General features: G+C 45.6%; 2 protein-coding genes across 2 annotated transcripts; one reads left to right on the forward strand and one right to left on the reverse strand.

Moving 5' to 3' along the window:
* Window positions 1-2049: 2049 nt before the first annotated feature.
* On the forward strand, window positions 2050-10808 carry MRPS35 (mitochondrial ribosomal protein S35). Its single transcript, XM_073650350.1, has 8 exons — window positions 2050-2205; window positions 7276-7322; window positions 7510-7677; window positions 7760-7820; window positions 7938-8077; window positions 8148-8257; window positions 8347-8416; window positions 10467-10808. The coding sequence occupies exons 1-8, from the start codon at window positions 2103-2105 to the stop codon at window positions 10722-10724; spliced, it is 957 nt and encodes a 318-aa protein (XP_073506451.1). The 5' UTR covers window positions 2050-2102; the 3' UTR covers window positions 10725-10808.
* A 7898-nt stretch (window positions 10809-18706) lies between these two features.
* On the reverse strand, window positions 18707-38623 carry MANSC4 (MANSC domain containing 4). Its single transcript, XM_073649393.1, has 5 exons — window positions 37990-38623; window positions 37504-37682; window positions 21269-21532; window positions 21054-21188; window positions 18707-19787 (listed from the first exon to the last, which is right to left on the reverse strand). Exons 3-5 carry the CDS (start codon window positions 21504-21506, stop codon window positions 19150-19152), a joined length of 1011 nt encoding a protein of 336 aa, XP_073505494.1. The 5' UTR covers window positions 21507-21532; window positions 37504-37682; window positions 37990-38623; the 3' UTR covers window positions 18707-19149.
* Between the last annotated feature and the right edge of the window lie 33466 nt (window positions 38624-72089).

Consider the following 72089-nt stretch of genomic DNA (forward strand, 5'->3'; position numbering starts at 1 on the left):
CACTGTGGATGTCGCTGTTATTATGGGAGCACTGTGGATGTCACTGTTATTATGGGAGCACTGTGGATGTCGCTGTTATTATGGGAGCACTGTGGATGTCACTGTTATTATGGGGGCACTGTGGATATCACTGTTATTATGGGAGCACTGTGGATGTCACTGTTATTATGGGAGCACTGTGGATGTCACTGTTATTATGGGAGCACTGTGGATATCACTGTTATTATGGGGGCACTGTGGATATCACTGTTATTATGGGAGCACTGTGGATGTCGCTGTTATTATGGGAGCACTGTGGATGTCACTGTTATTATGGGGGCACTGTGGATATCACTGTTATTATGGGAGCACTGTGGATGTCACTGTTATTATGGAGCACTGTGGATGTCACTGTTATTATGGGAGCACTGTGGATGTCACTGTTATTATGGGGGCACTGTGGATGTCACTGTTATTATGGGAGCACTGTGGATGTCACTGTTATTATGGAAGCACTGTGGATATCACTGTTATTATGGAGCACTGTGGATATCACTGTTATTATGGAGCACTGTGGATATCACTGTTATTATGGGGGCACTGTGGATGTCACTGTTATTATGGGGCACTGTGGATATCACTGTTATTATGGGAGCACTGTGGATGTCACTGTTATTATGGGAGCACTGTGGATATCACTGTTATTATGGGGGCACTGTGGATATCACTGTTATTATGGGAGCACTGTGGATGTCGCTGTTATTATGGGAGCACTGTGGATGTCACTGTTATTATGGGGGCACTGTGGATATCACTGTTATTATGGGAGCACTGTGGATGTCACTGTTATTATGGGGGCACTGTGGATATCACTGTTATTATGGGAGCACTGTGGATATCACTGTTATTATGGAGCACTGTGGATGTCACTGTTATTATGGGAGCACTGTGGATATCACTGTTATTATGGAGCACTGTGGATGTCACTGTTATTATGGGGGCACTGTGGATATCACTGTTATTATGGGGGCACTGTGGATGTCACTGTTATTATGGGGGCACTGTGGATATCACTGTTATTATGGGAGCACTGTGGATATCACTGTTATTATGGGAGCACTGTGGATGTCACTGTTATTATGGGAGCACTGTGGATGTCACTGTTATTATGGGGGCACTGTGGATATCACTGTTATTATGGGGGCACTGTGGATGTCACTGTTATTATGGGGGCACTGTGGATGTCACTGTTATTATGGGAGCACTGTGGATATCACTGTTATTATGGAGCACTGTGGATGTCACTGTTATTATGGAGCACTGTGGATGTCACTGTTATTATGGGGGCACTGTGGATGTCACTGTTATTATGGGAGCACTGTGGATATCACTGTTATTATGGAGCACTGTGGATATCACTGTTATTATGGAGCACTGTGGATATCACTGTTATTATGGGGGCACTGTGGATATCACTGTTATTATGGGAGCACTGTGGATATCACTGTTATTATGGGGCACTGTGGATATCACTGTTATTATGGGAGCACTGTGGATATCACTGTTATTATGGAGCACTGTGGATATCACTGTTATTATGGGAGCACTGTGGATATCACTGTTATTATGGAGCACTGTGGATGTCACTGTTATTATGGAGCACTGTGGATATCACTGTTATTATGGAGCACTGTGGATGTCACTGTTATTATGGAGCACTGTGGATGTCACTGTTATTATGGGGGCACTGTGGATGTCACTGTTATTATGGGAGCACTGTGGATATCACTGTTATTATGGAGCACTGTGGATATCACTGTTATTATGGAGCACTGTGGATATCACTGTTATTATGGGAGCACTGTGGATATCACTGTTATTATGGGAGCACTGTGGATATCACTGTTATTATGGAGCACTGTGGATATCACTGTTATTATGGAGCACTGTGGATATCACTGTTATTATGGGGGCACTGTGGATGTCACTGTTATTATGGGGGCACTGTGGATGTGACGTGTATTGCTCTGATGGACGTCATTGCCCTCCCCATTGCTCCGCCCCCTCGTTACTTCGCTTTCTCACGCAGTTTGTCCCTCTCTTCTCGCCGTCCGCAGACAGTAATGATGGCGGCCTCCGTGCTGCTCCGGGTCTCTGTGATCCCTCAGGGCTCCGCCGTCTCCTCGGTGCTGGTGCGGGGCTGCAGTGCGGTCCCGGCGGTGTCAGGTGAGGACGGAGATTTGCGGGGAACATGGTGGAGGAACTACTGCACCCAGCAGCTCCTGACACCTCCCGCCCACTACACTACATTCACAGCGTACTGTAATGGCGACCTACTACCCCCAGTCCTGTAGAACTGCATCCCCAGTCCTGGAGAACTACAAGCTCCAGCATCCCCCTGTCCTGTAGAACTACAACCCCCAGCATGCCCCTGTCCTGTAGAACTGCGACCCCCAGCATCCCCCAGTCCTGGAAAACTACGACCCCCAGCTTCCCCCAGGCCTGGAGAACTACGACCCCCAGCTTCCCCCAGTCCTGGAGAATTAGGACCCCCAGCTTCCCCCAGGCCTGGAGAACTACGACCCCCAGCTTCCCCCAGTCCTGGAGAACTATGACCCCCAGCTTCCCCCAGTCCTGGAGAACTACGACCCCCAGCATCCCCCTGTCCTGTAGAACTACAACCCCCAGCATGCCCCTGTCCTGTAGAACTGCGACCCCCAGCATCCCCCAGGCCTGGAGAACTAGGACCCCCAGCTTCCCCCAGTCCTGGAGAACTAGGACCCCCAGCTTCCCCCAGGCCTGGAGAACTACGACCCCCAGCTTCCCCCAGTCCTGGAGAACTAGGACCCCCAGCTTCCCCCAGTCCTGGAGAACTAGGACCCCCAGCTTCCCCCAGTCCTGGAGAACTAGGACCCCCAGCTTCCCCCAGGCCTGGAGAACTAGGACCCCCAGCTTCCCCCAGTCCTGGAGAACTAGGACCCCCAGCTTCCCCCAGTCCTGGAGAACTAGGACCCCCAGCTTCCCCCAGGCCTGGAGAACTACGACCCCCAGCTTCCCCCAGTCCTGGAGAACTACGACCCCCAGCTTCCCCCAGGCCTGGAGAACTACGACCCCCAGCTTCCCCCAGGCCTGGAGAACTACGACCCCCAGCTTCCCCCAGTCCTGGAGAACTACCACCCCCAGCATGCCCCTGTCCTGTAGAACTACAACCCCCAGCTTTTTTCCAGTCATGTAGAACTACAACTCCCATCATTATTATTATTACTTTATCGCCATTTATTCCATGGTGCTTTACATGTGGTAGGGATATATATAGCAAACAACAAGTCCAATAGTTTGAACAAAAACGAGTCAGCGACTGGTACAGGAGGAGAAAGGACCCTGCCCGCGAGGGCTCACAGTCTACAGGGGATGGGTGAGGGTAGAGCTGGTCGTGCAGCGGTATGGTGGAGTGAGGACCCTGCCCGCGAGGGGTCACAGTCTACAAGGGATGGGTGAGGATACAGTAGGTGAGGGTAGAGCTGGTCGTGCAGCGGTATGGTGGAGCGAGGACCCTGCCCGCGAGGGCTCACAATCTACAGGGGATGGGTGAGGATACAGTAGGTGGGGGTAGAGCTGGTTGTGCAGCGGTATGGTGGAGCGAGGACCCTGCCCGCGAGGGCTCACAGTCTACAGGGGATGGGTGAGGATACAGTAGGTGGGGGTAGAGCTGGTCGTGCAGCGGTATGGTGGAGCGAGGGTTACTGCAGGTTGTAGGCTTGTCGGAAGAGGTGGGTTTTCAGGTTTCTTTTGAAGGTTTCCACGGTAGGCGAGAGTCTTATGTGTTGGGGTAGAGAGTTCCAGAGTAGGGGGGAAGCACGGGAGAAATCTTGTATACGATTGTGGGAGGAGATAAGAGGGGAGTAGAGAAGATCTTGTGAGGATCGGAGGCTGCGTGCAGGTATGTACCGGGAGACTAGATCACAGATATATGGAGGAGACAGGTTGTGAATGGCTTTGTATGCCGTGGTTAGGGTTTTGAACTGGAGTCTCTGGGCAATGGGGAGCCAGTGAAGGGATTGACAGAGAGGAGAGGCCGGGGAATAGCGGGGGGACAGGTGGATTAGTCGAGCAGCAGAGTTTATGATAGATTGGAGGAGTGCGAGAGTGTTAGAAGGGAGGTCACAGAGCAGGAGGTTGCAGTAGTCGAGGCGGGAGATGATGAGGGCGTGCACTTGTGTTTTTGCAGAGTCTTTGCTGAGGAATGTGCGGATCCAGGAGATATTTTTGAGTTGGAGTCGGCAGGAAGTGGAAAGGGCTTGGATATGTGGTTTGAAGGAGAGTTCAGAGTCCAGGGTTACCCCAAGGCAGCGAGCTTGTGGGACTGGGGAGAGTGGGCAGCCATTGACGTTGATAGATAGGTCAGATGGGGGATATGAATGAAAGGGTGGAAAGATGATGAATTCTGTTTTATCCATGTTGAGTTTTAGAAATCTGCCAGAGAAGAAGGATGAAATAGCAGACAGACATTGTGGGATTTTGGTTAGTAGGGAGGTGATATCGGGTCCAGAGAGGTAGATCTGTGTGTCATCAGCATAGAGGTGATACTGAAAGCCATGAGACTCTATGAGCTGTCCCAGGCCGAAGGTGTAGATGGAGAAGAGCAGGGGTCCTAGAACTGAACCTTGGGGGACACCGACAGATATTGGGTGAGATGAGGAGGTGGTGTGTGAGTGGGAGACCCTGAAAGTTCGGTCTGTTAGGTATGAGGAGATCCAGGATAGGGTCAAGTCTGTGATGCCGAGAGATGAGAGAGTCTGTAGTAAGAGGGAATGGTCCACTGTGTCAAAGGCAGATGACAGGTCCAGGAGGAGGAGGATGGAGTAGTGTCGCTTGGATTTGGCGGTCAGTAGGTCATTGGTGACTTTAGTCAGGGCAGTTTCAGTCAAGTGATGCGGCCGGAAGCCAGATTGCAGGCGGTCAAAGAGGAAGCAGGAGGAGAGGTGGGAGGACAGCTCAGAATGGACGTGTTGTTCTAGTAGGTTTGAGGCAAAGGGAGAAGTGATATGGGGCGATAGCTAGACAGAGAGGATGGGTCAAGGGAGGGGTTTTTGAGGATGGGTGTGATTGCGGCATGTTTGAAGCATGAGGGGAAGACCCCAGTTGTTAGTGACAAGTTGAAGAGGTGGGCTAGGGCTGGGATGAAGATAGTGGTAAGGTTTGGGATGAGGTAGGACGGGATTGGGTCAAGTTTGCAGGTGGTGAGGTGTGATTTGGAGAGTAAAGAGGAAAGTTGATCTTCTGTATTGGTGGAGGAGCGGGTTTTGGAGGAGGAGGATTGAGTAGGTGTGAGGAGGGGCTGTGGGGTCTTTAGTCAAAAGCTTTGTCTGATGTTATCAATCTTCGGCTTGAAGAATGAGGCAAAGTCTTCGACTGAGATGAGAGAAGAGGGAGGAGGTGCTGGGGGACGGAGGAGAGAATTGAAGGTGTTGAATAGCTATTTAGGGTTGTGAGACAGGGAGGATATGAGAGATGAAGTATGTTTGTTTTGCTGCTGTGATTGTGGACTTGAAGGTAGTGAAGGACTGTTTGAATGCGATGAAGTGCTCGTTGGAGTGGGACCTTTTCCATCTCCTCTCTGCAACCCTGGAGGCCAGTCGCAGTTCTTTAGTCAGGCTGGTGTGCCAGGGTTGTCTGTTGATTGTGTGAGCTTTGGTATATGTGAGAGGGGCGATCGAGTCGAGAGCTGCAGCCATTGTGGTGTTATATAAAGTGGCAGCAGCATCTGCATCGTGTAAGGAATTTGTCTGTAAGAGGGAGAAGGGATTCAGAAAGTGAGTGTAGGTCAAGGTGTTTGAGATTTCTGCGAGGGTGTGCTAGTTTCTGGATGGGGGATTGTGGACCTGGAGAGGAGAGAATGTAAGTAGGTTGTGGTCAGATAGTGGGAGAGGAGAGTTAGAGAGGTTAGACAGGGAGCAGAGTCGAGTGAAGATGAGGTCCAGAGTGTGTCCATCTTTATGAGTGGGGGCAGAAGACCATTGTACAAGGCCAAAGGATGAAGTAAGAGATAGAAGCTTGGAGTCAGACGAGTGGGAAGTGTCAATGGGGATGTTGAAGTCACCCATGATGATAGTGGGGATGTGAGTGGAAAGGAAATGAAGCAGCCAAGTGGTGAAGTGGTCGAAGAAAGTGGTGGCTGGTCCTGGGGGGCAGTAGATGACGGCCAGTTGGAGGGGGGAGTAGGTGCGCGCACAGTGCACTTCCAAAGAGGGGAGGGTAACGGAGGGTGGCAGTTGGATTTGGGTGAAGGAGCAGTTGTTTGACAGGAGAAAACCTACTCCTCCACCATGCTTGCCAGTGGGGCGGGGGGCATAAGAAAGATGGAATCCGCCATACAAAACTGCGACTGGGAGGCCGTGTCAGAGGGGGTGAGCCAGATTTCGGTGATTGCGAGGAAGGAGAGTTTGTTAGTAATGAAAAGATCATGGATGTAGGAAAGTTTGTTGCAGACTGAGCGAGCGTTCCAGAAAGTTCCTGTTAGTGCAACTGGGTAAGCGGGGATTAGGTGGATGGGAATGAGGTTAGAAAGGTTGCGAGAGTTTGTGGTAGACCGTGGATAGGAGGTAGAAGTGACTGTGGGGATATGGTAAGGAAGACCAGGATTCGGAGAGATGTTGCCAACAGTGAGGAGTAGAGAAAGCGTTAGCAGGTGGGAGCAGGAGAGAGAGCATGAGGTGGCTGTCTGTGTTGGGAGACACAGGATTGAATGTTGAGGAATAGTTCTGAGGAGGAGGTGAGATGGATGGGGAGGATGGAGGGAGAAATGAAGAGTTCCTTACTAGGTGTAGGGATTAGAGGGGTTACTAGAAAGTGGAGGACTATAGAGGAAAAAGTGAAAACTAACAAAAACTTAGTTAAAAGAGAGTAAGTGGTCAAAGTGTTGGTTACCTGACTCCTGCCTGACGGCCTCTGAAATAACTGCCAATTAGCGCCAAAGCCACTTTATGCAAGAAGACGCATGCAACCACCCCACACGCCTGCACCCTTCAGGCAGCTTCTGACTTTATAGGGCTGGTATAGCATTAGGTGAGGGGCATTGTGGGAGCTGCTTGTGGCTAAATGAGCAGCTGATCAGCTCACCAGGAGATGGCGCCATGATCAAAGACAGAGCAAATACGATGGCAAACCCCCAGCATCCCCCAGTCATGTAGAACTACAATCCCCAGCATACCCAGTCAGGTAGAACTACAACCCCCAGCATTTGCACATATAGGAGGGAGGATGGGAGTGATTGTTCTCCGGTGTCTTATTTTTCAGGCTCTCACAGAAAACGTCCCGGACACAGAAATCTGCAGAGGAGAGAGGTGAGCGGGGATGGTCCGGAGCAGAAGCCCCGAGAGAGGGGTCCGCAGCCCCCAATATCCCAGCTGCAGTCCCCCCATACGACAGCTGGAGCCCCCAATATCACAACAGAGCTCCGCCCCCTCACGCTTGATACATTGTATGTGTCGCGTTCTGTTGCTAGATAACCGCCTGTCAATCACTCCTCAGGTCCCGCCTCCTCGCACGGAGAAGATGCCCCCGGAGCAGGAGTGGAGCAGCGTCTTCCCCTCTGCCGCCTCCTTCCGGCCGTCCGCCGTCCCGCTGCCCGTGCGGATGGGGTATCCCAAGAAGAAGGCGGCGCCCCCCGAGAAGACGGGGAACCTGGAGCTGCTGAAGGTATGGGGGCAGGGGATCACACCAGGAACCCGCGGCGCAGACTAAAACTCCCAGCATCCTCTGCATCTTCTATTTTCTCCAGATTCCCAACTTCCTGCACCTGACGCCGGCCGCCATCAAGAAGCACTGCGCCGTCCTGAGAGGTACAGAGAGCTCCCCTGCTCCGGTCACATCCAGAGCTGCGAGTGAAGGGGGCGGGGATGCGGCAGAGCTGTGATTGCAGCTCCGGATGTGACGTTGATCTCTTCTGTGCTCCGCAGAGTTCTGCACCGCGTGGCCGGCGGCGCTCACCACCGATGATTCCTGCAGCCGACACTTTCCCATCCAGCTCCAGTACATGGATTACTTGTCCGCCGGACCGTCGCTCCGCAACCCAGAGGCTCGAGCTGTGACCTTACAGGTGGGTGGGGTCCGGTCACTCCGGGGGTCTTCAGGGTCGGCAGCCGTTAAACCTGGGACCCTCTCCGCAGGTGAAGCTCTGCACTCTGAACCTGGACACTCATGCCAGGAGGAAGCTGATAAAGCTTGTGGGGCCACGGTACAACCCCGAGGAGGATACCCTCACCATCCGCACCGACAGGTAGGACCGACCCCAGAGACGGCTGCAGACCCCCGAATAACAGCAGCGATACTGGGGTCCACGACTGATACAACTCTGCCTCATTCCAGGTGTCCGGTCCGGAAACAGAATGAGGACTACGCCCTGTACCTGCTGACCGTCCTCTACCACGAGGCCTGGGTGCGTAACACATTATAGTGAGCGCTGCTCCAGAGTATAATACAGGATAGGCAATATATGTACACAGTGACTGCACCAGCAGAATAGTGAGTGCAGCTCTGGAGTATAATACAGGATGTAACTCAGGATCAGTAATGTAATGTATGTACACAGTGACTGCACCAGCAGAATAGTGAGTGCAGCTCTGGAGTATAATACAGGATGTAACTCAGGATCAGTAATGTAATGTATGTACACAGTGACTGCACCAGCAGAATAGTGAGTGCAGCTCTGGAGTATAATACAGGAAGTAACTCAGGATCAGTAATGTATGTACACAGTGACTGCACCAGCAGAATAGTGAGTGCAGCTCTGGAGTATAATACAGGAAGTAACTCAGGATCAGTAATGTAATGTATGTACACAGTGACTGCACCAGCAGAATAGGGAGTGCAGCTCTGGAGTATAATACAGGATGTAACTCAGGATCAGTAATGTAATGTATGTACACAGTGACTGCACCAGCAGAATAGTGAGTGCAGCTCTGGAGTATAATACAGGAGGTAACTCCGGATCAGTAATGTATGTACACAGTGACTGCACCAGCAGAATAGTGAGTGCAGCTCTGGAGTATAATACAGGAGGTAACTCAGGATCAGTAATGTAATGTATGTACACCGTGACTGCACTAGCAGAATAGTGAGTGCAGCTCTGGAGGATAATACAGGAGGCAACTCAGGATCAGTAATGTAATGTATGTACACAGTGACTCCACCAGCAGAATAGTGAGTGCAGCTCTGGAGTATATTACAGGATGTAACTCAGGATCAGTAATGTAATGTATGTACACAGTGACTCCACCAGCAGAATAGTGAGTGCAGCTCTGGAGTATAATACAGGATGTAACTCAGGATCAGTAATGTAATGTATGTACACAGTGACTACACCAGCAGAATAGTGAGTGCAGCTCTGGAGTATAATACAGGATGTAACTCAGCATCAGTAATGTAATGTATGTACACAGTGACTGCACCAGCAGAATAGTGAGCGCAGCTCTGGAGTATAATACAGGGTGTAACTCAGGATCAGTAATGTAATGTATGTACACAGTGACTACACCAGCAGAATAGTGAGTGCAGCTCTGGGGTATAATACAGGATGTAACCCAGGACATATATATTATGTGATTGAGGGTGGTGCCCCCTGCTGGCCGTGTGGTGGTACTGCTCCTGTCTGGAGCTGTCATTATGATGTCCTCCCCCGTTCTGCGCTCCGCCACCTGATCTCGGGCCGTTCCCTGTACACAAACCTCCTGGCGCTTTCATTACCTTTCAGTGTCTCGTTAATATTTCAGCTCCTGCTCGTCGGATGATTCGCCTTTGATTGCTCTGCATATTTTATGAGCCTCGGTGACACTTGTGATTTTTCCATGATCCGGGGCGAGGGCCTGTGTTGGGTTGCAGGACGCAGGGGGGGATCCCGGCTACCCCCGAGTCACAGCCCGTCCTCCCGACCGTCCGCTGATCGCGCCTCCCCACCTGTCGTGGAACTACAACTCCCAGCATGTCTTCACTGCTGCCGGCATCCTGGGTGTGGTAGACCTGGAGATCTACGGGGTGCAGCCTGTCTATTGCTCTCTGTTATCAGTCACACATGGATGGTATCACGTTAATGCCTGCTACAGTCAGCTGCTGAGGTGGCTGATAACAGGGAGCAATTGCCTTCTCACCACCACACTCAGTTGTTCCCCATCATGAACTGGCTGATAACAGGAAGCAATAGCTTACTTGCCCGTCCTACAGTCAGTTTCCCCTCTGTATTGTGGAGTGGCTGATAACAGAGAACAGTTGCACACTCACCTCTCCTACAGTCAGCTCAGTATATGCTCTAGTCACATCCAAAGCTGCAAGTTACAAGCAGTTTTGAATATTCATTCACTTTTCTGCACCAGTTTGCTTTTCCTGGAAACAGTCAGCAAGCATGTTGTCAGCCACAGGATGGCACTGAGGATGCTGGGAGATTTCAGCTCCTAGTTAATCATCAATACATGACGCTTTCTTGTATTTGACAGAAAACGGAAGCATGGGAGAGCGAGAGGGAGGAGAGTGACATGGAGGAGTACGTCTGGGAGGGCAGTCGCTCACAGCAGAACGTCCTGGACACGCTCTCCAGGACCCCCGGTGACTCCCCCTCCAGCGAACAGATCCTCCAATCACCCGGCGTGCAGGAGTACCGCCGCGCCATGCTGAACCTGCGCAACCAGGGCGAGAGTGAGGAAAGCATCAGCCTCTACAAGCAAAGCGTCAAGAGTCTGCTGGGCGTGGCCTAACCGCATCACATGACCCGTACTGCCCTATAGACTCCCCTGGCCTCTGCTGTGATTGGACTGAATAAAACAGATTTCTTTATTATATGATTGAGATTCGCCCTCATTTGACTCAAAATGATTTACTTGCCCCCAAAAATTGAAAAGCCCTTTTAAATTGTCAGCTCCCCCTAGTGGTGATTGTATACATCTGTATGTAGTGAGCTCCCCCTAGTGGTGATTGTATAAATCTGTATGTAGTGAGCTCCCCCTAGTGGTGATTGTATAAATCTGTATGTAGTGATCTCCCCCTAGTGGTGGCTGTATAAATCTGTATGTAGAGAGCTCCCTCTAGTGGTGGCTGTATAAATCTGTATGTAGTGAGCTCCCTCTAGTGGTGGCTGTATAAATCTGTATGTAGTGAGCTCCCTCTAGTGGTGGCTGTATAAATCTGTATGTAGTGAGCTCCTACTAGTGGTGACTGTATAAATCTGTATGTAGTGAGCTCCCTCTAGTGATGGTTGTATAAATCTGTATGTAGTGAGCTCCCTCTAGTGGTGGCTGTATAAATCTGTATGTAGTGAGCTCCCTCTAGTGGTGGCTGTATAAATCTGTATGTAGTGAGCTCCCCCTAGTGGTGATTGTATAAATCTGTATGTAGTGATCTCCCCCTAGTGGTGGCTGTATAAATCTGTATGTAGAGAGCTCCTTCTAGTGGTGGCTGTATAAATCTGTATGTAGTGAGCTCCCTCTAGTGGTGATTGTATAAATCTGTATGTAGTGAGCTCCCCTAGTGGTGATTGTATAAATCTGTATGTAGTGAGCTCCCTCTAGTGGTGGCTGTATAAATCTGTATGTAGTGATCTCCCCCTAGTGCTGGCTGTATAAATCTGTATGTAGTGAGCTCCCTCTAGTGGTGTCTGTATAAATCTGTATGTAGTGAGCTCCCTCTAGTGGTGTCTGTATAAATCTGTATGTAGTGAGCTCCCTCTAGTGGTGGCTGTATAAATCTGTATGTAGTGATCTCCCCCTAGTGGTGGCTGTATAAATCTGTATGTAGTGAGCTCCCTGTAGTGGTGACTGTATAAATCTGTATGTAGAGAGCTCCCTCTAGTGGTGGTTGTATAAATCTATATGTAGTGAGCTCCCTCTAGCGGTGGCTGTATAATCTGTATGTAGTGAGCTCCCTCTAGCGCTGGCTGTATAAATCTGTATGTAGTGAGCCCCCTCTAGTGGTGGCTGTATAAATCTGTATGTAGTGAGCTCCCTCTAGTGGTGGCTGCATAGATCTGTATGTAGTGAGCTCCCTCTAGTGGTGGCTGTACAAATCTGTATGTAGTGAGCTCCCTCTAGTGGTGGCTGTATAAATCTGTATGTAGTGAGCTCCCTCTAGTGGTGGCTGTATAAATCTGTATGTAGTGAGCTCCCTCTAGTGGTGATTGTATAAATCTGTATGTAGTGAGCCCCCTCTAGTGGTGGCTGTATAAATCTGTATGTAGTGAGCCCCCTCTAGTGGTGGCTGTATAAATCTGTATGTAGTGAGCTCCCTCTAGTGGTGGCTGTATAAATCTGTATGTAGTGAGCTCCCCCTAGTGGTGACTGTATAAATCTATGTAGTGAGCTCCCTCTAGTGGTGATTGTATAAATCTGTATGTAGTGATCTCCCCCTAGTGGTGACTGTATAAATCTATGTAGTGAGCTCCCTCTAGTGGTGGCTGTATAAATCTGTATGTAGTGAGTTCCCTCTAGTGGTGGCTGTATAAATCTGTATGTAGTGAGCTCCCTCTAGTGGTGGCTGTATAAATCTGTATGTACTAAGCTCCCTCTAGTGGTGGTTGTATAAATCTGTATGTAGTGAGCTCCCTCTAGTGGTGGCTGTATAAATCTGTATGTAGTGAGCCCCCTCAAGAGGTGACTGTATAAATCTGTATGTAGTGAGCTCCCTCTAGTGGTGGCTGTATAAATCTATGTACTGAGCTCCCTCTAGTGGTGGCTGTATAAATCTGTATGTAGTGAGCCCCCTCTAGTGGTGGCTGTATAAATCTGTATGTAGTGAGCCCCCTCTAGTGGTGGCTGTATAAATCTGTATGTAGTGAGCTCCCTCTAGTGGTGGCTGTATAAATCTGTATGTAGTGATCTCCCCCTAGTGGTGACTGTATAAATCTATGTAGTGAGCTCCCTCTAGTGGTGGCTGTATAAATCTGTATGTAGTGAGTTCCCTCTAGTGGTGGCTGTATAAATCTGTATGTAGTGAGCTCCCTCTAGTGGTGGCTGTATAAATCTGTATGTACTAAGCTCCCTCTAGTGGTGGTTGTATAAATCTGTATGTAGTGAGCTCCCTCTAGTGGTGGCTGTATAAATCTGTATGTAGTGAGCCCCCTCAAGAGGTGACTGTATAAATCTGTATGTAGTGAGCTCCCTCTAGTGGTGGCTGTATAAATCTGTATGTACTGAGCTCCCTCTAGTGGTGGTTGTATAAATCTGTATGTAGTGAGCTCCCTCTAGTGGTGGCTGTATAAATCTGTATGTAGTGAGCCCCCTCAAGAGGTGACTGTATAAATCTGTATGTAGTGAGCTCCCCCTAGTGGTGACTGTATAAATCTATGTAGTGAGCTCCCTCTAGTGGTGGCTGTATAAATCTGTATGTAGTGAGTTCCCTCTAGTGGTGGCTGTATAAATCTGTATGTAGTGAGCTCCCTCTAGTGGTGGCTGTATAAATCTGTATGTAGTGAGCTCCCTCTAGTGGTGGCTGTATAAATCTGTATGTACTAAGCTCCCTCTAGTGGTGGTTGTATAAATCTGTATGTAGTGAGCTCCCTCTAGTGGTGGCTGTATAAATCTGTATGTAGTGAGCCCCCTCAAGAGGTGACTGTATAAATCTGTATGTAGTGAGCTCCCTCTAGTGGTGGCTGTATAAATCTGTATGTACTGAGCTCCCTCTAGTGGTGGCTGTATAAATCTGTATGTAGTGAGCTCCCTCTAGTGGTGGCTGTATAAATCTGTATGTAGTGAGCTCCCTCTAGTGCTGGCTGTATAAATCTGTATGTAGTGAGCTCCCTCTAGTGGTGGTTGTATAAATCTATATGTAGTGAGCTCCCTCTAGTGGTGGTTGTATAAATCTATATGTAGTGAGCTCCCTCTAGCGGTGGCTGTATAATCTGTATGTAGTGAGCTCCCTCTAGCGCTGGCTGTATAAATCTGTATGTAGTGAGCCCCCTCTAGTGGTGGCTGTATAAATCTGTATGTAGTGAGCTCCCTCTAGTGGTGGCTGCATAGATCTGTATGTAGTGAGCTCCCTCTAGTGGTGGCTGTACAAATCTGTATGTAGTGAGCTCCCTCTAGTGGTGGCTGTATAAATCTGTATGTAGTGAGCTCCCTCTAGTGGTGGCTGTATAAATCTGTATGTAGTGAGCTCCCTCTAGTGGTGATTGTATAAATCTGTATGTAGTGAGCCCCCTCTAGTGGTGGCTGTATAAATCTGTATGTAGTGAGCCCCCTCTAGTGGTGGCTGTATAAATCTGTATGTAGTGAGCCCCCTCTAGTGGTGGCTGTATAAATCTGTATGTAGTGAGCCCCCTCTAGTGGTGGCTGTATAAATCTGTATGTAGTGAGCTCCCTCTAGTGGTGGCTGTATAAATCTGTATGTAGTGAGCTCCCCCTAGTGGTGACTGTATAAATCTATGTAGTGAGCTCCCTCTAGTGGTGATTGTATAAATCTGTATGTAGTGATCTCCCCCTAGTGGTGACTGTATAAATCTATGTAGTGAGCTCCCTCTAGTGGTGGCTGTATAAATCTGTATGTAGTGAGTTCCCTCTAGTGGTGGCTGTATAAATCTGTATGTAGTGAGCTCCCTCTAGTGGTGGCTGTATAAATCTGTATGTACTAAGCTCCCTCTAGTGGTGGTTGTATAAATTTGTATGTAGTGAGCTCCCTCTAGTGGTGGCTGTATAAATCTGTATGTAGTGAGCCCCCTCAAGAGGTGACTGTATAAATCTGTATGTAGTGAGCTCCCTCTAGTGGTGGCTGTATAAATCTGTATGTACTGAGCTCCCTCTAGTGGTGGCTGTATAAATCTGTATGTAGTGAGCCCCCTCTAGTGGTGGCTGTATAAATCTGTATGTAGTGAGCCCCCTCTAGTGGTGGCTGTATAAATCTGTATGTAGTGAGCTCCCTCTAGTGGTGGCTGTATAAATCTGTATGTAGTGAGCTCCCCCTAGTGGTGACTGTATAAATCTATGTAGTGAGCTCCCTCTAGTGGTGATTGTATAAATCTGTATGTAGTGATCTCCCCCTAGTGGTGACTGTATAAATCTATGTAGTGAGCTCCCTCTAGTGGTGGCTGTATAAATCTGTATGTAGTGAGTTCCCTCTAGTGGTGGCTGTATAAATCTGTATGTAGTGAGCTCCCTCTAGTGGTGGCTGTATAAATCTGTATGTACTAAGCTCCCTCTAGTGGTGGTTGTATAAATCTGTATGTAGTGAGCTCCCTCTAGTGGTGGCTGTATAAATCTGTATGTAGTGAGCCCCCTCAAGAGGTGACTGTATAAATCTGTATGTAGTGAGCTCCCTCTAGTGGTGGCTGTATAAATCTGTATGTACTGAGCTCCCTCTAGTGGTGGCTGTATAAATCTGTATGTAGTGAGCTCCCTCTAGTGGTGGCTGTATAAATCTGTATGTAGTGAGCTCCCTCTAGTGCTGGCTGTATAAATCTGTATGTAGTGAGCTCCCTCTAATGGTGACTGTATAAATCTGTATGTAGTGAGCTCCCTCTAGTGGTGGCTGTATAAATCTGTATGTAGTGAGCTCTCACTAGTGGTGACTGTATAAATCTGTATGTAGTGAGCTCCCTCTAGTGGTGGCTGTATAGATCTGTATGTAGTGAGCTCCTACTAGTGGTGACTGTATAAATCTGTATGTAGTGAGCTCCCTCTAGTGGTGGCTGTATAAATCTGTATGTAGTGAGCTCCCTCTAGTGGTGGCTGTATAAATCTGTATGTAGTGAGCTCCCTCTAGTGGTGGCTGTATAAATCTGTATGTAGTGAGCTCCCTCTAGTGGTGGCTGTATAAATCTGTATGTAGTGAGCTCCCTCTAGTGGTGGCTGTATAAATCTGTATGTAGTGAGCTCCCTCTAGTGGTGACTGTATAAATCTGTATGTAGTGAGCTCCCTCTAGTGGTGACTGTATAAATCTGTATGTAGTGAACTCCCTCTAGTGGTGGTTGTATAAATCTGTATGTAGTGAACTCCCTCTAGTGGTGGCTGTATAGATCTGTATGTAGTGAGCTCCCCCTAGTGGTGACTGTATAGATCTGTATGTAGTGAGCTCCCCCTAGTGGTGGCTGTAGAAATCTGTATGTAGTGAGCTCCTCCTAGTGGTGACTGTATAGATCTGTATGTAGTGAGCTCCCTCTAGTGGTGGCTGTAGAAATCTGTATGTAGTGAGCTCCTCCTAGTGGTGGCTGTATAAATCTGTATGTAGTGAGCTCCCCCTAGTGGTGGCTGTATAAATCTGTATGTAGTGAGCTCCCTCTAGTGGTGGCTGTATAAATCTGTATGTAGTGAGCTCCCTCTAGTGGTGGCTGTATAAATCTGTATGTAGTGAGCTCCCTCTAGTGGTGGCTGTATAAATCTGTATGTAGTGAGCTCCCTCTAGTGGTGGCTGTATAAATCTGTATGTAGTGAGCTCCCTCTAGTGGTGGCTGTATAATCTGTATGCAGTGAGCTCCCTCTAGTGGTGGCTGTATAATCTGTATGCAGTGAGCTCCCTCTAGTGGTGGCTGTATAATCTGTATGCAGTGAGCTCCCTCTAGTGGTGGCTGTATAAATCTGTATGTAGTGAGCTCCCTCTAGTGGTGACTGTATAAATCTGTATGTAGTGAGCTCCCTCTAGTGGTGGCTGTATAAATCTGTATGTAGTGAGCTCCCTCTAGTGGTGGCTGTATAATCTGTATGCAGTGAGCTCCCTCTAGTGGTGGCTGTATGAATCTATGTAGTGAGCTCCCTCTAGTGGTGGCTGTATAAATCTGTATGTAGTGAGCTCCCTCTAGTGGTGGCTGTATAAATCTGTATGTAGTGAGCTCCCTCTAGTGGTGGCTGTATAAATCTGTATGTAGTGACCTCCTTCTAGTGGTGGCTGTATAAATCTGTATGCAGTGAGCTCCCTCTAGTGGGGGCTGTATAATCTGTATGTAGTGAGCTCCCTCTAGTGGGGGCTGTATAATCTGTATGTAGTGAGCTCCCTCTAGTGGTGGCTGTATAATCTGTATGCAGTGAGCTCCCTCTAGTGGTGGCTGTATAAATCTGTATGTAGTGAGCTCCCTCTAGTGGTGACTGTATGAATCTGTATGTAGTGAGCTCCCTCTAGTGGTGGCTGTATAAATCTGTATGTAGTGAGCTCCCTCTAGTGGTGGCTGTATAAATCTGTATGTAGTGAGCTCCCTCTAGTGGTGGCTGTATAAATCTGTATGTAGTGAGCTCCCTCTAGTGGTGGCTGTATAAATCTGTATGTAGTGAGCTCCCTCTAGTGGTGACTGTATAAATCTGTATGTAGTGAACTCCCTCTAGTGGTGGTTGTATAAATCTGTATGTAGTGAACTCCCTCTAGTGGTGGCTGTATAAATCTGTATGTAGTGAGCTCCCCCTAGTGGTGACTGTATAGATCTGTATGTAGTGAGCTCCCCCTAGTGGTGGCTGTAGAAATCTGTATGTAGTGAGCTCCTCCTAGTGGTGACTGTATAGATCTGTATGTAGTGAGCTCCCTCTAGTGGTGGCTGTAGAAATCTGTATGTAGTGAGCTCCTCCTAGTGGTGGCTGTATAAATCTGTATGTAGTGAGCTCCCCCTAGTGGTGGCTGTATAAATCTGTATGTAGTGAGCTCCCTCTAGTGGTGGCTGTATAAATCTGTATGTAGTGAGCTCCCTCTAGTGGTGGCTGTATAAATCTGTATGTAGTGAGCTCCCTCTAGTGGGGGCTGTATAAATCTGTATGTACTGAGCTCCCTCTAGTGGTGGCTGTATAAACCTGTATGTAGTGAGCTCCCTCTAGTGGTGGCTGTATAAATCTGTATGTAGTGAGCTCCCTCTAGTGGTGGCTGTATAAATCTGTATGTAGTGAGCTCCCTCTAGTGGGGGCTGTATAAATCTGTATGTAGTGAGCTCCCTCTAGTGGTGGCTGTATAATCTGTATGCAGTGAGCTCCCTCTAGTGGTGGCTGTATGAATCTATATTTGGGGCTGTGTTCCCTGGTGGCGGCTCGGCTTTCAGGCGCGGGTTGTGTTTCTGCCGCTCTGCGATGTGAGGGTCTCGGTGTCAGTGCGGGGTCCGCATTACACCGGTCACAATTACACAGGACACCTCGTAGCGGCTCCGATTTCTGCCACTGATTAAAAGCCTTACATGTCGTAGTGTCGATGGATTGGGGGAGGGGGGATAACAAATCTGCCTCGCTATCTGGGCGCTGGTTATGTTTGACCATAAGTATGTGCACCCCCCTCCTCTAATCATCAATAGGTCTATAAGCCTGAGATCGCCGTATGCACAGCGCCAGGCGGCTGCTGCAGAAATGTAAAGCCACCCGGAGAATTTGGAGAGGAGAGAGTGTCCTGTAATTCTAGGACCCCCGGGAGATTTGACCCTCTACACGCCCTTCTCATCCTTTGTGGGTGTTTGACATAATCCCCGGGGGTCACGCGGCCGGTGACGTCGCCCCTCTGATATAATTCTTGCTGTTGCCTCATTTAGTGACCTTTTTCTAATCTGAGGACACAAAATCCCCTTTTCTGGCCCCGATCCAGCGGCGGTGACCTTCACAGACCGCTCCCCGAGCGAGAGAACCCAAACACGGCATCACAGAAGAATGGAGCCATTCAGCGAGCTCCCCCCCAACTACGAGGAGGAGGAGGACGGGGGGATACAGTCACTGCACCGCCGCCCAGCACAGGAAAACAGCACGGATGAGGCAAGGAGGAGGAAATTCCTTTAATCCGACATCAATGGGATCTGAGACGTGCCAGATTAGCAAATATTCTGGATTATCAGATTACATATTACTGAACGATTCTCAAAAATGTGTCTGATTATCGGACATTCTGGATTATCGAATGTCACATTTATAATAGGTTAAAAAAAAAAAAAAAAGTGCACTTTTTTCCGTCTCTCATCACTCTGAGGGTGTGCTGACTTTTGCAACATACTTTATACGGCTCAAAAACGAAAAAAAAAATGCTGAAAACAAATCATCCGTTTTGTGTATACAGCCCCTGTGCAGTGCTATGTGTCCTGTTCTTCCTTTAAAACTTTAAATTATCTGCCCCAATGTCCGGGAGAAGTGCTCACGAAGTGTTCTCCCCCAGCATTGCAGCCGCCTCCCCTCCAGGTAATTCGGGGGCTGGCCATTCCCTCACCTTTCAGTACCAGTATTATCCACCAGGGGGCATATAGGGCCCCACAGTCAGTCCTTCTCCTTGAGCAGAGTGCAAGTAATGAGGGTCCTTTTTCCGGTCCTCGGTGCCCTCCAGGGCTGGTACCTCCCGCGCCGCCGCCTCCTACAGCACCCAAACGCCAGGACCCCCGAGCAGCAGCACAGTAGGGTCACCGTAGACCCGATCATGGTAGGAAGGGGCCAGAGATTGGCCCAGGTGTCCGCAGGGTCCTCGGTTTCCCCCTCGTACGTCTGGTTCCGGCCGCCGTGGCCCTTGGTTTCGTTCACGTGCTGCTTGCTGCTGTCCAGGTGCGCTGGGCTCTGCAGCTCTGGTCGGCCCAGTGGCGGTGAGGACGGAGGGGCCTCCTTGTCGGGTTTCCCGGCTCCTCGGGGGGAGACCGATGTCACATCTTGAGCAGTGATTGGAGGAGAGTAAGTAGGAGCCAAAGAGCGGAGAGGAGAGTCCGCCGGGGACGGGGGCTGAGGAGGAGGGGGCTGGGTTGGCAGCGGCTCATCGTGTGGACTGGTGGGCAATGATTGAGGCTCCTTGGAGGGTCCGAGGGTCGGAGGCATCCGGGATATGTTCAGACGCTCCCACTTTAGAGATGACCGAGGGTTCAGGTCGATGTGTCCCAGCTGATCGAACACCAGCAGATCCGGATCCACACCTAAAGGGGAAACCCCATGATCGTCAGCACATCTGAAGCTTAAGCAAACGACTGCAGGAGGAGAAGTTAGCTACTTCTTCTCTCAATGATAGTGAAACTGTGATTGATTGCCAGGAAGAGCTTAAGGGGGTTCCCATGAGATCTGCTATGGAGGGCTCACCTGCTGTGATCGTGTAGAGGACACTGTGCTCTCGGAGCTACAGGAGGAGAAGTTAGCTACTTCCTCTCTCTAAGAGAGGCAAACTGTGATTGATTGCCAGGAAGAGCTAAGGGAATCCCCATGAGGTCCACTATGGAGGGCTCACCTGCTGTGACCATGTAGACGACGCTGCGCTTTCAGAGCTACAGGAGAAGAAGTTAGCTACTTCCTCTCCCTATGAGAGCGAAGGTGGGGACGGAGGATCACTTACTGTGATTAATTGCCATGAAGAGCTAAGGGAGTCCCCATGAGATCTGCTAGGGAGGACTAACCTGCTGTTACCATATAGAGGATGCTGCACTCTTGGAGCTGGAGGAGAAGTTAGCTATGTCCTCTAGGAGAGTGATGGTGGGCAGAGGGGAATCCTTACTCTTACTGATTGCCAGGAAGAGCTAAGGGGGAGACCCTATGAGACTCGCTAGGGAGGACTTACCTTCTGTGACCGTGTAGAGGACGCTGCGTTCTCGGAGCTGCAGGAGGAGAAAGTTAGCTACTTCCTTTCTCTATGAGAGCGATGGTGTGTAGGGGGATAATCGCTTATTGTAATTGATTGCCAGGAAGAGCTAAGGAAGTCCCCATGAGATCTGCTAGGGAGGACTAACCTGCTGTTAACATATAGAGGATGCAGCACTCTTGGAGCTGGAGGAGAAGTTAGCTACTTCCTCTAGGAGCGTGATGGTGGGGAGAGGGGAATCCTTACTCTTACTGATTGCCAGGAAGAGCTAAGGGGGAGACCCTATGAGACTCGCTAGGAAGGACTTACCTTCTGTGACCGTGTAGAGGACGCTGCGTTCTCGGAGCTGCAGGAGGAGAAATTAGCTACTTCCTTTCTCTATGAGAGTGATGGTGGGTAGGGGGGAATCACTTCCTGTTATTCATTGCCAGGAAGAGCTAAGGGACTTCTGTGACCGTGTAGAGGACACTGCACTCTTGCAGCTGAAGGAGGAGAAGTTAGCTACTTCCTTTCTCTATGAGAGCGATGGTGGGTAGGGGGACAATCGCTTACTGTGATTGATTGCCAGGCAGAGCTAAGGGAGTCCCCATGAGACCCGCTCAGGAGGACTTACCTGCTGTGACCGTGTAGAGGACGCTGCGCTCTCGGAGCTGGAGGAGGCAGCTCTCGGGCTCGGGGCAGTGCACCAGGTGACAGTCTCCGCTCTCGGTGCTCGTCACGGAGTAATAGACGGCCACATTGCAGGAATCTGGGGAGAAAGGGCAGAGATGCGATTACATCTGCACGTGAGCTGCGCTGACACACTGTAGCAGAAGTGCTCTGGATCACCTTGGTGGCAGCACTTGCGGCTGCACATTTGGGCGGAGGGCTCGGGACGCCTCTGTAACAGCCGGGCTCCGCGCTGCTCCGATCCGGAGAAACTGAGGACTAGTCCGGGGAAGCGTCTGATCCAGCAGCCATGGTAGAAGGCGGTGTGCGGGCACAGGGCGCTGGGCAGGCAGAAGATCCAGGGCACCTCCAGGAGGGAGAACAGCAGGAGACTCACTGACTCCACACTCACTGCCATCACCGGGGGCTACGGAGCGGGGGGTCCTGCAGAGGGGACAGGAAATATACGGGGGTCACAGTCACCCGCTGCCTCCAATCAGCCACTCAAACTTTCTAATACAGTGGGTACGGAAAGTATTCAGACCCCTTTATATTTTTCACTCTTTGTTTCATTGCAGCCATTTGGTAAATTCTAAAAAGTTCATATATTTTTTCTCATTAAAGTGCACTCTGCACCCCATCCTGACTGAATAAAAACAGAAATGTAGAAATTTTTGCTAATTTATGAAAGAAAAATTGAAATATCACATGGTCATAAGTATTCAGACCCTTTGCTCAGACACTCATATTTAAGTCACATGCTGTCCATTTCCTTGTGCTCCTCCTTGAGATGGTTCTACTAATTTTAGAACCACTCTCCATAATCTTTGAAAATTCTTGGAGAGCAGGAGAAGTCCCAGAAGACTGGAGAAGAGCAAATGTTGTTCCTATCTTCAAAAAGGGGAAGAAGGTGGACCCAGGGAACTATAGGCCGGTGAGTCTGACTTCTATACCAGGAAAGATCTTTGAAAAAATTATTAAACAACATGTATGTAAGTACCTGGATAAGAATGAAGTGATTAACCAGAGTCAGCATGGGTTTATAACTAACAAGTCATGTCAGACTAACTTAATTTCCTTCTATGACAGAATCACTGACTGGGTGGATCAGGGAAATGCTGTAGATATAGTATATCTTGACTTCAGCAAAGCATTTGACAAAGTATCTCACACCATCCTTATTGAAAAAATGACCAAGTATGCAATGGAACAGGCAACTGTTAGGTGGATTCATAACTGGCTTAGTGATCGGACTCAAAGGGTGGTTGTAAATGGCTTCACATCCAGCTGGATGAATGTCTCAAGTGGGGTACCACAGGGCTCCGTCCTGGGACCTGTATTGTTCAACATCTTTATCAATGATTTAGATGAAGGAATTGAGGGTAAACTGATTAAATTTGCTGATGACACAAAGCTAGGAGGGATAGCTAATACTAGAGAAGAGAGAGAGAGGATTCAAAAAGACCTAAATAAACTGGAGCAGTGGGCAGCAACCAACAGAATGGTTTATAACAGGGAAAAATGCAAAGTACTACATCTGGGCAATAAAAATGAAAAAAGCATATACAGAATGGGAGGAATAGAGCTAAGCAACAGTACATGTGAAAAAGACTTAGGTATACTAATAGATCATAGACTGAACATGAGTCAACAGTGTGATGCAGCAGCAAAAAAGGCAAATACAATTCTGGGATGTATTAACAGAAGCATACAGTCTAGATCACGTGAAGTCATTATCGGTCTTTACTCCTCTTTGGTCAGACCTCATCTGGAATACTGTGTACAGTTTTGGGCACCACATTTTAAAAAAGACATCAACAAACTGGAGCAAGTTCAGAGAAGAGCGACCAGAATGGTGACTGGTCTGCAAACCATGTCCTATGAGGAACGGTTGCAGGATTTGGGAATATTTAGCTTGCAAAAAAGAAGACTGAGAGGAGACTTAATAGCTGTCTACAAATATGTCAAGGGCTGTCACATTGTAGAAGGATCATCTTTATTCTCATTTGCACAAGGAAAGACTAGAAGCAATGGGATGAAACTAAATGGGAGGAGACACAGATTAGATATTAGAAAAAACTTTTTGACAGTTAGGGTGATTAATGAGTGGAACAGGCTGCCACGAGAGGTGGTGAGTTCCCCTTCAATGGACGTCTTCAAACAGAGGCTGGACAGACATCTGTCTGAGATGATCTAGTGAATCCTGCTTTGAGCAGGGGGTTGGACCAGATGACCCAGGAGGTCCCTTCCAACTCTACCATTCTATGATTCTATGATACTCCTTCATTGGAGTCCAGCTGTGTTTAATTAAACTGATAGGACTTGATTTGGAAAGGCACACACCTGTCTATATAAGACCTCTCAGCTCACAGTGCATGTCAGACCAAATGAGAATCATGAGCTCAAAGGAACTGCCCAAGGAGCTCAGAGACAGAATTGGGGCAAGGCACAGATCTGGCCAAGGTTACAAAAGAATTTCTGCAGTACTCAAGGTTCCTAAGAGCACAGTGGCCTCCATAATCCTTAAATGAAAGAAGTTTGGGACCACCAGAAGTCTTTCTAGACCTGGCCGTCCAGCAAAACTGAGCAATCGTGGGAGAAGAGCCTTGGTGAGAAAGGTAAAGAAGAACCCCAAGATCACTGTGGCTGAGCTCCAGAGATGCAGTAGGGAGATGGGAGAAAGTTCCACAAAGTCAACTATCACTGCAGCCCTCCATCAGTCGGGCCTTTATGGCAGAGTGGCCCGACGGAAGCCTCTCCTCAGTGCAAGACATATGAAAGCCCGCATAGAGTTTGCTTAAAAACACATGAAGGACTCCCAGACTATGAGAAATAAGATTCTCTGGTCTGATGAGACGAAGATAGAACTTTTTGGTGATAATTCTAAGTGGTATGTGTGGAGAAAACCAGGCACTGCACATCACCTGCCCAATACAATCCCAACAGTGAAACATGGTGGGGGCAGCATCATGCTATGGGGGTGTTTTTCAGCTGCAGGGACAGGACGACTGGTTGCAATTGAGGGAAACATGAATGCAGCCAAGTACAGAGATATCCTGGATGAAAACCTCTTCCAGAGTGCTCTGGACCTCAGACTTGGCCGAAGGTTCACCTTCCCACAAGACAATGACCCTAAGCACACAGCTAAAATAAGAAAGGAGTGGCTTCAGAACAACTCTGTGACCATTCTTGACTGGCCCAGCCAGAGCCCTGACCTAAACCCAATTGATCATCTCTGGAGAGACCTGAAAATGGCTGTCCACCAACGTTCACCATCCAACCTGATGAAACTGGAGAGGATCTGCAAGGAAGAATGGCAGAGGATCCCCAAATCCAGGTGTGAAAAACTTGTTGCATCATTCCCAAGAAGACTCATGGCTGTACTAGCTCAAAAGGGGGCTTCTACTCAATACTGAGCAAAGGGTCTGAATACTTATGGCCATGGGATATTTCAGTTTTTCTTTTCAAATAAATTTGCAAAAATTTCTACATTTCTGTTTTTTTCAGTCAAGATGGGGTGCAGAGTGTACATTAATGAGAAAAAAAATGAACTTTTTAGAATTTACCAAATGGCTGAAATGAAACAAAGAGTGAAAGATGTAAAGGGGTCTGAATACTTTCGGTACTCGCTGTACACTGAGGGTGGGGTCTGAATACTTTCTGTACTCGCTGTATACTGAGGGTGGGGTCTGAATACTTTCTGTACTCGCTGTATACTGAGGGTGGGGTCTGAATACTTTCTGTACTCGCTGTATACTGAGGGTGGGGTCTGAATACTTTCTGTACTCGCTGTATACTGAGGGTGGGGTCTGAATACTTTCTGTACTCGCTGTATACTGAGGGTGGGGTCTGAATACTTTCTGTACTCGCTGTATACTGAGGGTGGGGTCTGAATACTTTCTGTACTCGCTGTATACTGAGGGTGGGGTCTGAATACTTTCTGTACTCGCTGTATACTGAGGGTGGGGTCTGAATACTTTCTGTACTCGCTGTATACTGAGGGTGGGGTCTGAATACTTTCTGTACTCGCTGTATACTGAGGGTGGGGTCTGAATACTTTCTGTACTCGCTGTATACTGAGGGTGGGGTCTGAATACTTTCTGTACTCGCTGTATACTGAGGGTGGGGTCTGAATACTTTCTGTACTCGCTGTACACTGAGGGTGGGGTCTGAATACTTTCTGTACTCGCTGTACACTGAGGGTGGGGTCTGAATACTTTCTGTACTCGCTGTACACTGAGGGTGGGGTCTGAATACTTTCTGTACTCGCTGTACACTGAGGGTGGGGTCTGAATACTTTCTGTACTCGCTGTACACTGAGGGTGGGGTCTGAATACTTTCTGTACTCGCTGTACACTGAGGGTGGGGTCTGAATACTTTCTGTACTCGCTGTATACTGAGGGTGGGGTCTGAATACTTTCTGTACTCGCTGTATACTGAGGGTGGGGTCTGAATACTTTCTGTACTCGCTGTATACTGAGGGTGGGGTCTGAATACTTTCTGTACTCGCTGTATACTGAGGGTGGGGTCTGAATACTTTCTGTACTCGCTGTACACTGAGGGTGGGGTCTGAATACTTTGTGTACTCGCTGTACACTGAGGGTGGGGTCTGAATACTTTCTGTACTCGCTGTACACTGAGGGTGGGGTCTGAATACTTTCTGTACTCGCTGTACACTGAGGGTGGGGTCTGAATACTTTCTGTACTCGCTGTACACTGAGGGTGGGGTCTGAATACTTTCTGTACTCGCTGTACACTGAGGGTGGGGTCTGAATACTTTCTGTACTCGCTGTACACTGAGGGTGGGGTCTGAATACTTTCTGTACTCGCTGTATACTGAGGGTGGGGTCTGAATACTTTCTGTACTCGCTGTATACTGAGGGTGGGGTCTGAATACTTTCTGTACTCGCTGTATACTGAGGGTGGGGTCTGAATACTTTCTGTACTCGCTGTATACTGAGGGTGGGGTCTGAATACTTTCTGTACTCGCTGTACACTGAGGGTGGGGTCTGAATACTTTCTGTACTCGCTGTACACTGAGGGTGGGGTCTGAATACTTTCTGTACTCGCTGTACACTGAGGGTGGGGTCTGAATACTTTCTGTACTCGCTGTACACTGAGGGTGGGGTCTGAATACTTTCTGTACTCGCTGTACACTGAGGGTGGGGTCTGAATACTTTCTGTACTCGCTGTACACTGAGGGTGGGGTCTGAATACTTTCTGTACTCGCTGTATACTGAGGGTGGGGTCTGAATACTTTCTGTACTCGCTGTATACTGAGGGTGGGGTCTGAATACTTTCTGTACTCGCTGTACACTGAGGGTGGGGTCTGAATACTTTCTGTACTCGCTGTACACTGAGGGTGGGGTCTGAATACTTTCTGTACTCGCTGTATACTGAGGGTGGGGTTTGAATACTTTCTGTACTCGCTGTATACTGAGGGTGGGGTCTGAATACTTTCTGTACTCGCTGTATACTGAGGGTGGGGTCTGAATACTTTCTGTACTCGCTGTACACTGAGGGTGGGGTCTGAATACTTTCTGTACTCGCTGTATACTGAGGGTGGGGTCTGAATACTTTCTGTACTCGCTGTATACTGAGGGTGGGGTCTGAATACTTTCTGTACTCGCTGTATACTGAGGGTGGGGTTTGAATACTTTCTGTACTCGCTGTATACTGAGGGTGGGGTCTGAATACTTTCTGTACTCGCTGTACACTGAGGGTGGGGTCTGAATACTTTCTGTACTCGCTGTACACTGAGGGTGGGGTCTGAATACTTTCTGTACTCGCTGTATACTGAGGGTGGGGTTTGAATACTTTCTGTACTCGCTGTACACTGAGGGTGGGGTCTGAATACTTTCTGTACTCGCTGTACACTGAGGGTGGGGTCTGAATACTTTCTGTACTCGCTGTATACTTTGTGCTTCATCAATTCCTCAGTGTTTTCTGGATCTCTGCTTGTTATGAGTGAATGTTTCTATTCAGACTGAGAGTTGACACAATCATCACAGCGCTGATACATTGTAACAACCCAGCAGCACAGGAGAGAGGTTAGCTGATGTGTGTCACTCACAGAGGATTGTCCAGACTAGATACAACTGTCACAAACCCTCAGCTGTGAGAAGCATTAGATCAGGAGGGGTTTATTGTGCTACGTTGTAACCATAAAGCATGAAGAGATGAGTGTATAATGCAGGATACAGGCGTGTGTAATGTGTGTATAGTATACATGTGTGTATTATTATATATATGTGTAATGTGTATATAGTATACATGTGTGTATTATTATATATATGTGTAATGTGTGTATAGTATACATGTGTGTATTATTATATATATGTGTAATGTGTATATAGTATACATGTGTGTATTATATATATGTGTAATGTGTATATAGTATACATGTGTGTATTATTATATATATGTGTAATGTGTACATAGTATACACGTGTGTATTATTATATATATGTGTAATGTGTATAGAGTATACATGTGTGTATTATTATATATATGTGTAATGTGTATATAGTATACATGTGTGTATTATTATATATATGTGTAATATGTATATAGTATACATGTGTGTATTATTATATATATGTGTAATGTGTATATAGTATACATGTGTGTATTATATATATGTGTAATGTGTATATAGTATACACGTGTGTATTATTATATATATGTGTAATGTGTATATAGTATACATGTGTGTATTATTATATATATGTGTAATGTGTGTATAGTATACATGTGTGTATTATTATATATATGTGTAATGTGTATATAGTATACATGTGTGTATTATTATATATGTGTAATGTGTGTATAGTGTACATGTGTGTATTATTATATATGTGTAATGTGTATATAGTATACATGTGTGTATTATATATATGTGTAATGTGTGTATAGTATACATGTGTGTATTATTATATATATGTGTAATGTGTATATAGTATACACGTGTGTATTATTATATATATGTGTAATGTGTATATAGTATACATGTGTGTATTATATATATGTGTAATGTGTGTATAGTATACATGTGTGTATTATTATATATATGTGTAATGTGTATATAGTATACACGTGTGTATTATTATATATATGTGTAATGTGTGTATAGTATACATGTGTGTATTATTATATATATGTGTAATGTGTGTATAGTATACATGTGTGTATTATTATATATATGTGTAATGTGTGTATAGTATACATGTGTGTATTATTATATATATGTGTAATGTGTATATAGTATACATGTGTGTATTATTATATATATGTGTAATGTGTATATAGTATACATGTGTGTATTATTATATATATGTGTAATGTGTATATAGTATACATGTGTGTATTATTATATATATGTGTAATGTGTATATAGTATACATGTGTGTATTATTATATATATGTGTAATGTGTATATAGTATACATGTGTGCATTATTATATATATGTGTAATGTGTATATAGTATACATGTGTGCATTATTATATATATGTGTAATGTGTATATAGTATACATGTGTGTATTATTATATATATGTGTAATGTGTATATAGTATACATGTGTGTATTATTATACATGTGTGTAATGTGTGTATAGTATACATGTGTGTATTATTATATATATGTGTAATGTGTATATAGTATACACGTGTGTATTATTATATATATGTGTAATGTGTATATAGCATACACGTGTGTATTATTATATATATGTGTAATGTGTGTATAGTATACATGTGTGTATTATTATATATATGTGTAATGTGTGTATAGTATACATGTGTGTATTATTATATATATGTGTAATGTGTATATAGTATACATGTGTGTATTATTATATATATGTGTAATGTGTATATAGTATACATGTGTGTATTATTATATATATGTGTAATGTGTGTATAGTATACATGTGTGTATTATTATATATATGTGTAATGTGTATATAGTATACATGTGTGTATTATTATATATATGTGTAATGCGTATATAGTATACATGTGTGTATTATTATATATATGTGTAATGTGTATATAGTATACATGTGTGTATTATTATATATATGTGTAATGCGTATATAGTATACATGTGTGTATTATTATATATATGTGTAATGTGTGTATAGTAAACACGTGTGTATTATTATATATATGTGTAATGTGTAAATAGTATACATGTGTGTATTATTATATGTGTAATGTGTGTATAGTATACATGTGTGTATTATTATATATATGTGTAATGTGTATATAGTATACATGTGTGTAATGTGTGTATAGTATACATGTGTGTATTATTATACATGTGTGTAATGTGTGTATAGTATACATGTGTGTATTATTATACATGTGTGTAATGTGTGTATAGTATACATGTGTGTATTATTATATATATGTGTATATAGTATACATGTGTGTATTATTATATATATGTGTAATGTGTATATAGTATACACGTGTGTATTATTATATATATGTGTAATGTGTATATAGTATACATGTGTGTATTATATATATGTGTAATGTGTGTATAGTATACATGTGTGTATTATTATATATATGTGTAATGTGTGTATAGTATACATGTGTGTATTATTATATATATGTGTAATGTGTGTATACATGTGTGTATTATTATATATATGTGTAATGTGTGTATAGTATACATGTGTGTATTATTATATATATGTGTAATGTGTGTATAGTATACATGTGTGTATTATTATATATATGTGTAATGTGTGTATAGTATACATGTGTGTATTATTATATATATGTGTAATGTGTATATAGTATACATGTGTGTATTATATATATGTGTAATGTGTATATAGTATACATGTGTGTATTATTATATATATGTGTAATGTGTATATAGTATACATGTGTGTATTATTATATATATGTGTAATGTGTATATAGTATACATGTGTGTATTATTATATATATGTGTAATGTGTGTATAGTATACATGTGTGTATTATTATATATATGTGTAATGCGTATATAGTATACATGTGTGTATTATTATATATATGTGTAATGTGTGTATAGTAAACACGTGTGTATTATTATATATATGTGTAATGTGTAAATAGTATACATGTGTGTATTATTATATGTGTAATGTGTGTATAGTATACATGTGTGTATTATTATATATATGTGTAATGTGTATATAGTATACATGTGTGTAATGTGTGTATAGTATACATGTGTGTATTATTATACATGTGTGTAATGTGTGTATAGTATACATGTGTGTATTATTATACATGTGTGTAATGTGTGTATAGTATACATGTGTGTATTATTATATATATGTGTATATAGTATACATGTGTGTATTATTATATATATGTGTAATGTGTATATAGTATACACGTGTGTATTATATATATGTGTAATGTGTATATAGTATACATGTGTGTATTATTATATATATGTGTAATGTGTGTATAGTATACATGTGTGTATTATTATATATATGTGTAATGTGTGTATAGTATACATGTGTGTATTATTATATATATGTGTAATGTGTGTATAGTATACATGTGTGTATTATTATATATATGTGTAATGTGTGTATAGTATACATGTGTGTATTATTATATATATGTGTAATGTGTGTATAGTATACATGTGTGTATTATTATATATATGTGTAATGTGTGTATAGTATACATGTGTGTATTATTATATATATGTGTAATGTGTGTATAGTATACATGTGTGTATTATTATATATATGTGTAATGTGTATATAGTATACATGTGTGTATTATTATATATATGTGTAATGTGTATATAGTATACACGTGTGTATTATTATATATATGTGTAATGTGTATATAGTATACATGTGTGTATTATTATATATATGTGTAATGTGTGTATAGTATACATGTGTGTATTATTATATATATGTGTAATGTGTATATAGTATACATGTGTGTATTATATATATGTGTAATGTGTATATAGTATACATGTGTGTATTATTATATATATGTGTAATGTGTATATAGTATACACGTGTGTATTATTATATATATGTGTAATGTGTGTATAGTATACATGTGTGTATTATATATATGTGTAATGTGTGTATAGTATACATGTGTGTATTATTATATATATGTGTAATGTGTATATAGTATACACGTGTGTATTATATATATGTGTAATGTGTGTATAGTATACACGTGTGTATTATTATATATATGTGTAATGTGTGTATAGTATACACGTGTGTATTATTATATATATGTGTAATGTGTATATAGTATACATGTGTGTATTATTATATATATGTGTAATGTGTGTATAGTATACACGTGTGTATTATATATATGTGTAATGTGTATATAGTATACATGTGTGTATTATATATATGTGTAATGTGTATATAGTATACATGTGTGTATTATTATATATATGTGTAATGTGTATATAGTATACACGTGTGTATTATTATATATATGTGTAATGTGTGTATAGTATACATGTGTGTATTATATATATGTGTAATGTGTGTATAGTATACATGTGTGTATTATTATATATATGTGTAATGTGTATATAGTATACACGTGTGTATTATTATATATATGTGTAATGTGTATATAGTATACACGTGTGTATTATTATATATATGTGTAATGTGTATATAGTATACACGTGTGTATTATTATATATATGTGTAATGTGTATATAGTATACATGTGTGTATTATTATATATATGTGTAATGTGTATATAGTATACACGTGTGTATTATTATATATATGTGTAATGTGTGTATAGTATACATGTGTGTATTATTATATATGTGTAATGTGTATAGTATACATGTGTGTATTATTATATATGTGTAATGTGTATAGTATACACGTGTGTAATGTGTATATAGTATACATGTGTGTATTATTATACATGTTTATTGCTGTATTACTTTGGACACTAATTAAAAAATCCTGAGGATATAACTTTGGTACATTTCCATTTATTTCTGAAGATATTGTACAGTCTATGGAAAAAATGAAGGGGCCAATAATGGTGATCAGCACTGTATGAGTGTGTAATGTTTATATAGTATACATGTGTGTATTATTATATATATGTGTAATGTGTATATAGTATACATGTGTGTATTATTATATATATGTGTAATGTGTATATAGTATACATGTGTGTATTATTATATATATATGTGTAATGTGTGTATAGTATACATGTGTGTATTATTATATATATGTGTAATGTGTATATAGTATACATGTGTGTATTATTATATATATATGTGTAATGTGTGTATAGTATACATGTGTGTATTATTATATATATGTGTAATGTGTATATAGTATACATGTGTGTATTATTATATATATGTGTAATGTGTATATAGTATACATGTGTGTATTATTATATATATATGTGTAATGTGTGTATAGTATACACGTGTGTATTATATATATATGTGTAATGTTTATATAGTATACACGTGTGTATTATTATATATATGTGTAATGTGTATATAGTATACACGTGTGTATTATATATATATGTGTAATGTTTATATAGTATACACGTGTGTATTATTATATATATGTGTAATGTGTATATAGTATACACGTGTGTATTATTATATATATGTGTAATGTGTATATAGTATACATGTGTGTATTATTATATATATGTGTAATGTGTATATAGTATACATGTGTGTATTATTATATATATGTGTAATGTGTATATAGTATACACGTGTGTATTATTATATATATGTGTAATGTGTATATAGTATACACGTGTGTATTATTATATATATGTGTAATGTGTATATAGTATACACGTGTGTATTATTATATATATGTGTAATGTGTATATAGTATACATGTGTGTATTATTATATATATGTGTAATGTGTATATAGTATACATGTGTGTATTATTATATATATGTGTAATGTGTGCATAGTATACATGTGTGTATTATTATATATATGTGTAATGTGTATATAGTATACATGTGTGTATTATTATATATATGTGTAATGTGTGTATAGTATACATGTTTGTATTATATATATGTGTAATGTGTGTATAGTATACATGTGTGTATTATTATATATGTGTAATGTGTATAGTATACATGTGTGTATTATTATATATGTGTATAGTATACATGTGTGTATTATTATATATGTGTAATGTGTATAGTATACATGTGTGTAATGTGTATATAGTATACATGTGTGTATTATTATACATGTTTATTGCTGTATTACTTTGGACACTAATTAAAAAATCCTGAGGATATAACTTTGGTACATTTCCATTTATTTCTGAAGATATTGTACAGTCTATGGAAAAAATGAAGGGGCCAATAATGGTGATCAGCACTGTATGAGTGTGTAATGTTTATATAGTATACATGTGTGTATTATTATATATATGTGTAATGTGTATATAGTATACATGTGTGTATTATTATATATATGTGTAATGTGTATATAGTATACATGTGTGTATTATTATATATATATGTGTAATGTGTGTATAGTATACATGTGTGTATTATTATATATATGTGTAATGTGTATATAGTATACATGTGTGTATTATTATATATATATGTGTAATGTGTGTATAGTATACATGTGTGTATTATTATATATATGTGTAATGTGTATATAGTATACATGTGTGTATTATTATATATATGTGTAATGTGTATATAGTATACATGTGTGTATTATTATATATATGTGTAATGTGTATATAGTATACATGTGTGTATTATTATATATATGTGTAATGTGTGTATAGTATACATGTGTGTATTATTATATATATATGTGTAATGTGTATATAGTATACATGTGTGTATTATTATATATATGTGTAATGTGTATATAGTATACATGTGTGTATTATTATATATGTGTAATGTGTGTATAGTATACATGTGTGTATTTATATATATATGTTTAATGTGTGTATCGTATACATGTGTGTATTTATATATATATGTGTAATGTGTGTATAGTATACATGTGTGTATTATTATATATGTGTAATGTGTATATAGTATACATGTGTGTATTATTATATATATGTGTAATGTGTGTATAGTATACATGTGTGTATTTATATATATATGTTTAATGTGTGTATCGTATACATGTGTGTATTTATATATATATGTGTAATGTGTATATAGTATACATGTGTGTATTATTATATATATGTGTAATGTGTATATAGTATACATGTGTGTATTATTATATATATATGTGTAATGTGTATATAGTATACATGTGTGCATTATTATATATATGTGTAATGTGTGAATAGTATACATGTGTGCATTATTATATATATGTGTAATGTGTGTATAGTATACATGTGTGTATTATTATATATATGTGTAATGTGTGTATAGTATACATGTGTGTATTATTATATATATGTGTAATGTGTGTATAGTATACATGTGTGTATTATTATATATATGTGTAATGTGTATAGTATACATGTGTGCATTATTATATATATGTGTAATGTGTGTATAGTATACATGTGTGCATTATTATATATATGTGTAATGTGTGTATAGTATACATGTGTGCATTATTATATATATGTGTAATGTGTGTATAGTATACATGTGTGCATTATTATATATATGTGTAATGTGTGTATAGTATACATGTGTGTATTATTATATATATGTGTAATGTGTGTATAGTATACATGTGTGTATTATTATATATATGTGTAATGTGTGTATAGTATACATGTGTGTATTATATATATGTGTAATGTGTATATAGTATACATGTGTCTATTATTATATATATGTGTAATGTGTGTATAGTATACATGTGTGTATTATTATATATATGTGTAATGTGTGTATAGTATACATGTGTGCATTATTATATATATGTGTAATGTGTGTATAGTATACATGTGTGCATTATTATATATATGTGTAATGTGTGTATAGTATACATGTGTGCATTATTATATATATGTGTAATGTGTGTATAGTATACATGTGTGTATTATTATATATATGTGTAATGTGTGTATAGTATACACGTGTGTATTATTATATATATGTGTAATGTGTATATAGTATACACGTGTGTATTATTATATATATGTGTAATGTGTATATAGTATACATGTGTGTATTATTATATATATGTGTAATGTGTGTATAGTATACATGTGTGTATTATTATATATATGTGTAATGTGTGTATAGTATACATGTGTGCATTATTATATATATGTGTAATGTGTATATAGTATACATGTGTGTATTATTATATATATGTGTAATGTGTGTATAGTATACACGTGTGTATTATTATATATATGTGTAATGTGTATATAGTATACACGTGTGTATTATTATATATATGTGTAATGTGTGTATAGTATACACGTGTGTATTATTATATATATGTGTAATGTGTATATAGTATACATGTGTGTATTATTATATATATGTGTAATGTGTGTATAGTATACATGTGTGTAATGTGTATATAGTATACATGTGTGTATTATTATATATGTGTAATGTGTGTATAGTATACATGTGTGTATTATTATATATATGTGTAATGTGTATATAGTATACATGTGTGTATTATTATATATATGTGTAATGTGTATATAGTATACACGTGTGTATTATTATATATATGTGTAATGTGTATATAGTATACATGTGTGTATTATTATATATATGTGTAATGTGTGTATAGTATACATGTGTGTAATATATATTGTGTGTAATGTGTGTATAGTATACATGTGTGTATTATTATATATATGTGTAATGTGTATATAGTATACATGTGTGTAATGTATACTGGGTGTATATAGTATATACGTATGTGTGTATTACACTGATGAATGAATACAAAGCTTTGACCTTCTGACTTTCAGGCTCCAGATCTCACCATCCTCTACTGCTGACCGTGCGACTCCCATCATCCTATAGACCATCATCTTCATCTTCTAGACCATAATCTTCATCCTATAGACCATCATCTTCATCTTCCAGACCATCATCTTCATCTTCTCGACCATCATCTTCTCTATCTCACACATACATGTGACTTACAGCTATCTAGCAGATGATTACTTCTGCAGATTCTTCTTCTCGTGTCTCTGCATTGTTACTGTAGTAATTTTTTAATACTTTGTCAGTATTTTGGCTTTCACCGGGGCCTGGATCCTTCTTGCTCTCGATCAGATTCAATGTCTCTACTGATCCCCGGTCTCTTCTACACTTCCCATACTTGGTCCATACTGGTCGGCTCTCTTGGGTCTGTATACAGCTTTTTCTTCATCTCTACCCATAAGTGTTGGATTGGGTTGAGGTCTGGGGGCTGTGGAGGTCTATCCTGCACCTCTACTTCATTCTCATTGAGCCATTTCTTCTCCAATCTCTCCGTATGCTTCGGGTCGTTGTTCTGCTGGAACACTATGTCGTCCTTTTCATACCCGTAGTATTTGAGTGTACGAAGTAACTCGTCTTGTAGGATACTCACATAGAGCTCAGCATTGAGACCACCATCGATTCTGGTCAAGTATCCAACGCCCTTTGGTTGTGAAACAACCTCATATCTTCAGGTTTCCTCCACCGAACTTGACAGTTCCACCAATTTCTCGATCCTTTAGCCCCTTTTTCCCTTGTCTCTTCCAGACCCCTTTGCTCCCATCAGAGCCGAGTCTATTGACTTTCGTCTTATTGCTCCAGATCACCCGTTTCTAATCTTCTTCTCTCCATTTTTTGTACTTTTTTTGCAAACTCGAGCCGACGCTTCTTATGACGATATTGAAGTTGAGGCTTCTTCACCTTTTCTCAGGCCACCATTCCAGACTTGTGTAACGCGCGTCACAGGGTGCTTGAATGGACGTCTGTGATCTCACTCTTACGAAGCTTACGAGCCTCCTCCACTGCCGTGTTTGTTGCGCCAGGACTAATAGACCTTGTGACGAGCCGACTTGTTGACTCCGATATTTTGCCGGGACGTCCACCTCTTGGCTTTTGAGTGGATGGACGGACTTCATTTCGTATTCTTCTCTCTGTCATGGCGCTCACATGATGCAGTTTGGCAATTTTCTTGGCCGAGAGATCGCTATCGATGAGCTGGATGATGGTGGTTCTCTTTTCTTGGGAAATCTTCTTCATGGCTGCTCCTCGATTCGAACCGGTGACCCTTAGCTTGGGAATCAACTTAATAACAGAAGTGTGTAATAATACAGTGTGTGATGTGTATATAATATATACGTGTATAAGATCCATGTTGACCCCTCGCAGTGCTTCTCCTCGGTGTATCAGCCTCCTGTATGAGTGTGCACTCACCTCTGTACCAGGTGCCGGCCCCATGTGTTGGCTCATGCTGCTCCTCGCCTCTCATGGTTCTCTCCTCTCCAGATTTCAGGATCCCCCCTCAATGTCTCCTCCTCTCCTCCGTCACACAGTCCCCTCCTGTCCTCCGGGCTGGACTGGGGGATGGGAGGGGGGGACACGCACATAATTGGCTGAAATTTTAAAAGAAACCAAAGTCTGGAATATAAAACTTTTTTTTTGTTGGGAGGAGGGGGAGGGGGTGAGATATTAATCTTTTAATACAAATATAATTGAAAGAAGCAGAAAACAAGTTTCAGATTATTATTTTAGGATGAGAAGGTTGCGAAATTGCGAAATGTGTAGTGAAGGTGATCAGGTACTGATAGAAAAGGCAGATGGATAGTGGATTTGAACATAGGGGGAGCTTAAATAATCAGGGCCCCTAGGTAAAAATCAAGGCCCCCCTATATTATCCTCCTATTAATAGCATTACTGTACCTTTATGCTGCAAGAACATCAGTGATGGAATTCTCTGCCTCTACATCTACTAGTGATTCTCTGGGGTACCGCCATGGGGTCTCATTTGACCCCTAATTTAAAAATGGATATAGGGAGACCCAGGGGGTACAGTCCTCGTTCTCAACCATTAGGACTGTGATGTCAGGTAGACTGAGGGTCTCCTGTGCCAAAGTCAACAGCCTGGTAGGAATATATTCTGCTTGCTATCAGTGAATGGTATTTTTTGTTAACACCGTAAAGACAAAAGCTTTTCCTGATCTAATTATGTCTCACTGATGAAGCTTTGTTACAGTTGTGTTCTGTGTAGACAAAAACAACACACGTCTCTCTCTTGTGCTGATAGTTTGTTACAATGTATCAGTCTGTAGCCTGTTTAGCTCACAGAGGATTATGTAGATTGGATACAACTTAAGAATGTTACTACTCACTGACAGCAAGCAGAAATCTTGATAACATTGTATGTCGGAATCTCATGCATTATACAGGGGTGATTCAGAGGAGCTTCTTCGTGTCACTGTCATGTGACTGATACGGTTTCCTCCTGTCATTGTGTCGCTCGTCCTCGGCCCCCGTTCCCACGCTCACTATTCTGTTGCTCAATGAACTGAGACTTTCAGGCTGAGTCCACAATAAACCTGAGTGCGATCCGCCCCGCGCTGCACTCTCTGCCCTGTCTGCAAGGTGCATTACAGCTGAATGCAATCTATTGTTCACTGTTATCAGCCATTTCAGAGAGAGACTGACAGTAGTGTTCTGAAATGAGAGTAGAACACCCCCCCCTCCCCTGTGATCACCACTTTATATCACACATCACAGGTGTCAGTGCAGCAGCACCTGTGTAATAAAAGAGTAATGTAGGCTGAGCTCTCTGTGCTACAGGCGTAACACCAGGCGCCACCTGCTGGTCATAGGTGATAGCACCGCAGCCAGAGGACACTGGTCTACAGATGTAATATCAGGCGCCATCTGCTGGTCATAGGTGATAGCACCGCAGCCAGAGGACACTGTTCTACAGATGTAATACCAGGTGCCACCTGCTGGTAATAAATGGCAGCACAGCAGCCAGGGGAGAACGGACACTGTGCTACAGGCATAATATCAGACGCCACCTGCTGGTAATAAGTAGTAGAACAGCAGCCACCTAAGAGTATACACGGCTCAGCAGTCAGTATCACACAGGAGAGGATTAGATACGTGGCTCAGCAGACTGTATCACACAGGAAAGGATTAGATACGCGGCTCAGCAGTCAGTATCACACAGGAGAGGATTAGATACGCGGCTCAGCAGTCAGTATCACACAGGAGAGGATTAGATACGCGGCTCAGCAGACGGTATCACACAGGAGAGGATTAGATACACAGCTCAGCAGACTGTATCACACAGGAAAGGATTAGATACGCGGCTCAGCAGTCAGTATCACACAGGAGAGGATTAGATACGCGGCTCAGCAGTCAGTATCACACAGGAGAGGATTAGATACACGGCTCAGCAGACAGTATCACACAGGATAGGATTAGATACACGGCTCAGCAGACAGTATCACACAGGAGAGGATTAGATACACAGCTCAGCAGACGGTATCACACAGGATAGGATTAGATACACGGCTCAGCAGACAGTATCACACAGGAGAGGATTAGATACACAGATCAGCAGACGGTATCACACAGGATAGGATTAGATACACAGCTCAGCAGACGGTATCACACAGGATAGGATTAGATACACAGATCAGCAGACGGTATCACACAGGAGAGGATTAGATACACAGCTCAGCGGACAGTATCACACAGGAGAGGATTAGATACACGGCTCAGCAGACAGTATCACACAGGAGAGGATTAGATACACGGCTCAGCAGACGGTATCACACAGGAGAGGATTAGATACACGGCTCAGCAGACAGTATCACACAGGATAGGATTAGATACACAGCTCAGCAGACAGTATCACACAGGAGAGGATTAGATACACAGCTCAGCAGACAGTATCACACAGGAGAGGATTAGATACACAGCTCAGCAGACAGTATCACACAGGAGAGGATTAGATACACGGCTCAGCAGACAGTATCACACAGGATAGGATTAGATACACAGCTCAGCAGACAGTATCACACAGGAGAGGATTAGATACACGGCTCAGCAGACAGTATCACACAGGAGAGGATTAGATACACGGCTCAGCAGACAGTATCACACAGGATAGGATTAGATACACGGCTCAGCAGACAGTATCACACAGGAGAGGATTAGATACACGGCTCAGCAGACAGTATCACACAGGAGAGGATTAGATACACGGCTCAGCAGACAGTATCACACAGGATAGGATTAGATACACGGCTCAGCAGACAGCATCACACAGGAGAGGATAAGATACACGGCTCAGCAGACAGTATCACACAGGAGAGGATTAGATACACGGCTCAGCAGACAGTATCACACAGGAGAGGATTAGATACACGGCTCAGCAGACAGTATCACACAGGAGAGGATTAGATACACGGCTCAGCAGACAGTATCACACAGGAGAGGATTAGATACACGGCTCAGCAGACGGTATCACACAGGAGAGGATTAGATACACGGCTCAGCAGACAGTATCACACAGGATAGGATTAGATACACAGCTCAGCAGACAGTATCACACAGGAGAGGATTAGATACACAGCTCAGCAGACAGCATCACACAGGAGAGGATTAGATACACGGCTCAGCAGACGGTATCACACAGGAGAGGATTAGATACACAGCTCAGCAGACAGTATCACACAGGAGAGGATTAGATACACGGCTCAGCAGACAGTATCACGCAGGAGAGGATTAGATACACAGCTCAGCGGACAGTATCACACAGGAGAGGATCAGATACACGGCTCAGCAGACGGTATCACACAGGAGAGGATTAGATACACGGCTCAGCAGACGGTATCACACAGGAGAGGATTAGATACACAGCTCAGCAGACAGTATCACACAGGAGAGGATTAGATACACGGCTCAGCAGACAGTATCACACAGGAGAGGATTAGATACACAGCTCAGCAGACAGTATCACACAGGAGAGGATTAGATACACGGCTCAGCAGACAGTATCACACAGGAGAGGATTAGATACACAGCTCAGCAGACAGTATCACACAGGAGAGGACTAGATACACGGCTCAGCAGACAGTATCACACAGGAGAGGATTAGATACACGGCTCAGCAGACGGTATCACACAGGAGAGGATTAGATACACGGCTCAGCAGACAGTATCACACAGGAGAGGATTAGATACACGGCTCAGCAGACAGTATCACACAGGAGAGGATTAGATACACAGCTCAGCAGACAGTATCACACAGGAGAGGACTAGATACACGGCTCAGCAGACAGTATCACACCGGAGAGGATTAGATACACGGCTCATCATACAGTCTCACACAGGAGAGGATTAGATACACGGCTCAGCAGACAGTATCACACAGGATAGGATTAGATACACGGCTCAGCAGACGGTATCACACAGGAGAGGATTAGATACATGGCTCAGCAGACAGTATCACACAGGATAGGATTAGATACACGGCTCAGCAGACAGTATCACAGGATAGGATTAGATACACAGCTCAGCAGTCAGTATCACACAGGAGAGGATTAGATACACGGCTCAGCAGACAGTATCACACAGGAGAGGATTAGATACACGGCTCAGCAGACGGTATCACACAGGATAGGATTAGATACACGGCTCAGCAGACGGTATCACACAGGAGAGGATTAGATACACAGCTCAGCAGACAGTATCACACAGGAGAGGACTAGATATACGGCTCAGCAGACGGTATCACACAGGATAGGATTAGATACACGGCTCAGCAGACGGTATCACACAGGATAGGATTAGATACACGGCTCAGCAGACGGTATCACACAGGATAGGATTAGATACACGGCTCAGCAGACAGTATCACACAGGATAGGATTAGATACACGGCTCAGCAGACAGTATCACACAGGAGAGGATTAGATACACGGCTCAGCAGACAGTATCACACAGGATAGGATTAGATACACGGCTCAGCAGACGGTATCACACAGGATAGGATTAGATACACAGCTCAGCAGACAGTATCACACAGGAGAGGATTAGATACACGGCTCAGCAGACAGTATCACACAGGAGAGGATTAGATACACGGCTCAGCAGACAGTATCACACAGGATAGGATTAGATACACGGCTCAGCAGACGGTATCACACAGGATAGGATTAGATACACAGCTCAGTAGACAGTATCACACAGGATAGGATTAGATACACAGCTCAGCAGACAGTATCACACAGGAGAGGATTAGATACACTGCTCAGCAGACAGTATCACGCAGTGTCAATGATAACAGCAAGGGAGAATCGCCCTGATCCCACCGCTGCCTCCAATTATCAGAGAAATTATGCAATTGACTGACGACTGATGGACGAGGCCGCAGCTGTTTCCACTACTAGGCCGGTTATTGGGGAACTCACAGTGAGCGTATGGTATATACACCTCAGATTCCAATGCATGGAATATATATATACTGTATATATCTATATACAGTGCTGGCCAAAAGTATTGGCACCTCTGCAATTCTGTCAGATAATACTCAGTTTCTTCCTGAAAATGATTGCAATCACAAATCCTTTGGTCTTATTATCTTCATTTAATTTGTCTTCAATGAAAAAAACACAAAAAGAATTGTCCTAAAGCCAAATTGGATATAATTCCACACCAAACCTAAAAAAGGGGGTGGACAAAAGTATTGACACCCTTTTAAAAATCATGTGATGCTTCTCTAATTGGTGTAATTAACAGCACCTGTAACTTACCTGTGGCACCTAACAGGTGTTGGCAATAACTAAATCACACTTGCAGCCAGTTAACATGGATTAAAGTTGACTCAACCTCTGTCCTGTGTCCTTGTGTGACCACATTGAGCATGGAGAAAAGAAAGAAGACCAAAGAACTGTCTGAGGACTTGAGAAACCAAATAGTGAGGAAGCATGAGCAATCTCAAGGCTACAAGTCCATCTCCAAAGACCTGAATGTTCCTGTGTCTTCCGTGCGCAGTGTCATCAAGAAGTGTAAAGCCCATGGCACTGTGGCTAACCTCCCTAGATGTGGACGGAAAAGAAGAATTGACTAGAGATTTCAACGCAAGATTGTGCGGATGGTGGATAAAGAACCTCGACTAACATCCAGACAAGTTCAAGCTGCCCTGCAGTCCGAGGGTACAACAGTGTCAACCCGTACTATCCGTCGGCATCTGAATGAAAAGGGACTGTATGGTAGGATACCCAGGAAGACCCCACTTCTTACCCCGAGACATAAAAAAGCCAGGCTGGAGTTTGCCAAAACTTACCTGAGAAAGCCTAAAACGTTTTGGAAGAATGTTCTCTGGTCAGATGAGACAAAAGTAGAGCTTTTTAGGAAAAAGCATCAACATAGAGTGTACAGGGAAAAAAAAGAAGCATTCAAAGAAAAGAACACGGTCCCTACAGTCAAACATGGTGGAGGCTCCCTGATGTTTTGGGGTTGCTTTGCTGCCTCTGGCACTGGACTGCTTGACCGTGTGCATGGCATTATGAAGTCTGAAGACTACCAACAAATTTTGCAGCATAATGTAGGGCCCAGTGTGAGAAAGCTGGGTCTCCTTCAGAGGTCATGGGTCTTCCAGCAGGACAATGACCCAAAACACACTTCCAAAAGCACTATAAAATGGTTTGAGAGAAAGCACTGGAGACTTCTAAGGTGGGCAGCAATGAGTCCAGACCTGAATCCCATAGAACACCTGTGGAGAGATCTCAAAATGGCAGTTTGGAGAAGGCACCCTTCAAATATCAGGGACCTGGAGCAGTTTGCCAAAGAAGAATGGTCTACAATTCCAGCAGAGCATTGTAAGAAACTCATTGATGGTTACCGGAAGCGGTTGTTCGCAGTTATTTTGGCTAAAGGTTGTGCAACCAAGTATTAGGCTGAGGGTGCCAATACTTTTGTCCGGCCCATTTTTGGAGTTTTGTGTGAAATGATCAATGATTTGATTTTTGCTTCATTCTCTTTTGTGTTTTTTCCTTGCAAGCAAATTAAATGAAGACAATAAGACCAAAGAATTTGTGACTGCAATCATTTTCAGGAAGAAACTGAGTATTATCTGACAGAATTAAAGGGGTGCCAATACTTTTGGCCAGCACTGTATATAATCGTCTTATCCCGTCTGTCTGTCTGTCCAGGAAATCCCGCGTCGCTCATTGGTCCGGCCGCGGCCAATCAACGACGCGGGATTTCAGAAAAAGATGGCGGCCGTTAGCGGCTCATCTGCTGGACGGAGGTCAGCGGCGATGCAGCAGGGAGATGACCGGCGCGAGGCGCTCATCTCCCCGCTGCTGGCAGCACAAGTACCCCGACAGGCGGCGCCGCTCACCTCCATGCGGCTAACGTCGGGAGATCAGCGGCTTGGCCCGCTGATCTCCGGAGGGCAAGTGTGAACGGAGGATCGGGGAGCGGCGCCGCCGGTCGGGATGCTTCTGCTGCGAGTAGCCGCTCATCTCCTGCCTTCTTGCAGCGGAAGTAGCCGCACAGCAGCGCCGCTCCCCGGTCCTCACTAATACGACGCTGATTGGTCGTGGTCGACGCCCGCGACCAATCAGCGAGATTGGCTCCAAATTTGAACCCCGCTCTGCTGATTGGTCACGGCCGCCAGCGTCCTCCGGCCTCCCTGCAGCTGCTGCTGGTGCACGCAGCTTCCCTGGCTCTGTGCTTAGAGCGCGAGCGCTCCCTCCCACTTAAAGGGGCCGCGCGCGCCGTCCTAAAAAGTCCCTGGCCAATGGCTGGAGGACTTCCCCTATAAAAGGCACCTCCTCCAATATGGAGGTGCCCGTGCAAGGTTGTAGCTTTGTGTTTGATACTCTGCTTCAGCCTTCAGGTCCCGCTGCTAGCCTGACTTCTAGTCCAGACCGCCAGCCTGACTTCAAGTCCAGTCCGTCTGCTTGTCTACAGTCCAGCCCGCCAGTCTGTCTATGGGCTCTGTCCGCCTGCTTACCTGGAAGCACCTGCCTGTTACTTGCCATGCCTGCCAGCCCGCTTACCTAGAGGCTCCTGCCCGTCACTTGCCGTGACCACCTGACAGCCTACGTAGAGGCTCCTGCCCGTCACTTGCTGTGACCACCTGACAGCCTACCTAGAGGCTCCTGCCCGTCACTTGCCGTGACCACCTGACAGCCTACGTAGAGGCTCCTGCCCGTCACTTGCTGTGACCACCTGTCAGCCTACCTAGAGGCTCCTGCCCGTCACTTGCCGTGACCACCTGACAGCCTACCTAGAGGCTCCTGCCTGTCACTTGCCGTGACCACCTGACAGCCTACCTAGAGGCTCCTGCCTGTCACTTGCCGTGACCACCTGACAGCCTACCTAGAGGCTCCTGCCCGTCACTTGCCGTGACCACCTGACAGCCTACGTAGAGGCTCCTGCCCGTCACTTGCTGTGACCACCTGACAGCCTACCTAGAGGCTCCTGCCTGTCACTTGCCGTGACCACCTATCAGCCTACCTAGAGGCTCCTGCCCGTCACTTGCCGTGACCACCTGACAGCCTACCTAGAGGCTCCTGCCCGTCACTTGCCGTGACCACCTGACAGCCTACCTAGAGGCTCCTGCCTGTCACTTGCCGTGACCACCTGACAGCCTACCTAGAGGCTCCTGCCTGTCACTTGCCATGACCACCTGACAGCCTATGTAGAGGCTCCTGCCTGTCACTTGCTGTGACCACCTGTCAGCCTACCTAGAGGCTCCTGCCCGTCACTTGCTGTGACCACCTGACAGCCTACCTAGAGGCTCCTGCCTGTCACTTGCCGTGACCACCTATCAGCCTACCTAGAGGCTCCTGCCCGTCACTTGCCGTGACCACCTGACAGCCTACCTAGAGGCTCCTGCCTGTCACTTGCCGTGACCACCTGACAGCCTACCTAGAGGCTCCTGCCTGTCACTTGCCGTGACCACCTGACAGCCTACCTAGAGGCTCCTGCCTGTCACTTGCCGTGACCACCTGACAGCCTACCTAGAGGCTCCTGCCTGTCACTTGCCATGACCACCTGACAGCCTACGTAGAGGCTCCTGCCTGTCACTTGCTGTGACCACCTGTCAGCCTACCTAGAGGCTCCTGCCCGTCACTTGCCGTGACCACCTGACAGCCTACGTAGAGGCTCCTGCCCGTCACTTGCTGTGACCACCTGACAGCCTACCTAGAGGCTCCTGCCTGTCACTTGCCGTGACCACCTATCAGCCTACCTAGAGGCTCCTGCCCGTCACTTGCCGTGACCACCTGACAGCCTACCTAGAGGCTCCTGCCTGTCACTTGCCGTGACCACCTGACAGCCTACCTAGAGGCTCCTGCCTGTCACTTGCCGTGACCACCTGACAGCCTACCTAGAGGCTCCTGCCTGTCACTTGCCGTGACCACCTATCAGCCTACCTAGAGGCTCCTGCCCATCACTTGCCGTGACCACCTGACAGCCTACCTAGAGGCTCCTGCCTGTCACTTGCCGTGACCACCTGACAGCCTACCTAGAGGCTCCTGCCCGTCACTTGCCATGACCACCTGTCAGCTTACCTAGAGGCTCCTGCCCGTCACTTGCCGTGACCACCTGTCAGCCTACCTAGAGGCTCCTGCCTGTCACTTGCCGTGACCACCTGTCAGCCTACCTAGAGGCTCCTGCCCGTCACTTGCCGTGCCTGCCTGACAGCCTACCTAGAGGCTCCTGCCTGTCACTTGCCGTGACCACCTGACAGCCTACCTAGAGGCTCCTGCCCATCACTTGCCGTGCCTGCCTGACAGCCTACCTAGAGGCTCCTGCCTGTCACTTGCCGTGACCACCTGACTACCTAGAGGCTCCCGCCTGTTACCTGCCGTGCCTACCTGTCAGACTACCTGGAGGCTTCTGCTTGTTCCTGCCGTGTCTGCCAGTCCGTCTGTCCGGACCACCCGTCAGCCTGCCTGCCGTGCTCTTCTGCTGTACCGTTCAGTCCCTGCCTTCTGACCCGTGGGAGTCACCTGCTCTCTTACGAGGTCATCCCCATGTCAGGGTAAAAGAGAATATATATATATTTGTAACTTTTATATTTTTGTAACTTTTATACGCTTTTTTGCTAATGTACTAACCACCATTTTGTGTCATATAACAATAAGCTTTCCTTGCTACGTAATTACTCAAATCGAAACTTAAACTAAGACATTTCCAGTGTTGCCAAGACTTATTCCAGAGAAACGAAACAAGATTATAAGCTGACGGCTGCAATATCTGCCCAGAGACTGAGATAAGGAGATGTGGACCAATCAGGAGTGGCCAGACACTGGACTTTCATGGCTTACCCCGCCCCGGACAACCCCTTTTCCCTCCCATTATGTAGTGTATTTAGATTTGTGTATGTAAAAATAAACGCAGAACAATGCTGAGGAGGTTGACTGTAGTAGTCTTCTGAGCATGCTCTGAGCTTGAACCAGCTTGTTGTCTGACTCATTCTTTGAATGGTTGACCCATGCTCATAGTTTGAATTTGGAGTGACTGGAGGACGAGTGGAATGTCATCACGACCCCCACACCCAGAGTAGCACCTGGTCCCTCTGCTCGGTCCCTCCCTGGTCACGGAGTCGATTGAGCCGCCGTGCGATCTTGGTCGGACCGAGTTGATACCTAGTGACACCCCTCTGGCTCCCTCCTTGCACTGCAGCACAGAGGTTCCACCTCCCGGATCCGTAACAGTTCTCAGAGCAGATCTCTGCTGTAATTACTTGTTCACTGCAGGAGGTCCCTACGTCAATGGATGTTGAAGTGTCAGCTCTTTCTCATTTCCCCAGTTATAATTAATCTCATATGTTCAATGTGAGGGTGATATGTCCCCTCTCCAGAGATCTCTTTATGGATTTTAAATTTTTTCTCTATGACACCTTGCCCTTTTAGAGATGGCATGGGAGACTGATTTACAGATCGTCTCCCAAGCCCATCTCACGGCACAACCTCCCTGGATCCCACAATACCCTCTCCTTCTTGGACTCAGAGATGGGCTTCTCCGTGAAGTCACTCAACGCCTCAAGAATGGCTTCTACAGGTGAACTCCTGGGTAGAGGTAGCCAGAAGCAACGTTAAGGCCCCAACTGCACAGGAACCCTCCGGGACCTGCTCTGGGTCAGTAACTGGTTCTGTTATCCTGTGGGATGATGAGTGCCTACAAGGCAGCGCGTTACCTGCCTTCTGGGCACTCTGACTGCGGGTGACAGCGGCTATGTAGGCTGTCTCCCCGGGGGATAACAACACTTTCCCATCACCTTGACAGGCTGTGAGTAACCCTTTCCCATCACCCTGACAGGTATACTTTCCTACCACCCTGACAAGCTCAGGATAAAACTATCAGCTATCACCGACCATGTCAAGGTCCATCGTGACAGTGGTCAGCTGCACGGGACCCACCTGCTTCCATCGCCCTTAGCACTGATGCTCGCTCCTTTTAGAAGATCCTCAGCAATATCACCCCGCAGCGTGACATGGCTGAGCTCTCCTGTACCACCAGACATGTTATCCTCATACATGACATTGACATTCAAATCACATGAAAGGTCGGATGTTGGAGGGTTGTCAGGAACGTATTGAGCGACCACCCGTCCCAGATCGGTCCCCAATAAAATATTTGTGGGGAGGTTCTCGGACACCCCCACTCTCTTTAACTCCCTCACGGCACCCCAGTCTAGGAAAACATGGGCCATCACTAATGGTCGGCGAAAACCCACAATCCCGGTGACAGTCAGGGTTGAGTTCTTCAGGGACCACAAAGTCAGGGTGGATGAGGGTTTACTCTGCACCGGTGGCTTTGAGCCCCACAGTGACGGTATCTCCCACAGTAATCAGTTGCAAGTTTTCATGGGCCCTCCCGACCGTCCCACCCACAAAAAGGACTGCCGCATTAGGCCCCTGAGCCTCGGATGTGGGGCTTGTCTTCTGCCTCTCTGGGCAGGTGATGCTAATATGTCCAGGACGGTCGTAGGTATAGCACCGGTGGAAGTCTGGAAGATGGGATGAGACCCTCCCCCGCGAGGACCAGCTGGTAGGGGCATTGGTTGTCGACTTTCCTCCTTTCCTTGGCAATCTATGTGACCTTGGCGACCTCCTTTGGCTCCCGTTCCATCACAAATTATTGCACCTCCATAGGGCAAAGCTGAAGAAATTGGTCCTTGACCTTCAGGTCCTTCAATTCCTCGAAGGTGGTAACTGATAGTCCCTGGACCTATGGCTCAAAGTTGGTTCTGAACCCGTCCCCCACATCACCGTAGCTGTCACGAGGTCCACGTTGGAGTGTCCGGAACTTTTTTCGGTACACCTCAGGAGTCAGCTGATATTTCCTTTGATGGCCTCACAGTTTCCATGTTTCTCTTGTTCTCGAGGGAGAGCGGCAAACACCTCCAGAGCTTTGCCTCATAACCCTGGGGTTAAATATTGAGGCTACTGGTCATCAGGTAACTGGTACTGTCTGCAGGCCTTTTCAAACCCTCTCAAAAATGTGTCCAGATCCACGTCCTTATCCATGACAGGAAAATGCTCGGGACGGGGTGTAAAGGTGTTGACATTACTGCTCTCATTGTTCAGTGGGTTAGATAGCTCCTTGTGGAGTCGGATAAAACACCAGCTGGTACTCTCGCTCGGCTTGTCGCTCTTGTGCTGCAGCCTCTCGTTTGGCCTGGGCCTGCCGCTCTACAAACTCAAGCTCTGCTTTGCGTTCTAAGGATAATAGCAGGGGAGAATCGAGCAGATCCCACCGCTGTCACCTATTTGTCAGGGGACGCAACTCCGCTGCCTCCAGTCGTCAGGACAATTATGCAATTGACTGACGATTGATGGACGAGGCCGCAGCTGTTTCCACTACTAGGCCTGTTATTGGGGAACTCACAGTGTGCGTATGGTATATACATCTCCGATTCCAACGCATGGAATATCTATATATAATATATCAGTGCCAACTCCACAATAGTTGCCTCCACCAATCGTTTATACAGGCCGATTGGACACCCGTTATGGGTAGCGTATGGCTTCAGGTGTACGGTTTACCAAGCAAGAGGAACGGAGCTATTAAATATTTACTCCAGAAATATGATACAAAACGGGAACAAAACAATACGGTATATACAATTACATAGCATAAAAAAGGACAACGAAAGAAAAAGTACTAAACCTGATGCTGCAGGAATGTCTCTTACCTTTATGGAGGAAGAATGAACAATGACAGAAACCCAAACTCTGATTTTTATTAGATCAAGGTTAGGCTCACATACCTCCCCTTGGTACACGGCTCAGCAGACGGTATCACACAGGAGAGGATTAGATACACAGCTCAGCAGACAGTATCACACAGGAGAGGATTAGATACACGGCTCAGCAGACAGTATCACACAGGATAGGATTAGATACACGGCTCAGCAGACAGTATCACACAGGAGAGGATTAGATACACGGCTCAGCAGACAGTATCACACAGCAGAGGATTAGATACACGGCTCAGCAGTCAGTATCACACAGGAGAGGATTAGATACGCGGCTCAGCAGACAGTATCACACAGGAGAGGATTAGATACGCGGCTCAGCAGACAGTATGACACAGCAGAGGATTAGATACACGGCTCAGCAGTCAGCATCACACAGGAGAGGATTAGATACGCGGCTCAGCAGACAGTATCACACAGGAGATGATTAGATACACGGCTCAGCAGACGGTATCACACAGGAGAGGATTAGATACACGGCTCAGCAGACAGTATGACACAGGACAGGATTAGATACACAGCTCAGCAGAAAGTATCACACAGGAGAGGATTAGATACACTGCTCAGCAGACGGTATCACACAGGAGAGGATTAGATACACGGCTCAGCAGACGGTATCACACAGGAGAGGATTAGATACACGGCTCAGCAGACAGTATCACACAGGAGAGGATTAGATACACAGCTCAGCAGCCAGTATCACACAGGATAGGATTAGATACGCGGCTCAGCAGACAGTATCACACAGGATAGGATTAGATACACAGCTCAGCAGACAGTATCACACAGGAGAGGATTAGATACACAGCTCAGCAGACAGTATCACACAGGAGAGGATTAGATACACGGCTCAGCAGACAGTATCACACAGGATAGGATTAGATACGCGGCTCAGCAGACAGTATCACACAGGAGAGGATTAGATACGCGGCTCAGCAGACAGTATCACACAGCAGAGGATTAGATACACGGCTCAGCAGTCAGTATCACACAGGAGAGGATTAGATACGCGGCTCAGCAGACAGTATCACACAGGAGATGATTAGATACACGGCTCAGCAGACGGTATCACACAGGAGAGGATTAGATACACGGCTCAGCAGACAGTATCACACAGGAGAGGATTAGATACACAGCTCAGCAGAAAGTATCACACAGGAGAGGATTAGATACACTGCTCAGCAGACAGTATCACACAGGAGAGGATTAGATACACGGCTCAGCAGAAAGTATCACACAGGAGAGGATTAGATACACAGCTCAGCAGACAGTATCACACAGGAGAGGATTAGATACACAGCTCAGCAGACAGTATCACACAGGAGAGGATTAGATACACAGCTCCGCAGACAGTATCACACAGGAGAGGATTAGATACACAGCTCAGCAGCCAGTATCACACAGGATAGGATTAGATACACGGCTCAGCAGACAGTATCACATAGGAGAGGATTAGATACACGGCTCAGCAGACAGTATCACACAGGAGAGGATTAGATACACGGCTCAGCAGACAGTATCACACAGGAGAGGATTAGATACACGGCTCAGCAGACAGTATCACTCAGGAGAGGATTAGATACACGGCTCAGCACACGGTATCACACAGGAGAGGATTAGATACACAGCTCAGCAGACAGTATCACACAGGAGATGATTAGATACGCGGCTCAGCAGACAGTATCACACAGGAGAGGATTAGATACGCGGCTCAGCAGACGGTATCACACAGGAGAGGATTAGATACACGGCTCAGCAGACGGTATCACACAGGAGAGGATTAGATACACGGCTCAGCAGAAAGTATCACACAGGAGAGGATTAGATACACGGCTCAGCAGACTGTATCACACAGGGGAGGATTAGATACACGGCTCAGCAGACGGTATCACACAGGAGAGGATTAGATACATGGCTCAGCAGATAGTATCACACAGGAGATGATTAGATACGCGGCTCAGCAGACGGTATCACACAGGAGAGGATTAGATACACGGCTCAGCAGACGGTATCACACAGGAGAGGATTAGATACACGGCTCAGCAGAAAGTATCACACAGGAGAGGATTAGATACACGGCTCAGCAGACAGTATCACACAGGAGAGGATTAGATACACGGCTCAGCAGACGGTATCACACAGGGGAGGATTAGATACACGGCTCAGCAGACAGTATCACACAGGGGAGGATTAGATACACGGCTCAGCAGACAGTATCACACAGGATAAGATTAGATACACAGCTCAGCAGGCAGTATCACACAGGATAGGATTAGATACACGGCTCAGCAGACAGTATCACACAGGATAGGATTAGATACACGGCTCAGCAGACAGTATCACACAGGATAGGATTAGATACACGGCTCAGCAGACAGTATCACACAGGAGATGATTAGATACACGGCTCAGCAGACAGTATCACACAGGAGAGGATTAGATACACGGCTCAGCAGACAGTATCACACAGGAGAGGATTAGATACACGGCTCAGCAGAGAGTATCACACAGGAGAGGATTAGATACACGGCTCAGCAGCCAGTATCACACAGGAGAGGATTAGATACACAGCTCAGCAGCCAGTATCACACAGGAGAGGATTAGATACACAGCTCAGCAGCCAGTATCACACAGGAGAGGATTAGATACACAGCTCAGCAGCCAGTATCACACAGGAGAGGATTAGATACACAGCTCAGCAGCCAGTATCACACAGGAGAGGATTAGATACACAGCTCAGCAACCAGTATCACACAGGAGAGGATTAGATACACAGCTCAGCAGACAGTATCACACAGGAGAGGATCAGATACACGGCTCAGCAGACAGTATCACACAGGAGAGGATTAGATACACGGCTCAGCAGACAGTATCACACAGTAAAGGATTAGATACACAGCTCAGCAGACAGTATCACACAGGATAGGATTAGATACACGGCTCAGCAGACAGTATCACACAGGAGAGGATTAGATACGCGGCTCAGCAGACAGTATCACACAGGATAGGATTAGATACACGGCTCAGCAGACAGTATCACACAGGAGAGGATTAGATACACGGCTCAGCAGACGGTATCACACAGGAGAGGATTAGATACACGGCTCAGCAGCCAGTATCACACAGGATAGGATTAGATACACGGCTCAGCAGACAGTATCACACAGGAGAGGATCAGATACACAGCTCAGCAGACAGTATCACACAGGAGAGGATTAGATACACGGCTCAGCAGACAGTATCACACAGGAGAGGATTAGATACACAGCTCAGCAGACAGTATCACACAGGAGAGGATTAGATACACGGCTCAGCAGACAGTATCACACAGGAGAGGATTAGATACACGGCTCAGCAGACAGTATCACACAGGATAGGATTAGATACACGGCTCAGCAGACAGTATCACACAGGATAGGATTAGATACACGGCTCAGCAGACAGTATCACACAGGAGAGGATCAGATACACGGCTCAGCAGACAGTATTACACAGGAGAGGATTAGATACACGGCTCAGCAGACAGTATCACACAGGAGAGGATTAGATACACGGCTCAGCAGACAGTATCACACAGGAGAGGATTAGATACACGGCTCAGCAGACAGTATCACACAGTAAAGGATTAGATACACAGCTCAGCAGACAGTATCACACAGGAGAGGATTAGATACACGGCTCAGCAGACAGTATCACACAGTAAAGGATTAGATACACAGCTCAGCAGACAGTATCACACAGGAGAGGATTAGATACACGGCTCAGCAGACAGTATCACACAGGAGAGGATCAGATACACAGCTCAGCAGCCAGTATCACACAGGAGAGGATTAGATACACAGCTCAGCAGCCAGTATCACACAGTAAAGGATTAGATACACAGCTCAGCAGCCAGTATCACACAGGAGAGGATTAGATACACAGCTCAGCAGCCAGTATCACACAGTAAAGGATTAGATACACAGCTCAGCAGTCAGTATCACACAGGAGAGGATTAGATACACAGCTCAGCAGTCAGTATCACACAGGAGAGGATTAGATACACAGCTCAGCAGACAGCATCACACAGGAGAGGATTAGATACACGGCTCAGCAGACAGTATCACACAGGAGAGGATTAGATACACAGCTCAGCAGTCAGTATCACACAGGAGAGGATTAGATACACGGCTCAGCAGACAGTATCACACAGGAGAGGATTAGATACACGGCTCAGCAGCCAGTATCACACAGGATAGGATTAGATACACGGCTCAGCAGACAGTATCACACAGGATAGGATTAGATACACGGCTCAGCAGACAGTATCACACAGGAGAGGATTAGATACACGGCTCAGCAGACAGTATCACACAGTAGAGGATTAGATACACGGCTCAGCAGCCAGTATCACACAGGATAGGATTAGATACACGGCTCAGCAGCCAGTATCACACAGGAGAGGATTAGATACACAGCTCAGCAGCCAGTATCACACAGGAGAGGATTAGATACACAGCTCAGCAGACAGTATCACACAGGAGAGGATTAGATACACGGCTCAGCAGACAGTATCGCACAGGAGAGGATTAGGTACGCGGCTCAGCAGACAGTATCGCACAGGAGAGGATTAGATACACAGCTCAGCAGACAGTATCACACAGGAGAGGATTAGATACACAGCTCAGCAGACAGTATCACACAGGAGAGGATTAGATACACAGCTCAGCAGACAGTATCACACAGGAGAGGATTAGATACACAGCTCAGCAGCCAGTATCACACAGGAGAGGATTAGATACACGGCTCAGCAGACAGTATCACACAGGAGAGGATTAGATACACGGCTCAGCAGACGGTATCACACAGGAGAGGATTAGATACACGGCTCAGCAGACGGTATCACACAGGAGAGGATTAGATACACGGCTCAGCAGACAGTATCACACAGGAGAGGATTAGATACACGGCTCAGCAGACAGTATCACACAGGAGAGGATTAGATACACAGCTCAGCAGACAGTATCACACAGGAGAGGATTAGATACACGGCTCAGCAGACAGTATCACACAGGAGAGGATTAGATACGCGGCTCAGCAGACAGTATCACACAGGATAGGATCAGATACACAGCTCAGCAGACAGTATCACACAGGAGAGGATTAGATACGCGGCTCAGCAGACAGTATCACACAGGATAGGATCAGATACACAGCTCAGCAGACAGTATCACACAGGAGAGGATTAGATACGCGGCTCAGCAGACAGTATCACACAGGATAGGATCAGATACACAGCTCAGCAGACAGTATCACACAGGAGAGGATCAGATACACAGCTCAGCAGACAGTATCACACAGGAGAGGATTAGATACACGGCTCAGCAGACAGTATCACACAGGAGAGGATTAGATACACGGCTCAGCAGACAGTATCACACAGGATAGGATTAGATACACGGCTCAGCAGACAGTATCACACAGGATAGGATTAGATACACGGCTCAGCAGACTGTATCACACAGGAGAGGATCAGATACACGGCTCAGCAGACAGTATCACACAGGAGAGGATTAGATACACGGCTCAGCAGACAGTATCACACAGGAGAGGATTAGATACACGGCTCAGCAGACAGTATCACACAGTAAAGGATTAGATACACAGCTCAGCAGACAGTATCACACAGGAGAGGATTAGATACACAGCTCAGCAGACAGTATCACACAGGAGAGGATTAGATACACAGCTCAGCAGACAGTATCACACAGGAGAGGATTAGATACACAGCTCAGCAGACAGTATCACACAGTAAAGATTAGATACACAGCTCAGCAGACAGTATCACACAGCAGAGGATTAGATACGCGGCTCAGCAGACAGTATCACACAGGAGAGGATTAGATACGCGGCTCAGCAGACAGTATCACACAGGAGAGGATTAGATACACGGCTCAGCAGACAGTATCACACAGGAGAGGATTAGATACACGGCTCAGCAGACAGTATGACACAGCAGAGGATTAGATACACGGCTCAGCAGTCAGTATCACACAGGAGAGGATTAGATACGCGGCTCAGCAGACAGTATCACACAGGAGATGATTAGATACACGGCTCAGCAGACGGTATCACACAGGAGAGGATTAGATACACGGCTCAGCAGACAGTATGACACAGGACAGGATTAGATACACAGCTCAGCAGAAAGTATCACACAGGAGAGGATTAGATACACTGCTCAGCAGACGGTATCACACAGGAGAGGATTAGATACACGGCTCAGCAGACGGTATCACACAGGAGAGGATTAGATACACGGCTCAGCAGACAGTATCACACAGGAGAGGATTAGATACACAGCTCAGCAGCCAGTATCACACAGGATAGGATTAGATACGCGGCTCAGCAGCCAGTATCACACAGGATAGGATTAGATACGCGGCTCAGCAGACAGTATCACACAGGAGAGGATTAGATACGCGGCTCAGCAGACAGTATCACACAGCAGAGGATTAGATACACGGCTCAGCAGTCAGTATCACACAGGAGAGGATTAGATACGCGGCTCAGCAGACAGTATCACACAGGAGATGATTAGATACACGGCTCAGCAGACGGTATCACACAGGAGAGGATTAGATACACGGCTCAGCAGACAGTAACACACAGGAGAGGATTAGATACACAGCTCAGCAGAAAGTATCACAAAGGAGAGGATTAGATACACAGCTCAGCAGACAGTATCACATAGGATAGGATAAGATACACGGCTCAGCAGACAGTATCACACAGGAGAGGATTAGATACACGGCTCAGCAGAAAGTATCACACAGGAGAGGATTAGATACACAGCTCAGCAGACAGTATCACACAGGAGAGGATTAGATACACAGCTCAGCAGACAGTATCACACAGGAGAGAATTAGATACACAGCTCCGCAGACAGTATCACACAGGAGAGGATTAGATACACAGCTCAGCAGCCAGTATCACACAGGATAGGATTAGATACACGGCTCAGCAGACAGTATCACATAGGAGAGGATTAGATACACGGCTCAGCAGACAGTATCACACAGGAGAGGATTAGATACACGGCTCAGCAGACAGTATCACACAGGAGAGGATTAGATACACGGCTCAGCAGACAGTATCACTCAGGAGAGGATTAGATACACGGCTCAGCACACGGTATCACACAGGAGAGGATTAGATACACAGCTCAGCAGACAGTATCACACAGGAGAGGATTAGATACACAGCTCAGCAGACAGTATCACACAGGAGAGGATTAGATACACAGCTCAGCAGCCAGTATCACACAGGAGAGGATTAGATACACAGCTCAGCAGCCAGTATCACACAGTAAAGGATTAGATACACAGCTCAGCAGTCAGTATCACACAGGAGAGGATTAGATACACAGTTCAGCAGTCAGTATCACACAGGAGAGGATTAGATACACGGCTCAGCAGACAGTATCACACAGGAGAGGATTAGATACACAGCTCAGCAGACAGTATCACACAGGAGAGGATTAGATACACGGCTCAGCAGACAGTATCACACAGGAGAGGATTAGATACACGGCTCAGCAGACAGTATCACACAGGAGAGGATTAGATACACAGCTCAGCAGCCAGTATCACACAGGAGAGGATTAGATACACAGCTCAGCAGCCAGTATCACACAGGAGAGGATTAGATACACAGCTCAGCAGCCAGTATCACACAGTAAAGGATTAGATACACAGCTCAGCAGCCAGTATCACACAGGAGAGGATTAGATACACAGCTCAGCAGTCAGTATCACACAGGAGAGGATTAGATACACAGCTCAGCAGTCAGTATCACACAGGAGAGGATTAGATACACGGCTCAGCAGACAGTATCACACAGGAGAGGATTAGATACACAGCTCAGCAGACAGTATCACACAGGATAGGATTAGATACACGGCTCAGCAGCCAGTATCACACAGGAGAGGATTAGATACACAGCTCAGCAGACAGTATCACACAGGATAGGATTAGATACACGGCTCAGCAGACAGTATCACACAGTAGAGGATTAGATACACAGCTCAGCAGCCAGTATCACACAGGAGAGGATTAGATACACAGCTCAGCAGACAGTATCACACAGGAGAGGATTAGATACGCGGCTCAGCAGACAGTATCACACAGGATAGGATTAGATACACGGCTCAGCAGCCAGTATCACACAGGAGAGGATTAGATACACAGCTCAGCAGCCAGTATCACACAGGAGAGGATTAGATACACAGCTCAGCAGACAGTATCACACAGGAGAGGATTAGATACGCGGCTCAGCAGACAGTATCGCACAGGAGAGGATTAGATACACGGCTCAGCAGCTAGTATCACACAGGATAGGATTAGATACACAGCTCAGCAGCCAGTATCACACAGGAGAGGATTAGATACACGGCTCAGCAGACAGTATCGCACAGGAGAGGATTAGATACACAGCTCAGCAGTCAGTATCACACAGGAGAGGATTAGATACACGGCTCAGCAGCCAGTATCACACAGGAGAGGATTAGATACACAGCTCAGCAGCCAGTATCACACAGGAGAGGATTAGATACACGGCTCAGCAGACAGTATCGCACAGGAGAGGATTAGATACACAGCTCAGCAGTCAGTATCACACAGGAGAGGATTAGATACACAGCTCAGCAGACAGTATCGCACAGGAGAGGATTAGATACACGGCTCAGCACACAGTATCACACAGGAGAGGATTAGATACACGGCTCAGCAGCCAGTATCACACAGGAGAGGATTAGATACACGGCTCAGCAGACGGTATCACACAGGAGAGGATTAGATACACAGCTCAGCAGACAGTATCACACAGGAGAGGATTAGATACACGGCTCAGCAGACAGCATCACACAGGAAAGGATTAGATACACAGCTCAGCAGACAGTATCACACAGGAGAGGATTAGATACACAGCTCAGCAGACAGTATCACACAGGAGAGGATTAGATACACGGCTCAGCAGACAGTATCACACAGGATAGGATTAGATACACGGCTCAGCAGCCAGTATCACACAGGAGAGGATTAGATACACGGCTCAGCAGCCAGTATCACACAGGAGAGGATTAGATACACAGCTCAGCAGCCAGTATCACACAGGAGAGGATTAGATACACGGCTCAGCAGACGGTATCACACAGGAGAGGATTAGATACACAGCTCAGCAGACAGTATCACACAGGAGAGGATTAGATACACGGCTCAGCAGACAGTATCACACAGGAGAGGATTAGATACACAGCTCAGCAGACAGTATCACACAGGATAGGATTAGATACACAGCTCAGCAGACAGTATCACACAGGAGGGGATTAGATACACAGCTCAGCAGCCAGTATCACACAGGAGAGGATTAGATACACGGCTCAGCAGACGGTATCACACAGGAGAGGATTAGATACACAGCTCAGCAGACAGTATCACACAGGAGAGGATTAGATACACGGCTCAGCAGACAGTATCACACAGGAGAGGATTAGATACACAGCTCAGCAGACAGTATCACACAGGATAGGATTAGATACACAGCTCAGCAGACAGTATCACACAGGAGGGGATTAGATACACAGCTCAGCAGCCAGTATCACACAGGAGAGGATTAGATACACGGCTCAGCAGACGGTATCACACAGGAGAGGATTAGATACACAGCTCAGCAGACAGTATCACACAGGAGAGGATTAGATACACGGCTCAGCAGCCAGTATCACACAGGAGAGGATTAGATACACGGCTCAGCAGACGGTATCACACAGGAGAGGATTAGATACACAGCTCAGCAGACAGTATCACACAGGATAGGATTAGATACACAGCTCAGCAGACAGTATCACACAGGAGAGGATTAGATACACTGCTCAGCAGACAGTATCACACAGGAGAGGATTAGATACACAGCTCAGCAGACGGTATCACACAGGAGAGGATTAGATACACAGCTCAGCAGACAGTATCACACAGGAGAGGATTAGATACACGGCTCAGCAGACGGTATCACACAGGAGGGGATTATATACACGGCTCAGCAGACAGTATCACACAGGAGAGGATTAGATACACGGCTCAGCAGACAGTATCACACAGGATAGGATTAGATACACGGCTCAGCAGACAGTATCACACAGGAGAGGATTAGATACACGGCTCAGCAGACAGTATCACACAGGAGAGGATTAGATACACGGCTCATCATACAGTCTCACACAGGAGAGGATTAGATACACGGCTCAGCAGACAGTATCACACAGGAGGGGATCAGATACACGGCTCAGCAGACAGTATCACACAGGAGAGGATTAGATACACAGCTCAGCAGACGGTATCACACAGGAGAGGATTAGATACACAGCTCAGCAGACAGTATCACACAGAAGAGGATTAGATACACGGCTCAGCAGACGGTATCACACAGGATAGGATTAGATACACAGCTCAGCAGACAGTATCACACAGAAGAGGATTAGATACACAGCTCAGCAGACAGTATCACACAGAAGAGGATTAGATACACGGCTCAGCAGACAGTATCACACAGGATAGGATTAGATACACAGTTCAGCAGACAGTATCACACAGGAGAGGATTAGATACACAGTTCAGCAGCCAGTATCACACAGGAGAGGATTAGATACACAGCTCAGCAGCCAGTATCACACAGGAGAGGATTAGATACACGGCTCAGCAGACGGTATCACACAGGAGAGGATTAGATACACAGCTCAGCAGACAGTATCACACAGGAGAGGATTAGATACACGGCTCAGCAGACGGTATCACACAGGAGAGGATTAGATACACAGCTCAGCAGACAGTATCACACAGGAGAGGATTAGATACACGGCTCAGCAGACGGTATCACACAGGAGAGGATTAGATACACAGCTCAGCAGACAGTATCACACAGGAGAGGATTAGATACACAGCTCAGCAGACGGTATCACACAGGAGAGGATTAGATACACGGCTCAGCAGACGGTATCACACAGGAGAGGATTAGATACACAGCTCAGCAGACAGTATCACACAGGAGAGGATAAGATACACAGCTCAGCAGACAGTATCACACAGGAGAGGATAAGATACACAGCTCAGCAGACGGTATCACACAGGAGAGGATTAGATACACGGCTCAGCAGACGGTATCACACAGGAGAGGATTAGATACACAGCTCAGCAGACAGTATCACACAGGAGAGGATTAGATACACGGCTCAGCAGACGGTATCACACAGGAGAGGATTAGATACACAGCTCAGCAGACAGTATCACACAGGAGAGGATTAGATACACGGCTCAGCAGACGGTATCACACAGGAGAGGATTAGATACACGGCTCAGCAGACGGTATCACACAGGAGAGGATTAGATACACAGCTCAGCAGACAGTATCACACAGGAGAGGATTAGATACACGACTCAGCAGACGGTATCACACAGGAGAGGATTAGATACACAGCTCAGCAGACAGTATCACACAGGAGAGGATTAGATACACGGCTCAGCAGACGGTATCACACAGGAGAGGATTAGATACACAGCTCAGCAGACAGTATCACACAGGAGAGGATTAGATACACAGCTCAGCAGACAGTATCACACAGGAGAGGATAAGATACACAGCTCAGCAGACGGTATCACACAGGAGAGGATTAGATACACGGCTCAGCAGACGGTATCACACAGGAGAGGATTAGATACACAGCTCAGCAGACAGTATCACACAGGAGAGGATTAGATACACGGCTCAGCAGACGGTATCACACAGGAGAGGATTAGATACACAGCTCAGCAGACAGTATCACACAGGATAGGATTAGATACACAGCTCAGCAGACAGTATCACACAGGAGAGGATTAGATACACGGCTCAGCAGCCAGTATCACACAGGAGAGGATTAGATACACGGCTCAGCAGCCAGTATCACACAGGAGAGGATTAGATACACAGCTCAGCAGTCAGTATCACACAGGAGAGGAATAGATACACAGCTCAGCAGTCAGTATCACACAGGAGAGGATTAGATACACGGCTCAGCAGACAGTATCACACAGGATAGGATTAGATACACGGCTCAGCAGCCAGTATCACACAGGAGAGGATTAGATACACAGCTCAGCAGACAGTATCACACAGGATATGATTAGATACACGGCTCAGCAGACAGTATCACACAGTAGAGGATTAGATACACGGCTCAGCAGCCAGTATCACACAGGATAGGATTAGATACACGGCTCAGCAGCCAGTATCACACAGAAGAGGATTAGATACACGGCTCAGCAGACAGTATCACACAGAAGAGGATTAGATACACGGCTCAGCAGACAGTATCACACAGGATAGGATTAGATACACGGCTCAGCAGACAGTATCACACAGGAGAGGAATAGATACACAGCTCAGCAGCCAGTATCACACAGGAGAGGATTAGATACACAGCTCAGCAGCCAGTATCACACAGGAGAGGATTAGATACACAGCTCAGGAGCCAGTATCACACAGGAGAGGATTAGATACACGGCTCAGCAGACGGTATCACACAGGAGATGATTAGATACACGGCTCAGCAGACAGTATCACACAGGAGAGGATTAGATACACGGCTCAGCAGACGGTATCACACAGGAGAGGATTAGATACACAGCTCAGCAGACAGTATCACACAGGAGAGGATTAGATACACAGCTCAGCAGCCAGTATCACACAGGAGAGGATTAGATACACAGCTCAGCAGACGGTATCACACAGGAGAGGATTAGATACACAGCTCAGCAGACGGTATCACACAGGAGAGGATTAGATACACGGCTCAGCAGACGGTATCACACAGGAGAGGATTAGATACACAGCTCAGCAGACAGTATCACACAGGAGAGGATTAGATACACAGCTCAGCAGCCAGTATCACACAAGAGAGGATCAGATACACAGCTCAGCAGCCAGTATCACACAGGAGAGGATTAGATACACAGCTCAGCAGACAGTATCACACAGGAGAGGATTAGATACACGGCTCAGCAGACAGTATCACACAGGAGAGGATTAGATACACGGCTCAGCAGACAGTATCACACAGGAGAGGATTAGATACACAGCTCAGCAGACAGTATCACACAGGAGAGGATTAGATACACGGCTCAGCAGCCAGTATCACACAGGAGAGGATTAGATACACAGCTGAGCAGTCAGTATCACACAGGAGAGGATTAGATACACGGCTCAGCAGACAGTATCACACAGGAGAGGATTAGATACACGGCTCAGCAGACAGTATCACACAGGAGAGGATTAGATACACAGCTCAGCAGACAGTATCACACAGGAGAGGATTAGATACACGGCTCAGCAGACAGTATCACACAGGAGAGGATTAGATACACGGCTCAGCAGACAGTATCACACAGGAGAGGATTAGATACACAGCTCAGCAGACAGTATCACACAGGAGAGGATTAGATACACGGCTCAGCAGCCAGTATCACACAGGAGAGGATTAGATACACAGCTCAGCAGTCAGTATCACACAGGAGAGGATTAGATACACGGCTCAGCAGACAGTATCACACAGGATAGGATTAGATACACGGCTCAGCAGCCAGTATCACACAGGAGAGGATTAGATACACAGCTCAGCAGACAGTATCACACAGGATAGGATTAGATACACGGCTCAGCAGACAGTATCACACAGTAGAGGATTAGATACACGGCTCAGCAGCCAGTATCACACAGTAGAGGATTAGATACACGGCTCAGCAGCCAGTATCACACAGGAGAGGATTAGATACACAGCTCAGCAGACAGTATCACACAGGAGAGGATAAGATACACGGCTCAGCAGACAGTATCACACAGGATAGGATTAGATACACAGCTCAGCAGACAGTATCACACAGGAGAGGATTAGATACACGGCTCAGCAGCCAGTATCACACAGGAGAGGATTAGATACACAGCTCAGCAGTCAGTATCACACAGGAGAGGATTAGATACACGGCTCAGCAGACAGTATCACACAGGAGAGGATTAGATACACGGCTCAGCAGACAGTATCACACAGGATAGGATTAGATACACGGCTCAGCAGCCAGTATCACACAGGAGAGGATTAGATACACAGCTCAGCAGACAGTATCACACAGGATAGGATTAGATACACGGCTCAGCAGACAGTATCACACAGTAGAGGATTAGATACACGGCTCAGCAGCCAGTATCACACAGTAGAGGATTAGATACACGGCTCAGCAGCCAGTATCACACAGGAGAGGATTAGATACACGGCTCAGCAGACAGTATCACACAGGAGAGGATTAGATACACGGCTCAGCAGACAGTATCACACAGGAGAGGATTAGATACACGGCTCAGCAGCCAGTATCACACAGGAGAGGATTAGATACACGGCTCAGCAGCCAGTATCACACAGGAGAGGATTAGATACACAGCTCAGCAGACAGTATCACACAGGAGAGGATTAGATACACGGCTCAGCAGACAGTATCACACAGGAGAGGATTAGATACACGGCTCAGCAGACAGTATCACACAGGAGAGGATTAGATACGCGGCTCAGCAGACAGTATCGCACAGGAGAGGATTAGATACACAGCTCAGCAGACAGTATCACACAGGAGAGGATTAGATACACAGCTCAGCAGACAGTATCACACAGGAGAGGATTAGATACACGGCTCAGCAGACAGTATCACACAGGAGAGGATTAGATACGCGGCTCAGCAGACAGTATCGCACAGGAGAGGATTAGATACACAGCTCAGCAGACAGTATCACACAGGAGAGGATTAGATACGCGGCTCAGCAGACAGTATCACACAGGAGAGGATTAGATACGCGGCTCAGCAGACAGTATCACACAGGAGAGGATTAGATACACAGCTCAGCAGACAGTATCACACAGGAGAGGATTAGATACACGGCTCAGCAGACAGTATCACACAAGAGAGGATCAGATACACAGCTCAGCAGTCAGTATCACACAGGAGAGGATTAGATACACAGCTCAGCAGACAGTATCACACATTATAGGATTAGATACACGGCTCAGCAGACAGTATCACACAGGATAGGATTAGATACACAGCTCAGCAGCCAGTATCACACAGGAGAGGATTAGATACACGGCTCAGCAGACAGTATCACACAGGAGAGGATTAGATACACAGCTCAGCAGCCAGTATCACACAGGAGAGGATTAGATACACGGCTCAGCAGACAGTATCACACAGGAGAGGATTAGATACACGGCTCAGCAGACAGTATCACACAGGAGAGGATTAGATACGCGGCTCAGCAGACAGTATCGCACAGGAGAGGATTAGATACACAGCTCAGCAGACAGTATCACACAGGAGAGGATTAGATACACAGCTCAGCAGACAGTATCACACAGGAGAGGATTAGATACACGGCTCAGCAGACAGTATCACACAGGAGAGGATTAGATACGCGGCTCAGCAGACAGTATCGCACAGGAGAGGATTAGATACACAGCTCAGCAGACAGTATCACACAGGAGAGGATTAGATACACAGCTCAGCAGACAGTATCACACAGGAGAGGATTAGATACGCGGCTCAGCAGACAGTATCACACAGGAGAGGATTAGATACACAGCTCAGCAGACAGTATCACACAGGAGAGGATTAGATACACGGCTCAGCAGACAGTATCACACAAGAGAGGATCAGATACACAGCTCAGCAGTCAGTATCACACAGGAGAGGATTAGATACACAGCTCAGCAGACAGTATCACACATTATAGGATTAGATACACGGCTCAGCAGACAGTATCACACAGGATAGGATTAGATACACAGCTCAGCAGCCAGTATCACACAGGAGAGGATTAGATACACGGCTCAGCAGACAGTATCACACAGGAGAGGATTAGATACACAGCTCAGCAGCCAGTATCACACAGGAGAGGATTAGATACACAGCTCAGCAGACGGTATCACACAGGAGAGGATTAGATACACGGCTCAGCAGACGGTATCACACAGGAGAGGATTAGATACACAGCTCAGCAGACAGTATCACACAGGAGAGGATTAGATACACAGCTCAGCAGCCAGTATCACACAAGAGAGGATCAGATACACAGCTCAGCAGTCAGTATCACACAGGAGAGGATTAGATACACAGCTCAGCAGTCAGTATCACACAGGAGAGGATTAGATACACGGCTCAGCAGACAGTATCACACAGGAGAGGATTAGATACACGGCTCAGCAGACAATATCACATAGGATAGGATTAGATACACGGCTCAGCAGCCAGTATCACACAGAAGAGGATTAGATACACAGCTCAGCAGACAGTATCACACAGGAGAGGATTAGATACACGGCTCAGCAGACAGTATCACACAGGATAGGATTAGATACACGGCTCAGCAGACAGTATCACACAGTAGAGGATTAGATACACGGCTCAGCAGACAGTATCACACAGGAGAGGATTAGATACACAGCTCAGCAGACAGTATCACACAGGATAGGATTAGATACACGGCTCAGCAGACAGTATCACACAGTAGAGGATTAGATACACGGCTCAGCAGCCAGTATCACACAGTAGAGGATTAGATACACGGCTCAGCAGCCAGTATCACACAGGAGAGGATTAGATACACAGCTCAGCAGACAGTATCACACAGGAGAGGATTAGATACACGGCTCAGCAGACAGTATCACACAGGAGAGGATTAGATACACAGCTCAGCAGACAGTATCACACAGGAGAGGATTAGATACACGGCTCAGCAGCCAGTATCACACAGGAGAGGATTAGATACACAGCTCAGCAGTCAGTATCACACAGGAGAGGATTAGATACACGGCTCAGCAGACAGTATCACACAGGATAGGATTAGATACACGGCTCAGCAGCCAGTATCACACAGGAGAGGATTAGATACACAGCTCAGCAGACAGTATCACACAGGATAGGATTAGATACACGGCTCAGCAGACAGTATCACACAGTAGAGGATTAGATACACGGCTCAGCAGCCAGTATCACACAGTAGAGGATTAGATACACGGCTCAGCAGCCAGTATCACACAGGAGAGGATTAGATACACAGCTCAGCAGACAGTATCACACAGGAGAGGATAAGATACACGGCTCAGCAGACAGTATCACACAGGATAGGATTAGATACACAGCTCAGCAGACAGTATCACACAGGAGAGGATTAGATACACGGCTCAGCAGCCAGTATCACACAGGAGAGGATTAGATACACAGCTCAGCAGTCAGTATCACACAGGAGAGGATTAGATACACGGCTCAGCAGACAGTATCACACAGGAGAGGATTAGATACACGGCTCAGCAGACAGTATCACACAGGATAGGATTAGATACACGGCTCAGCAGCCAGTATCACACAGGAGAGGATTAGATACACAGCTCAGCAGACAGTATCACACAGGATAGGATTAGATACACGGCTCAGCAGACAGTATCACACAGTAGAGGATTAGATACACGGCTCAGCAGCCAGTATCACACAGTAGAGGATTAGATACACGGCTCAGCAGCCAGTATCACACAGGAGAGGATTAGATACACGGCTCAGCAGACAGTATCACACAGGAGAGGATTAGATACACGGCTCAGCAGACAGTATCACACAGGAGAGGATTAGATACACGGCTCAGCAGCCAGTATCACACAGGAGAGGATTAGATACACGGCTCAGCAGCCAGTATCACACAGGAGAGGATTAGATACACAGCTCAGCAGACAGTATCACACAGGAGAGGATTAGATACACGGCTCAGCAGACAGTATCACACAGGAGAGGATTAGATACACGGCTCAGCAGACAGTATCACACAGGAGAGGATTAGATACGCGGCTCAGCAGACAGTATCGCACAGGAGAGGATTAGATACACAGCTCAGCAGACAGTATCACACAGGAGAGGATTAGATACACAGCTCAGCAGACAGTATCACACAGGAGAGGATTAGATACACGGCTCAGCAGACAGTATCACACAGGAGAGGATTAGATACGCGGCTCAGCAGACAGTATCGCACAGGAGAGGATTAGATACACAGCTCAGCAGACAGTATCACACAGGAGAGGATTAGATACGCGGCTCAGCAGACAGTATCACACAGGAGAGGATTAGATACGCGGCTCAGCAGACAGTATCACACAGGAGAGGATTAGATACACGGCTCAGCAGACAGTATCACACAAGAGAGGATCAGATACACAGCTCAGCAGTCAGTATCACACAGGAGAGGATTAGATACACAGCTCAGCAGACAGTATCACACATTATAGGATTAGATACACGGCTCAGCAGACAGTATCACACAGGATAGGATTAGATACACAGCTCAGCAGCCAGTATCACACAGGAGAGGATTAGATACACGGCTCAGCAGACAGTATCACACAGGAGAGGATTAGATACACAGCTCAGCAGCCAGTATCACACAGGAGAGGATTAGATACACGGCTCAGCAGACAGTATCACACAGGAGAGGATTAGATACACGGCTCAGCAGACAGTATCACACAGGAGAGGATTAGATACGCGGCTCAGCAGACAGTATCGCACAGGAGAGGATTAGATACACAGCTCAGCAGACAGTATCACACAGGAGAGGATTAGATACACAGCTCAGCAGACAGTATCACACAGGAGAGGATTAGATACACGGCTCAGCAGACAGTATCACACAGGAGAGGATTAGATACGCGGCTCAGCAGACAGTATCGCACAGGAGAGGATTAGATACACAGCTCAGCAGACAGTATCACACAGGAGAGGATTAGATACACAGCTCAGCAGACAGTATCACACAGGAGAGGATTAGATACACGGCTCAGCAGACAGTATCACACAGGAGAGGATTAGATACGCGGCTCAGCAGACAGTATCGCACAGGAGAGGATTAGATACACAGCTCAGCAGACAGTATCACACAGGAGAGGATTAGATACGCGGCTCAGCAGACAGTATCACACAGGAGAGGATTAGATACGCGGCTCAGCAGACAGTATCACACAGGAGAGGATTAGATACACAGCTCAGCAGACAGTATCACACAGGAGAGGATTAGATACACGGCTCAGCAGACAGTATCACACAAGAGAGGATCAGATACGCAGCTCAGCAGTCAGTATCACACAGGAGAGGATTAGATACACAGCTCAGCAGACAGTATCACACATTATAGGATTAGATACACGGCTCAGCAGACAGTATCACACAGGATAGGATTAGATACACAGCTCAGCAGCCAGTATCACACAGGAGAGGATTAGATACACGGCTCAGCAGACAGTATCACACAGGAGAGGATTAGATACACAGCTCAGCAGCCAGTATCACACAGGAGAGGATTAGATACACGGCTCAGCAGACAGTATCACACAGGAGAGGATTAGATACACGGCTCAGCAGACAGTATCACACAGGAGAGGATTAGATACGCGGCTCAGCAGACAGTATCGCACAGGAGAGGATTAGATACACAGCTCAGCAGACAGTATCACACAGGAGAGGATTAGATACACAGCTCAGCAGACAGTATCACACAGGAGAGGATTAGATACGCGGCTCAGCAGACAGTATCACACAGGAGAGGATTAGATACACAGCTCAGCAGACAGTATCACACAGGAGAGGATTAGATACACGGCTCAGCAGACAGTATCACACAAGAGAGGATCAGATACACAGCTCAGCAGTCAGTATCACACAGGAGAGGATTAGATACACAGCTCAGCAGACAGTATCACACATTATAGGATTAGATACACGGCTCAGCAGACAGTATCACACAGGATAGGATTAGATACACAGCTCAGCAGCCAGTATCACACAGGAGAGGATTAGATACACGGCTCAGCAGACAGTATCACACAGGAGAGGATTAGATACACAGCTCAGCAGCCAGTATCACACAGGAGAGGATTAGATACACAGCTCAGCAGACGGTATCACACAGGAGAGGATTAGATACACGGCTCAGCAGACGGTATCACACAGGAGAGGATTAGATACACAGCTCAGCAGACAGTATCACACAGGAGAGGATTAGATACACAGCTCAGCAGCCAGTATCACACAAGAGAGGATCAGATACACAGCTCAGCAGTCAGTATCACACAGGAGAGGATTAGATACACAGCTCAGCAGTCAGTATCACACAGGAGAGGATTAGATACACGGCTCAGCAGACAGTATCACACAGGAGAGGATTAGATACACGGCTCAGCAGACAATATCACATAGGATAGGATTAGATACACGGCTCAGCAGCCAGTATCACACAGAAGAGGATTAGATACACAGCTCAGCAGACAGTATCACACAGGAGAGGATTAGATACACGGCTCAGCAGACAGTATCACACAGGATAGGATTAGATACACGGCTCAGCAGACAGTATCACACAGTAGAGGATTAGATACACGGCTCAGCAGACAGTATCACACAGGAGAGGATTAGATACACAGCTCAGAAGACAGTATCACACAGGATAGGATTAGATACACGGCTCAGCAGACAGTATCACACAGTAGAGGATTAGATACACGGCTCAGCAGCCAGTATCACACAGTAGAGGATTAGATACACGGCTCAGCAGCCAGTATCACACAGGAGAGGATTAGATACACAGCTCAGCAGACAGTATCACACAGGAGAGGATTAGATACACGGCTCAGCAGACAGTATCACACAGGAGAGGATTAGATACACGGCTCAGCAGCCAGTATCACACAGGAGAGGATTAGATACACGGCTCAGCAGCCAGTATCACACAGGAGAGGATTAGATACACAGCTCAGCAGACAGTATCACACAGGAGAGGATTAGATACACGGCTCAGCAGACAGTATCACACAGGAGAGGATTAGATACACGGCTCAGCAGACAGTATCACACAGGAGAGGATTAGATACGCGGCTCAGCAGACAGTATCGCACAGGAGAGGATTAGATACACAGCTCAGCAGACAGTATCACACAGGAGAGGATTAGATACACAGCTCAGCAGACAGTATCACACAGGAGAGGATTAGATACACGGCTCAGCAGACAGTATCACACAGGAGAGGATTAGATACGCGGCTCAGCAGACAGTATCGCACAGGAGAGGATTAGATACACAGCTCAGCAGACAGTATCACACAGGAGAGGATTAGATACACAGCTCAGCAGACAGTATCACACAGGAGAGGATTAGATACACGGCTCAGCAGACAGTATCACACAGGAGAGGATTAGATACACGGCTCAGCAGACAGTATCACACAGGAGAGGATTAGATACACAGCTCAGCAGACAGTATCACACAGGAGAGGATTAGATACACAGCTCAGCAGACAGTATCACACAGGAGAGGATTAGATACACAGCTCAGCAGACAGTATCACACAGGAGAGGATTAGATACACGGCTCAGCAGACGGTATCACACAGGAGAGGATTAGATACACGGCTCAGCAGACAGTATCACACAGGATAGGATTAGATACACGGCTCAGCAGACGGTATCACACAGGAGAGGATTAGATACACAGCTCAGCAGACGGTATCACACAGGAGAGGATTAGATACACGGCTCAGCAGACGGTATCACACAGGAGAGGATTAGATACACAGCTCAGCAGACAGTATCACACAGGAGAGGATTAGATAC

This window comes from Phyllobates terribilis, unplaced genomic scaffold (genome assembly GCF_046119375.1).
Source record: "Phyllobates terribilis strain yellow unplaced genomic scaffold, ASM4611937v1 Scaffold_10__3_contigs__length_209671492, whole genome shotgun sequence".
Lineage (NCBI taxonomy): Eukaryota > Metazoa > Chordata > Amphibia > Anura > Dendrobatidae > Phyllobates > Phyllobates terribilis.

Coding starts and splice junctions, on each gene's coding strand:
- MRPS35 (XM_073650350.1), top strand. CDS start 2,103: ATGATGGCGGCCTCCGTGCTGCTCCGGGTCTCTGTGATCCCTCAGGGC. Junction 8,078..8,147: donor CTCGAGCTGTGACCTTACAG/GTGGGTGGGGTC, acceptor CCCTCTCCGCAG/GTGAAGCTCTGCACTCTGAA. Junction 8,258..8,346: donor CTCACCATCCGCACCGACAG/GTAGGACCGACC, acceptor GCCTCATTCCAG/GTGTCCGGTCCGGAAACAGA.
- MANSC4 (XM_073649393.1), bottom strand. CDS start 21,506: ATGGCAGTGAGTGTGGAGTCAGTGAGTCTCCTGCTGTTCTCCCTCCTG. Junction 21,189..21,268: donor CCGCAAGTGCTGCCACCAAG/GTGATCCAGAGC, acceptor CTTTCTCCCCAG/ATTCCTGCAATGTGGCCGTC. Junction 19,788..21,053: donor CCTCTACACGGTCACAGCAG/GTAAGTCCTCCT, acceptor TTTCCCCTTTAG/GTGTGGATCCGGATCTGCTG.